General features: G+C 53.7%; 4 protein-coding genes across 7 annotated transcripts; 2 read left to right on the forward strand and 2 right to left on the reverse strand.

The window, feature by feature from the left end:
- The first annotated feature begins 4,818 nt into the window (after positions 1–4,818).
- On the forward strand, positions 4,819–17,858 carry LRRC59 (leucine rich repeat containing 59). Its single transcript, XM_003996693.6, has 7 exons — positions 4,819–5,139; positions 6,469–6,528; positions 8,321–8,479; positions 8,710–8,814; positions 11,905–11,977; positions 14,015–14,188; positions 15,888–17,858. The coding sequence occupies exons 1-7, from the start codon at positions 5,035–5,037 to the stop codon at positions 16,130–16,132; spliced, it is 921 nt and encodes a 306-aa protein (XP_003996742.1). The 5' UTR covers positions 4,819–5,034; the 3' UTR covers positions 16,133–17,858.
- Positions 16,123–24,662, reverse strand: EME1 (essential meiotic structure-specific endonuclease 1). 4 transcript variants are annotated; one of them, XM_045045345.1, is made up of 10 exons: positions 24,417–24,654; positions 23,879–23,989; positions 22,980–23,788; positions 22,763–22,890; positions 20,404–20,493; positions 20,195–20,316; positions 19,876–19,999; positions 19,520–19,635; positions 18,558–18,747; positions 16,123–16,308 (listed from the first exon to the last, which is right to left on the reverse strand). In XM_045045345.1, exons 3-10 carry the CDS (start codon positions 23,761–23,763, stop codon positions 16,123–16,125), a joined length of 1,740 nt encoding a protein of 579 aa, XP_044901280.1. In that variant the 5' UTR covers positions 23,764–23,788; positions 23,879–23,989; positions 24,417–24,654. The 4 variants fall into 4 exon arrangements, with proteins under 4 accessions (XP_044901280.1, XP_044901278.1, XP_044901281.1 ...); XM_003996695.5 differs by lacking the exon at positions 23,879–23,989 and adding an exon at positions 18,118–18,327 and having other exon boundaries at positions 16,171–16,308; positions 24,417–24,662; XM_045045343.1 differs by lacking the exon at positions 23,879–23,989 and having other exon boundaries at positions 24,417–24,653.
- Positions 24,663–24,725: 63 nt separating this feature from the next.
- Positions 24,726–29,687, forward strand: MRPL27 (mitochondrial ribosomal protein L27). The gene is made up of 4 exons (XM_003996697.6): positions 24,726–24,853; positions 26,942–27,073; positions 27,490–27,557; positions 29,288–29,687. Exons 1-4 carry the CDS (start codon positions 24,814–24,816, stop codon positions 29,492–29,494), a joined length of 447 nt encoding a protein of 148 aa, XP_003996746.1. The 5' UTR covers positions 24,726–24,813; the 3' UTR covers positions 29,495–29,687.
- Positions 29,688–35,578: 5,891 nt separating this feature from the next.
- On the reverse strand, positions 35,579–49,324 carry XYLT2 (xylosyltransferase 2). The gene is made up of 11 exons (XM_023243625.2): positions 49,129–49,324; positions 42,321–42,813; positions 41,911–42,086; positions 41,415–41,617; positions 40,917–40,997; positions 40,545–40,761; positions 40,262–40,438; positions 39,759–40,021; positions 39,301–39,496; positions 38,331–38,664; positions 35,579–36,804 (listed from the first exon to the last, which is right to left on the reverse strand). Exons 1-11 carry the CDS (start codon positions 49,261–49,263, stop codon positions 36,482–36,484), a joined length of 2,598 nt encoding a protein of 865 aa, XP_023099393.1. The 5' UTR covers positions 49,264–49,324; the 3' UTR covers positions 35,579–36,481.
- Positions 49,325–67,866: the final 18,542 nt, after the last annotated feature.

Raw genomic sequence — 67,866 nt, forward strand, 5'->3', positions numbered from 1 at the left:
GGAATGGACAGCCCAGCACCCAGAGCTATCAAGCCAGTAAGGGCAGAACCTGAGAAGGAACGAGGGGGAAGGGAAGGGAGGGTGATGATCAGAACCTTATAAAGCAAAGGCTTGTGCCTGGAGACGGGGGCATTCACTTCTGCAGGTCCCTTCTCGGTAAAGAGAGCTTTCATACTGTTCTTCCTTTCTAATCTTCTACTCTAAGATTATAGAGTATAATGCTGGTCATTCTGTGTCTGCCTTTTCATTCTTCGAAGAGGCGAGAAAACGAATTCTGGGTGTTGAGGTAAAAAAGTCTTGCAACGGTTCTTGCTAGAGGCTCCAGGGGAGAATTGTTCCTTGTCTCTTCCAGCTTCTGGTGGCTCCAGGCTGTCCTTGCTTGTGGCCGTGTCACTCTCCTCTCTGCCCCCTCCTCCTGTATGTCCAATCCCTCTCTGCCTCTCTTATCAATGTTTTTTTGTTTTTTTGTTTTTTTTTTTTTGGGACAGAGAGAGACAGAGCATGAACGGGCGAGGGGCAGAGAGAGAGGGAGACACAGAATCGGAAACAGGCTCCAGGCTCCGAGCCATCAGCCCAGAGCCCGACGCGGGGCTCGAACTCACGGACCGCGAGATCGTGACCTGGCTGAAGTCGGACGCTTAACCGACTGCGCCACCCAGGCGCCCCCCTGCCTCTCTTATAAGGACCCTTGTGATTACATCGAGGGCCCACCCACCCGGATGATTCCAGATAATCTCTCCATCTGAAGATCCTTAACTTGATCACATTTGAAAAGTCCCTCTTGCCATGGAAAGTAACATATTCCCAGGTTCTGGGGATTAGGATGTGGACATCACCGCGGACCATCATGCAGCCACCACAGGCAGGTTGGGAGGAGAAACTGTGGACAGCCAACGGGATGTTCTAGAGGGAATACATATGAAGGGAATAGGGAGGAAATGTGTGTGAAGACAGAGCATGTGCGCTTTGGAAGTTGCTAGTGGTTTTGTTAGGGGAGCAAAGAGTGCTTTTTTGGGAGGAGTGAGAGATAAGGTAAAGTCTTATGGGAGAGACAGTCAGGGCATATATTACAATGATTGTGGATTTTATTCCCAGGGAGCCCGTAGCTAGAGTGTGGCATGTGATAGGTATTCAATATACTTCTGCTGATTTGGGTCAAATGAATGACTCAGACAAATAATACTCACAGAATGCCTCCTGTACATTTGTTGGAGGTGGAAATATACAAAGGATCTCCAGGGATACCTGGCTGGTGCAGCCAGTAGAGCATGTGATGCTTGATCTCAAGGCTGGTTGGGAGTTCAAGCCCCACATTGGGCTTACTTAACAAAATAAAAGAAAAAGGATCCCCTTTGGTGGGATTCAAACCCTATGATCAAGAAGTGAGGCCTTTCAGGCCTTCGTCGTTGTGTCGGGATGCTTCCAGAGCTGGTACGGTGACCCGAGCTAACCCTTCTTGCCACTTTGCTATTTTCGGTGTGCAGGTAGGGTCTTCCCTTACGGTTTCAAGATGGCAGTTCCAGGCATCACACAAGAAAGAACCAGCAAATAGGCATGGCAGCCTTTGATGAGCAAGGAAGGCCTCTCCCTAGGGCCACCCACCATGCTCCCCTGGGGTTCCATTGCCATCATCGTTATTCCTATGAACAACGCCAGTGCAAAGCAAGCCACAGTACTGTGGGCACGGGGTAGCCATTGAACATCTGCAGAAACGGCTCACTTCTGGTAATCAGGGGAGTGTTTCTGGAGGAGGTGGCATCTAGATTGGGCCTTGAAGGATGAAAGGATGGTGACCCTTCCAGGAAAGGGCATTCCAAGCAGAATGGCGTGGCACAGAGGAGAAGGTGGGAACACACGAGATATTTCAGCAGATTTACAGGAATCATTTTTAAAACATTTTTTTAATGTTTATTTATTTATTTATATATTTTTTAACGTTTATTTATTTTTGAGACAGAGAGAGACAGAGCATGAACGGGGGAGGGGCAGAGAGAGAGGGAGACACAGAATCGGAAGCAGGCTCCAGGCTCTGAGCCATCAGCCCAGAGCCCGACGCGGGGCTCGAACTCACGGACCGTGAGATCGTGACCTGAGCTGAAGTCGGACGCTCAACCGACTGAGCCACCCAGGCGCCCCTAAAAAAAATTTTTTTTTTAATGAGATCGTGCCTTGCATCTATCTTACTCAGTGACTTGCATCTTTTTACTTGACCATATACAACATTTTTTTTGCAGGTCAACACATATAGTTCCACTCATTCTCTTTCATGCTGCAGAATGTTGTGCAGTAATGTTCCATTGCATGAATGCACTCTGCTTTATTCAACCACTCCCCTTTTGATGGCTTTGACTTTAAATGTGATCTCAGTTATATATTAAGGACCTATATGCATTTGTATTTGTTTCCAGATTCTCTATGCTGTTCCACTGGTACTCGCCCATGACCATGTTATACTCTTTTGAGCTTTACTACAAGGTCTACCGTCTGGTTGGCAGGATCCTTGTGGCTATTTTTTTTTTTTTTTTATTCCACGAAGTGTTCTTGGCAATTCTTGTACGTCCATCCCTCCAGATGAATTTGATCTACAGTGAACATGGCGTACCTCTCTATTTGTGGAAGTGTTTAAAGCAAGTCTATGTAAAGAAATAAACCATAGAGAGAGATCACTTGCATTAAAAAGTACTCTGGGGGCTCCCATCCTCAAGGGCTATTTGAGTCTCTTTTTTGCAAAGAAGAAACTTGTGGGGACAAGCTGCTGTCAAAGTGCTCGCTCTTCCGCCCTGCTGTGCCTGTTTGAACCTGACCCATTCTTCCAAGCCACCTCCTCTGTGGTGCCTTTTCTGCTGTCTTCCCTTCCTCCAGGCTCCTGTCCCCCTCTGCGCTGGGCATGACCCACCTTCCTCCGAATACATTCACTGACTTGCTGTGACTGTCCTTCGATAGCTAAGTAGCTGACTTGTCTGAGCCTCAATTACTGTCTTTGGAAAACCGAAAGAGTATCTGCCGTTGTGAGTTAAAAGAAGTAATGTATGAAAATCATGGTCGTAGTCACACAGAATGCCCTGAAATACTTTAGTCTGATGTTATCACGCTCTAACACGTACCCGCACAGCTCTGCACCTCTCCACAGATTTTATCCGTATGTATTAGGGCCCTTATCCTTTCTACCTTCTAGAATAATTATTTGCGTAGACTGTAGGCTCCTTGGGGATAGGGATGATAGGGTGGAGTGAAAAGAAACAGGATTTGGAATCAAAAGATTCGGGTCTGCCCCTAAGTGACCGAGGACCAGTTGCTTCTCCCCGAGTTCCTTCCTTAAGAAGAGAGAGAGAACAACAAAACGTGCCCTATCATCTCTTCGTGTACTTGATCAGAATGAGATAATGGATGCTCAACGGCTTTAGAGATTGCCAAGTGCTAATGTATTCTTATCCAATTGTCCTGCCTGGCTCCCAGAAGCCCAGCACGGCGCCTTGTTGGGGGTAGGAGGCGTGTGCGCAAGGATTTGCACGCGGACTTCACCTGGTCGTCACAGTTGCCCTCTGAGATAAGCTTTAGTATCCCCACTTCCAAGATGAGCAAACGGAGGTGTGAAGCGGGTGAAGCGCTTCACTCGTTCATTCATTCATTCAGCCACCTTTGAATGAGCAACTGTGGCGCATCTGACACCCAGACCCTGGGGATACAAAGACCATATCCCTCGCTCACGGTCCAGAGTGGAGGACAGACACCTAAAGATAACACAAGGCAGATTATGAATTAAGGCAAATATTTATCAGGTACTCACTGAGTGCCAGTCGCTGTGGCAAGCTCTTGGTGTGTTTGGCTCATTCAGTCCTCCCCGCCGCTACCAGTCGGTATCATTATTATGCACATTTCTCATCTATCCATAAATAAGGCACGGCGATCGCTTACGGTTTCATGAACAGCAACGGGCAGAGCCAGAGGCCCCACTGTAGCCAAACTCTGCCACTCCTGATAATAAGGCAGCACACAGGACATTGCCAGAGTCCCAAGGAGGGACCCCTAACTCAGTCTGCTGTTCATGGTGGACAGGGAGGCTTCCCGGAGGTCTAGAAATTAGCCAGGCAGAGGTGCGTTGGGAAGCAAGGCCATCCCAGGAGAGGGAAAGGTGTGGAGGCCGCCTAATGGCAGACTACACAGCACCCCGGGCAGGAAGGGACTGGGGTTTGTGAGGAGACTGCAGAAGCGGGCAAGGACCGGTCTAGAAAAGAGAGGGTCCATATCCTAGAGGTAGCCAAGGTTGGAAGGGTTTTAAGCAGCGGAAAGACTTGGCTAGATTTTTAGCAAGATCTGGGCAGCTGGGTAGAGGTGGAGGGGAGAGAGACTCAAGAGAAATCCAGGCACGAGCTAACGGCGGCCTAGACAAGGACTGGGGCAGGGAAGAGGAGAGAAGAGAGATTCTGAGGCTCGAATTTTCTGAGTGATAATGATTTGGGGATTAAGTTAAAGAGGGCAGGGAGCAATTTTGAAGGACATGAGGTTTCAGCTCCTAATCCAGGGGAACGGGGGTGACTTGGTGAGGTCAGTTTGGGATGCAACCCAGGTCTTCTGGCACCCAGGCCCGTGCCCTTTCGCCTCCTGGCGTTGTCAGCGACAGTGGCCTACCAAGGGCCCCGGGATGGGGAAAGCGGTGGCTTCGCCCGCCCGGCAACAGAACTCAAGGCTTTGAACCCCACCCTTCCGGACGTGGAGGCGACTGCAGTGCGCTCTCCTAAGCGCCAGAGGGCGGTCTCGCGCACACTCGGGCCGCTCTGGCCCCGCCCGTCTCAGTGGCCGCGGAAGGTGACGTGGACACGGAAGTGGTCGTCGTCGCGGCGGCACCGGTGGGAGCGGGGCGCGGGGCTCAGAGTGCAGCGGGCGGTCGGGCGGACGGCGGCGTCTCACACCTGCGGCGGCGGCGGACGCAGGCGTTGTCGGTTGGGTGCGAGTCCGCTGAACCGACGAGCGGCTTCTCGGCGCCTCTCCTGCCCGTCGGAGCCCCGGAGCCGGCACCGCTCAGCCGGCGTCACCATGACCAAGGCCGGTAGCAAGGGCGGGAACCTCCGCGACAAGCTGGACGGCAACGAGCTGGACCTGAGCCTCAGCGACCTGAATGAGGTCCCCATCAAGGAGCTGGTCAGTACAGTCCCGCGGGGCACAGGTGCCCACCCGAGACCGGCGCTGGCCCCTGCGCGGGCCGCCTCCTTTCCCACGCCTCAGTTTCCAGGTCTTAAAACCAGGTGGGAGGAGTGGGACTCGGTCCTCGGGAGCCCACCTCTGCCCCCGTTTTCTTCCTTGGATGTACACGTGTCACTTTGGCGCAGTTCCAGAAGATGAGAAGGAGCTGCTTGTTCGGCCCTGAGCTTTTTACGGGTCGGGAGTGAATCTCCCCTCGTCTGGGGGCTTTCGCAGCGCTCAGCTCCGTGCTTGACTCAAAGTAGGCGCCCACGGTGTGGTTGCTGGCTGCGTTGGGAGAATGAATGAACAAATGAATGAATGACTCGGCCGAGAAGTAGGCCTCTGGGTAGACCTGGGTGTGGCCCAGAACCGTGCATTTCTAGGAAGCCGGCCATCCCAGCCGGCTGTCCCAGCCCTGAGGCGTCCTTCCTTGAATTCTGCGAAAAGTGTCACTGCGGGGCCGGCGAGGGCTCTTCCCAAATTCCAGCTTAAACTGGCTGGAATCCGGGCGCTGCCGCCCACCCCACCACCCCGCTCCTCCCAGGCTCCCACTCAGGAAACTGAGGCCCGAGGTCCCAGAAGGTTACACGGCTGGATTGTTGCCAGGGTAGAGTTAGATCTTAGTCCCCGCGTTTCCCGCCGGGTTTCCTACCTGCACCCCCCACCCTAGCATTACTTGGGATGACCTACGTTTTCCCCACTGCCTTTAACGAATTGCACTTGGCTCTGTAGTGCGGAAGTTAGAACAGATTTCCAGTTTCATTGCTTAATCTCTTGAGTGCCCTTGGCAAGCTAGTTAATCTTTATGCCTAGACCTCCTCATTTATCAAATGGTGATAATAGTTCCCATCTCCTAGGGTTATGAGGATTAAGACTGTAATGTAAAATACTCGCCAGGTAGCAAGTGCTGATGCACGCTGCTCTTACTACATTATATTTCAGTGCCGATTTTTTTTTTTCAACGTTTATTTATTTTTGGGACAGAGAGAGACAGAGCATGAACGGGGGAGGGGCAGAGAGAGAGGGAGACGCAGAATGGGAAGCAGGCTCCAGGCTCTGAGCCATCAGCCCAGAGCCCGACGCGGGGCTCGAACTCACGGACCGCGAGATCGTGACCTGGCTGAAGTCGGACGCTTAACCGACTGCGCCACCCAGGCGCCCCTCGGTGCCGATTTTTAAAGGCCTTTCCTAGTTGTGGGAATTTTCTCTGGAAATTGCCTCGTTAGCAGATGTCACTGAATCATTCCATGTGCTGGTCTGACATTTTGTTCTTGTTCCTTTTCCTAGGTTGCCCTCCCAAAGGCCACCATACTGGATCTGTCCTGCAATAAACTGACTAGTCTACCGGTAAGATCGGCAAGCAAGCACAGTTCCTTCTAGAGCCCTGATGCTGCTTCTCCTTCTTGGTTTTTTTTTTTTTTTTTTTTTTTTTTTTCATTTCTTTAATGTTTATTTCTTTTTGAGAGAGAGAGAGGGAGAGAGACAGTGCAAGTGGGGGAGGGGCAGAGAGAGAGGGAGACACAGAATCCGAAGCAGGCTCCAGGCTCTGAGCTGTCAGCACAGAGCCTGAGGCGGGGCTCCAACTCTCGAACCGTGAGATCGTGACCTGAGCCGAAGTCAGATGCTCAACTGACTGAGCCACCCAGGCACCCCTCTCCTTCTTGTTTAGAGGAGTTAGGTCATAAGGCGCAATTTCAGGACAGGCCCTGCAGACAGGCTGTGACTGAATCGGAGCATGCTGGGGGGTGGGTGAGGTGGGGTGGATTGTCTCAGCAAGAAGGGAAGCAAGGCTTCATTCTTCAGAACAGTGGGAAAGTCGGGCCACGAAACACGAAAGGCAGCGGAGTGCTGGCTGAATCACTTATTGGGCTCATCTTTTTTTCTGCCTTATTTTATTCCTTTGAAGAACAGTTTACCTCTCTATTGGGTAGAGGAGATTAGAAGCCATTCCGGAAGTTGCTGTGTAGCGCAGGGAGAAAGCTGTTTATGAACAGCCTCCTTTTGATGGGGAACAGGAAAAAAGTATGGTTTTGGGGACTACCATATTATTATTCTCCCAACCCTTGAATTACTCGAGACACTTTTTTTGTTCAACACAGCCAGTCTGTGGTCAGATCCTTTGGATTTTTCTTGCACAACTTCTCCCAGTTCTCCTCTTTCATATGCTTCGAGATTTCTTCAGTTCGCCCTCCTTTATACCCGGCTAGGCCCTGGAGTGGTTCAGCCCTTCAGCCTCTCCGGGGTGATAGCCATTCTCCTCCAGAGCAGTGCTCCTTCCTCGTTGCCTTTTCCATCCATCACTCTGGCCGTGTCACTCCCTGACGTACCCCACTGGGCTCCGGCTCAGGGACCGAGTCTCAGAAGTTGGCAGGTTATTCATCGGATCATTAGTCTGTTCCCCTCTCAGTATTCTCCCGGGCCTCGCTCATTATCTGCAGCGTCTTCCTGCGGCTCATCGGGAACCGTTTTTTCACACTGAAAAAGCAGCTGAGGTCCCGCTGCCCCTAGGAAGTATTCCATGTCTAATGACAGGATGGTGGCAGTTCCGTGCAGCCTGATGCTGCTGCACACTTTGTCGGGAGTCACTCAGGCAGCCCCTGGTGCTCTTTTCGGTCTGAACTCAGTTGTTTGTGCCTTCCTCGGCAGTGCAGAATCACTGGCGGTTTCAGGTCCCCGGAGAGCATGAGTAGTGTCTCTTAGTCGAGGCCGGAGCTTGATTTCAGGTGGGTACTGTGCTAGGTGCCGTGAAGAACGAAGAGTCACACTGAGCGCTTAAGGGTCACATCATCTTTCCAGGAAGGCGGATGGTTCCGCTGTGTTTCGACAGCTCCTGTGAAAGGAGAACACAGGGTGCCGTGGGGGCACAGGAGGGACCCCCCTCATGGCTCCAGTCGCAGCGAGAACAGAGCATGAGGGAACACACTTATTTTGTGCCCACTTTGTGCTACGTCCTTTTCCACGTACTTCTCACTGCTTGGCACCAGAGGGGCTGAGTGTTAGCCGCACTTCATCCAGGGTGGAACAGCCGGTGGCAGGTAGGGTCAGGGTTTACACGTCGGTGCCTCTGGCTCACGGGCTTCTGCAGTGGCTACACCAGAGTGTGCGCCCGAGGCTTAGGCGCTGTCTCTTTGGGTCCTAGTCGGATTTCTGTGGCCTCACACACCTGGTGAAGCTGGACCTGAGTAAGAACAGACTGCAGCAGCTGCCGGCAGACTTTGGCCGTCTGGTCAACCTCCAGCACCTGGATCTCCTCAACAACAAGCTGGTGACCCTGCCCGTCAGCTTTGCTCAGCTCAAGGTAACGGTTCACGAAGCAGCGTTCCACGGTCGGGTGAGGCACGGGGCTGGGGGGCCGATGGAGCATGGCTGTGAGGAAGGCTGGCGGAAATGCCACCTTGTTGGTGCTGCCTCGCACGGCTTTCCCTGCAGCTGGAACACACAGGGGCTTTCTTCCTGCTCATTTTGCTCGCCTTGAGGGACTCTCTTGTGAACTTGGGCTTAGCCAGCCTCTCTGTTCTATCCCTTCAGAGCCTGAAGTGGCTGGACTTGAAGGATAACCCCCTGGATCCTGTCCTGGCCAAAGTGGCAGGGGATTGCTTGGATGAGAAGCAGTGTAAGCAGTGTGCCAACAAGGTAAGCGCGAAGCTCCCCCGGGTCGCCGCTGCCATTCCCCGGGGACTAGCCTCTGCCTCCTCTTGTTTTTCCCTCCCCGGGCACCTGTAGCTGTGTGTTGATTCGAGCACTAAGGTCCCAGTGAAATACATCTGCTAGGAGCCTGTCAGGCAGAGGGACCTTTGTTTCTATGTTGACTTTACAAGTAGCAGAACAAGACCGTCTTCTCTACTGCAAAACTTCCGTGCTTAAGAAACCAGGACCTTGGGTCGCCTGGGTGGCTCAGTCAGTTAAGCATCCGGCTCTTGATTTTGGCTCAGGTTATGATTTCTTGGTTTGTGAGATCGAGCCCCATGTGTCAGCGCAGCGCCTGCTTGGGATTCTCTCACTCCCTCTCTGCTCCTCCCCCACTCGCTCATGCACTTGCTCTCTCGTGCGTTCTCTTTCTGTCTCTCTCTCTCTCTGTCTCTCTCAAAATAAATAAACATTTAAGAAACCAGGACCTTGCCTGATCCCACATTACACTATTGACAGTTGTTCAAATGGGACAAGAAAGGTAGGGGCTGTGGCCTTTCTAAGTCACGGAGGTTATAGGAATTTTGGTAACGGTGTCAACATTTGGGTGCTGTACCGATAGGCAGACACGTCCTGGGCAGATCTGATTGATTTCAGTCAAGTCATCTGATAGAGGAGCGAGGAACCAAAGGCGGCACGGAAGCAGACACAGCCAGCAACCCTGAGGGGGCCTTGTGCTGCTTCTTAAGAACGACACCACGCATCTCTCACACTCCAGCCACGGTCCCTCTTCCCTCCAGCTTTAGAACAGATTGCTGCTGCTTCAGCTGAGCACCAGATGACTTACTTGGCCATGTTGAGGAGGCTTGATGAACAGAATAGACTTTAACGCTTTAGATTTAAATCCTAGAATTGATGTCAGTGAGATGTGGGCACGAGGGGGGGGGGCGCGGGTCTCTAGGTGAGGCTCAAGAATAATGGCCTTGTCTTGTCATTAGCTCAGGGCTTCTGAGAGAGTCTCATCATCTCTGTCATCCACTGGCACAGGAGATCCAAGTACAAGGTCAGTGCAGCCAGGTAGCCACGGCAACAGCTTGCCCTTAGCTGAGAACAGTACAAGTGATCGGGGAACTCCTGGTGCTTTAGGAGTGATGTGCGTTCTGAGGAAGAACGATCGCTGTAAGGGATGACTCTCCCTTCGTCCTGCATGCTTTGTATTTCACCTCATGCTCCTCATAACCCTGGGAAGTAGATACGACTTCCATTTCTCTGACCCGAGACATGCCCACTACGCACACGTTTCATTTCTCCCTTTATTCATTCAACTAGTAATATGTGAAACCTCATGAAATTGCTGGTGCTCCACGAGGATAACTTCTGTTGAGCACAGAGGTCTTTAGTGTTAGCACCTACCTTCCAGACGGAGCTCCAGGTAGCACACTGCGTCGTGGATATGGTAACTAGAGCCACGCTCCCTGGCACTGCTGCCCAGAGCGGTCTCTGGCACACCTTCAGGCGTTGTAGTAGCGTGGCTTGGGCCGGCCAGATCGAGGTCACTTGTCCCTGGGAAATAGCGTAGATCTCACCAGCCCTGACCTTATGGCTGCATGGGTCAGCTGTAGTCACTGATAAGCCTGGTGCGTAGTACAGCACCTTTTCAAAATAATTTGTTAGCTGGAAAGCATTCATCAAGTGCTTATCAGAAAACGTGGACTGGGACCGGTGGACAAAATCCACCCTCGGGGCTCACGGTCTGCACCAGAGGAGTCGCTCCTTTTTCTGAACTGGCTGTTTTCGGCTAACTCCTGATGTATTAGGGCCCGGGGAAAGGGGGAGTTCTCTTAAACCTCTCAGCTCTTTATTTAGCCACCTGTACACCCCTTAAAACCGCCTGAATGGCTGGTGCTTACTTAGTATTCAGAATTCAGAGTGAGACAGGGACTTTGAACTTGGGCTGCCTCTCACCATCAGGCTTGACCTTCCTGCAGATCCTGCACTCCTTGTTGAGTGGCCATTTTTTTTTTTAGTAAGACTGACTCCCTTCTGAGAGGTTGCGGCAGGTTCAAGGCCTGGGTTGCTCAGGACAGGGTTCCTTGTGGCTTCAAAGCAGGCTCTTGCAGGGAGCCTGAGAGGTTGAGTCACTTGCTAAGGTCACAGGGTCCGTAAGTGGTAGCGTTAGGATTGTGCCGGGCTCTAAGCTTTCACTCTGTCCTCTACAAACAAGGGATAGCTTCTAAAAACACAGCCTGAAAAAATAAAGTCTTTTACCTCCTCCCCTAACGATGCCCGTAGTGAGAATCTCTGGGGCTGTTTTTGTCAGGGGCTGTCCACGACTGACTGGACGAGGATTTGAGGGGCTCTGGGGGCCACGGCTTTGAGCGGTGTGTGGGCCAAATGGCTCTTGGCTTCCTCCTAGAGGCTTCCTTAGTTTGTGTGCTGACCTGAGTGGGACAAGCTCTGGCCCAGGAGCTCAGAAGACCAGTTCTCTGAGCTGTGCTACCTTCCAGCCACGCGAGGCGGACAGATCATCCCCCGTCAGCCTTGGCTTTCTTCCTTTTGAGGTGGGGATCCAGTCAGTTGTCCATCAAACACGTACTGAGTGTCTAGCCCGCAGATGGGACGGTAGTCGCCACCCTTAGGGAAACTAGCGTTACGACTGACGTAGGTAAGAGGCCTCCCGAGGACTGGGAAGAGCGGAACTTTGTAAGGTGGCCGAGGGAGGGAGGTCAGGAAGTCAGAAGGTCTCGGCGGAAGTGCCGTCCTGCCCACCACCAAGAGTTGCCTGGGGCACACGTGAGATCGTGCGTGTGACAGGGACTGTAAAGAGCAGGACTCCTTCCACGCTCCAGTTGGCAGTGGTTTTCGCAAACGTGTTTGCTCACAGCTTTCGTGGCCTGGGCTCAGCTGGCCCTTCTCCAGCTAAGGCCGGCTTAGTAAGGTAGGAGATGGAGACAGGATGGCCTCCGTTAGCTCCGCGCTGCCGCGGGGCTGTGCTCACCTAAAAGGAGCCGTCGTGCTTTTGAGCCTCCTGAGCAGACGTGTGTGCCGTGGAGCCCCCGGCTTGGGCTAGTTCAGACCTCCGCTCCCCCTTTGCAGGTGTTACAGCACATGAAGGCCGTGCAGGCTGACCAGGAGCGAGAGAGGCAGCGGCGGCTGGAAGTAGAACGAGGTAGGTGCCGTCCCTCCGCCAGCCATCTTCCCGTCCTCGCCCGGCCGCTGGCTCCCACGGGTCAGGAGCCGGGGTCCGTGGAAGCATCGTGAGGAGGAGTATGGTGGTGTATGGTGTCATCTGTGTCTAGTCCTGGCTTCTCCGCTGAGCTCCAGAGTCCGGCAGCCGGCTGGGAGGGTTAAGAGGCAGCTCAACTTAAGTGTGGCCGAGACGGTCAGTCCCCTGCGAGCCCTCCCCGGGGTCCCCTGGACTAGACTGTCACCATCCCTGTAGTTATTCAAGCCTGAAACTGGAAAGATGTCCGGACGTCTGTCTTCAGTTCCCCAGTATCCAGTGTGTCAGCAAGGACCGTGTGTGATGGTTCCTCCACCTCCGGGCCGTACTGTAATTCAGCCTCCGCGCTGTAGACCCCTCCCAGCTCTGTGGCCTGTCTCCACGCTGGTGCCCCTTCCGCCCGGCAGCCACAGGGATCCCTTTACAACATAAGTCGGTGATGCTGCTATTTGCTTAAGACACTCTAATGGCTCCTGATTGAATTTAGGATGAAATTCAAACTTAGCTCCACAGACGACCGGGCCCGCCATGGCCCCAGGCCTGCTTGCTTCTCCAGCTGTGTCCCGCACCCAGGGGAGAGAACGCTGTTAACTTCAGCCACACGAGCCTCTGCTGTTGCTCGAACACGCTAAGTCCGGTCTTACTGCAGGGGCTGTGCCTGGTTTCTTCTTCGGGTCTTTATGCGGCTGGGTTCATGTCCTTCTTGTCTGCTCAGATGTTGCCGTAGCTTTACCGTAACCCCTTCCGAACCACCCAGACGTGGGTAGCATCCCTCCCGTCACTCCATCACAGTCTCTGTTACTCTCTTTGTGGCGCATGTCGTTGTCTTTTCTCTGTTTGTTCACTCGTTTGTCTCCGTCTCTAGAAGGTCCTAGGTTCTGGAACCCGATTTGTCTTCACTGCTGTATCTCAAGCACTTAGAACAAGGCTTGGCGCACAGCGGGCGCTCCGTTGACTGGCAGATGTCTGAGCCCCCTTACTGGAGGATTCCGTGGTTGGAGGGGGGGAGGACGTGCTTAGTACTGGTCATGGGCAGACCCTGAAAGAGCCTGAGTGACACCGGGCCTTCTCACATGCGTGGCTGCTGTGATGCTGTATTTCCTTGGACCACTGCTGCTTGACTTCCTGCCTCCACATGTTCTCTCCGGGTGGGGTACAATGTGCTCTTGGCATTGTCGCTGCCCAGCTGGAACTTGGAGCTTGTTTGTACACAGAAAAGCAGTGGAAAGCTCCAGTACTTCGCATACTACAATTCAGCTACATTATGGGTCAGATGGGCTTTTAAGCCCAGAAAGACCTTTAACTCCCTAATTTGTGGCATTCTGGCTTTGGAAAAATGTACTTCAGGCTTCCAAATAACTAATCTGGAAGTGCATTTTTAGAACCCAGTAATTTGTAAGCTGGGCATTGGATGTAAACGTACTTGAACCGTGAAGTAAATCAGAATGTGTCACAGATTCCTGAGTGGGAGCCTAGAGGTTCCCTCTGACAAATGATTAGTCTTGCTTTCTCAGGAAAACATTTCCATCGTGTCTAACTGTGAACTGGAGTGCTCACTTTGTCTTCTTACTTGCCCTTCCCATGCTACGTTCCCTTCTGAAGCCTGGGAAGACAGGAATCCCGTAGAATCACGGTTTCTTCTCTGGACAGCCAAGTTGTATAATAAGGGTGTCCCTCTGTGCTTTCTGAATCACCAGGCTCGTCACCCATGCCTTCCTCATGTACCCTTGTTACATTACCCTAATCTCTCCACTGCACGGGGCTGGGAACCTTTCAGTAATCCATCCAGCAAACCCTGAGAGCAGTTTACCGTATTTGAGGGAGGGCTTACTTCCTGGAGAGCAGGAAGATAGCCGTCTCCTTAAGACTGCTCCAGTGACCTGTGGCGTAAGGGAAAGGCCGAGCCCGTGCTTTTAGTCACTCAGGAAAGCACTCTTGCAGGTTTGTGGGTGAGAAGTCATCTTGGGGTGGGTTTTCCTGCAGAGGCCGAGAAGAAGCGGGAGGCCAAGCAGCGAGCTAAGGAGGCGCAGGAGCGGGAGCTGCGGAAGCGGGAGAAGGCGGAAGAGAAGGAGCGCCGGAGAAAGGAGTACGACGCCCTCAAAGCAGCCAAGCGGGAGCAGGAGAAGAAGCCGAAGAAGGAAGCAAATCAGGCTCCGAGTAGGTTTTCGCAGTCGCAGGGTTCCGGCGGGGGTGCCGTGGGGGCACTGAGGGGGCAGTGAGCGAGGCTGCAGACCTGGTCAGATCCAGCATGCTCTCAGTCCTGGGAGTCGCGTGGAGGGTTTGCCTCCAGGGGGTGGGGTGGGGGTGGGGCTGTCCTGGGGAGCAGGTGCTTACGTGCAGGTGTTTGGTGAGACATGGCTTAGAGCGTTCCCAGAATAGGGAGCTGCCCTTCTTTCTTGTAAGGGTTGGATGGCAAAATCACCATAAAGCGAAGATTGCGTGTGGTCACCTTGCCCTTAAAAGTCCCTCGCATCATCTGTGAAGTGCACTAGGGCATTCTGAGTGCACGGTACCGTCTCAGAGATGCCAGCACTACCTCTGGTGTTCTCTCCAAGTCGGAACAGAGCGCCCTCTTTTTGCTTGAACACGAGAGGAATCGTTTTGCTGCCTTCAGGGAGCCGTGCTGTATAAAAAACACAGTGTTTTGCCTGAATACGTCCAGTTGAATTTGCGTAGGGACGTGGCCCCATATATAGGGGAGGATTGTACACCTTCTGGGCCAGGGGGGCCCGTGAGGGAGAGGCCCCTGAGCCGGGGAAGGAATTCTGTAGGGAGGGTGACGGCGTGGGGCCCGGCCGCGGCTCTCCCTCGCTGGCCTGGAGCAGGCTGCCTGGCCCCCGTTCTGTTTCCTTGTGTAAAATGAGGATTCCACCTCCTCACAGGGTAGCGGCGGCATTAAGCAAGAAAACCTGTGTGACAGGATCATGCAGTTCTTGGCATGTGGGTGCTCAGTCGAGTTTTTTAAAGTTTTGGCTAAAAATCTCAAAACCAGGGGCGCCTGAGTGGCTCAGTCGATTAAGTGGCCGACTTCGGCTCAGGTCACGGTCTCACCTCGTGAGTTCAAGCGCCGCACCGGGCTCCGTGCTGACAGCTCAGAGCCTGGAGCCTGCTTCGGATTCTGTCTCTCTCCCTGCCCCTCCCCCGCACGTGTGCGCGTTGTCTCTTTTTCAAAGATAAATAAACATTTAAAAAAATTTTTTTAAATCTCAAAACCGGTTTTTATTTTATTGTATTTATTTTTTTAAAGCGTTTCAAACATTTTATTATTTTTTAAAATGTTTATTTCTGAGAGAAACAGAGACAGAGCATGAATGGGGGAGGGGCAGAGAGAGAGCAAGACACAGAATCCGAAGCAGGCTCCAGGCTCTGAGCTGTCAGCACAGACCCCGACGCGGGGCTTGAACTCAAAAACCGTGAGATCATGACCTGAGCCGAAGTCAGACACTCACCCAACTGAGCTCCTCAAGCACCCCTCAAAACCAATTAAAAAAAAAAATTAGAAATGTAATATATACATTTACTCTAGCATTGAAGCAGCATTCTAACTGTGCTTGTTGCCCCTGAAAAGCCCCTCCCCTGATCCCGAGGTACCCTGGGGACTGAGCTCCTTGAGGCGCCCGGAATGACTCCTCGTTCTGAGTGTGCCCTCTTGAGATCCACTGGAGGAGGACTTCTGTTTCGGGCTCTGCATAAGCAGAGGGTTTCAAGAACTCAGATGGCCTGAAAAAGTCCTCTCGTCAGGGCCTGGGAGTTTGCCTTTGAGGAGGGGGTTCTGGCGGATCTGCCTCAATGGGTAGAGTGTGGGTCGTCTCCCACTGACTGAACGTTCTTGTCCGCTGTGACTCTGTCCCTCCAGAATCGAAGTCCGGCTCTCGCCCCCGCAAGCCGCCCCCCCGGAAACACACCAGGTCCTGGGCCGTGCTGAAGCTGTTGCTGCTGCTGCTGCTGTGTGTGGCCGGCGGGCTGGTCGCCTGTCGGGTGACAGAGCTGCAGCGGCAGCCCCTGTGCACCAGCGTGAACACCATCTACGACAACGCGGTCCGGGGTCTGCGCAGCCACGACATCCTGCAGTGGGTGCTGCAGGCCGATTCTCAGCAGTGAGCCTGTCCTCCACACCTGCTGCCTCCCAGCCTTGGAGCTTGGATTCCTATGGAATTGGGTTCTGCTGGACACAACCTCTTTTTAGCGTCCGACCTACCTGCCATCATCAAATGGCTGCCGATTGGTACTTGAGATCCCCTCTTTGTAGGACTTCTCCGTTCCTTGGTCAGGGTCCCCTGGCGGAATAAGAAGTGAGACGTGGGGACAGTTACCTGCATGCCTAAAGGAATAGGCTTGGGGTGGGGAGAGGGAAAAACGGCCTTTTCTAGTTGTTCTACAGAGCTGTGTAAAGGCAAGGCTCGTTTCTACTAAACGGTCAGGTCAGCTGTCACTACATTTATACTTTTGTATGTCACAAACCCTTTCTTTCATTCCTCCCTGGGCAGCCAGGGCAGATCAGGAGGCAGTGTGATTGGGGACTACGGGAACACCATACTCGGCAAATCTAGCCTAAATTGGGAGGGGGGGGGGGATACCTATTTTCTTAAGGACCTCAGACATTTTTAATGACCATATAAAACCTCAGGCTGTGAAAGGGACTTCAGGACCACCCAGTCCAATAGAACACTTGCAGACAGGGAAACTGAGGCCTTCTGTGACTTGCCTATGGTCTCCCAGCTAGTTGAGGCAGAACTGAACTCCTGCTCCAGTATCCTGTCATTTTGCTTCCATAATAATGTCAGGAGAGAACAGAAGTCACACCAGAACGGAGTGTCTCTCAGCTGGGGTGTAAAATCTTTGACGGTAGGCAAGCTTCATGTCCCACAAATAGAAATCTCATAGCCATGAGGGTCCTGGCAGCTCCTGTAGAGCCCTGCCCCCGGCTCATGTGGCTTTTGCAAAATGGGGACGGCCCAGGCTCCTTGCCTCAGTTTTAGAGCATTAACTCCCTGATTGCCAGTAAACAACGAGGTGGACCATTGCAAAGCCATATTGTCTCGGGCAGCTGTTGGTAGTTGGTGCGACAAAGTAAGTCAAAGTCAACCTGAAAATTCCAAAGTTTCATGGAGATGGACGTCTAGAATTGTTTGGGTCTAGACCTAGAACCACCTCCACAATGAAGGGAAGCGAGTGGCACCACGGAGTTTAAAAGTGGCGCACTTTCTAATGACCAGCACAGACGGGCAGGACTGTCCATCCTCTTGTCTCCCAGATTATGCCTCTGCTTGCTCTGTGGCCTCCTTGGCCTCTCTTTTTCACAAAAGCCGGATGAAGGGAAAAGAAATGGTCATCATGGTGCTCATTCACTGAAAGGTCCCAGTTACGAGCTTCTTGTCTCTCCCTCAGGGGAACAAGAACCTGTCATGGTTCAGAGACAGAGTGAGGTCCAGGGTTTTTAGCCTTAGTGGCTCATTTGGATAGGATGGCCACTTATGACCGTCCTATTGGAAGAAGTGACTTGTTCCTTTCTCCCTCCCCAGATAGCTCTGCTGCAAAAGCCCATACCTTACTCAGAATCACTACACATTCCTTAGTCTTCCTCCAAGCTCCAGAGCCATTGGTACAAATGCTTTATTGAAACTAAACAGTACGTGACATGAGATTAAGAGAATATGGAAGTCCCCACGCAGGGGCTGGTTGAGGCGGCTTCAGTGGGCGTAGGAAGGCAGGGCACACCCGGCCCTAGTCAAGTCAACCCGCTGAGGGAAGTTCACTCATGATCTCGAGATTTGATGCTGAGGTTCTTCTGGATTTCTACAATTATTAAATATGTGTCTGAGTGGTCTGTCTTTGTTTCTTTGTGTTTTGAGGGTTGAGGGCTGGCTGGGGGAGGGGGGATTTGTGCACGGCAGCTGGGTTTTTGCTAGGAGAGGAAAATTAAAGGCTTGTGAAGGTAAACAAGTATCTCAGCCATCTGTCCCAAGCTGACAGGGAGACTTCTGCAGATAAGGGCGCCCAGGGAACAGCCTGTGGTCCGACCCAGACTTGTGCTTCAAGGAGGCGCGTCCGGTCTTCCCGTGGCCAAAGGCGGAGGAGATGCAAACCTCGTTTGTCATCCTTGTCCCCGAGGGCTGGCGTCAGTCTGCACTGTCTAAAGAGAGAGCTGGCTGCAGAGTGGTCATCTGAAGGTAGATCCGCCTGGAGAGCTCTGGTCCAACACGGCGGGAGGTGGAGGTCACACCTTCCCCACGGCGAACCTGTATGTCCGCAAGCAAATTCTGGCGCTCTTGCTCCGAAAAACACCGCCTATAAGCCTGCAAGTGGCAAACGACCTCTCAATACTGTACCATCCAGTCACCCTTGTGCATCCATAAGGGGGCAGTAAGCTAGGGTGTTGGGGAGGAGAACCTGTCCTCCCCGGGTCAGTGTTAACTGCTTTTTGCAGGCCCACACTGTGGACCACCGGTGTGCCCCAAGGAAGCCGCCTGGGAGTCCACCGAGGCCATGGGGTGCCAGGTGGGGGGTGACCCCTGCAGCAGCATACCTGGACCAGACGCTGCGGGGAGGGATAGGTGTCCACAATGGCACTGGCCATGTCCAGGCTGACTCTGTTCAGCTGCTGAATCTGTCTCCTCCAGACCAGCGCGAGCCCCCTGCCAGCTCGGTCAACCTTCGCCCCTCCCGCCCAGTCACTCTCCAGGCAGAAAGAGAAACTGGTTTGATCTCGAAGCTTCCTGTGAATAGCAGTTGAAGAGTCATGAGTCAGTCACTCCACCTGTCCCCTCGGCTGGGAACTTAAAAACCCTCCCTCCTTCCACTGACCTCCCAAGAGGCAGGCACAGTGTTGTATCTGGCCTATTTGAGTGCTTTGTTCCCAAACACCGCTAGTTGCTGGTTCCCTTAAAAACACCACCTAGTCCTTTCCATTAAGAGAGAAAGCAACAGGAAAGTACCAGATTGTTTCACATGCTGAAATTGGGTTGTGTTGACCAGAGAGCAGTGTGCACAAGGACAGACAGACACAAGGGACCGGGTGTCAGGCAATCGGGGAACCTGGTCCAGTTCTAACTTGCTAGGAGCTTAGACAAGGCACTCTCTTAAGGCCTCAGTTCCCTCAGGTATAGAATGAGGAGGGACTTGGCCTGAATGGTCTCTGAGGTCTTTTACTAACTCTAAATTCCGACCACGAACACTCCCAGAACCAAGTAGGCTAAAAGTTTGTTTCATGAGGGCTTATTACACTGTGACCTGCCATGTAATGAAACCTGGCAACTTGGCTTACTGGTGACCCAGGGCAGCCTGCAGGCCACGAACTTACACACGAGCTAAAGCAGAACATTTTACAGGCGCTAGGCTTGAGGGCTCCTCATGAGAATCCCCAGCATGAAGTCTGCTCCTTCCACCGCCAGCTTGACCGACAATGAGCCGGCAGCAGACCCCGGGGGAAGAGGACATCCGCACAGAACCGGCCCGGCGGTGGGGCGGAGACTTGCCGGGGGCACTCACTTGAAGGGCGCCTCGGCCACAGCCTTTGTAAATGCGCAGGCGAAGTCGGCCAGCTCTTTCCAGCTCTGCACGATGCGGGCCTGGGCTTCGGTGTATAGCTGCAGATCCACCAATGCCTAGACACCCAAAAGCGGGACGGGCTGGAAGGGCAGAGGGACTCGGCCTCGTCGAAGTTGCCCTCTCACACCCGCCGAAGCTGCACCCCAGCACCTTGGCTCCCTGTTTTAGCCCCTTCTCTCCTACTCGGTGCCAAGGCAGAGAGTCGTGTCCAGCAGGCACTTTGTTCCTTATCCACAGCAAACTGGGTTAGGGGAGAGTGACAGCCCAGCCCGACTCAGGCAACACCGAGTTCTTACCTCTTCCACGTCTACCCTGGACACCATTTGCCCTGCGCTGGCCTCTGGTTGTCTCCGCTTCTTCTCCTTGGCCTGTTCTCTGTTTGCCACTCCCGGTTTCCTTCTTCTCGGAAGATGGGGAGCACTGGAATCGGGGTGGGGGGGGGGGAGGTCAAAGAGCCGCAGCTCCAGGCTGAGCTCAGGCAGGAAAGGGGTGAAAAGACCAGACCAGAGGGTTCCACAGGGCTTGCCAGGGAGGACCCAGATCTGGGATGAGTAAGTGCACCCCGACGGCCCAAGAGCTGCCCCTTTTCAGGCTGTCTCGAAGACAAATTCAAACCTGAAGCATTTCTCCTGGTCCACAATCACCAGGGACAGAGCCTTCCCAGCTGTCCTCGCTGCGGTGTCAGTTACGAAGCTCCGGAGTGTTTCCTTCCCTTTCTCAGAGTCACCCAGGCTTCCCTGCGCGAAGGCAGACGCTGCGTTAATGTCTGTTCCCTAGAGTCGGCCCTCTGCCCCGTGCCTCGCGGGACACTCGTCTCTGCCCACCTGCTTGAACTTGTAGACCATGGACACAAACGCCTCTGCCAGGAGCAGCACCAGGACCATCGGTTCCTCCACCCAGCCTTCCTCTCCATCCTGCCAAAGGACCCGGGACCCAGCAGAGAGGGGCAGCTCAGCAGGTGCTCAGCACCCGTGAGAGAGACCCAGGCCTTCTGGGTGATGAACTTATTCCCATCAGCCGAGCCCACTTGGGCAGTATTCATCTGGAATGAAGCCGTGGTGGCCAGAAACGGTAACCCGTGACCCTGTCCCTCCCAGTCCTCCCCTGCTCGACCTTAGCATACTGCATCTCAGAGGTGGTGAGTAAAAGGTGTGGAAATGCTGAGAACTGCCAATGTTTCTGGGTGCTTTGGATAGGGGGGTGGAGGGGAAGGAAACTCTTCCAGAGGGATTGGTACAAATAAGTAACTCGGCCCTTGAGGGTAGATGCTGACTGGGAGCTGAGTGGCCCTTACACACACACACACACACACACACACACACACACACACACACACACACACACACAGGTTTTGTGTGACAGAGATAAGAGCCACAGGGGAACTTCCGCCTGGGAGAGCACCTTCTCTTCACCAGGGCCAACAATCCAGTGTCGCACAGTGACCGGGAGCGGGGCCAGTGCAGTTTTCTGACTGGGTCCCCGGAAACAAAAGCCAAGGCCTAGAACAGAGCAAAGTGCAGTGGGAGGAGCTGTGGGTTCTAGTTCCCGCTCAGCTGTGCTCCTCTGACCTGCCTCCCCCCGCCTGTGATGTGGGGGTAAGAACTCCCTCTGTGCGGGGTGACTGCGACTGACGCACGAGGGAGAATGCGGAAGTGCCTTGAAAGGTTAAGCTGCGACATGGATATAAAGATTTGCTAACAACCCAAATTAAAAAGTGTGCAATTAGGGGCGCCTGGGTGGCTCAGTCGGTTAAGCGTCTGAACCTTGATTTCAGCTCAAGTCACAATCTCACGGTTCGTGAGTTTGAGCCCTGGGTCAGCCTCTGTATGGACAGTGCGGAGCCTGCTTGGGATTCTCTCTGCCCCTCCTGTGTGTGCTCTCTCTCTCTCAAAAGAAATAAAACCAATTAAGAAAAAAAAAGTATGCAATTGCCCTAAATTATTGAGCAAATGAGAGCCAAATGCGAGGAAGAATATTTTTAAGCAGGCTCCACACCCTAAGTGGGGCTTGAACTCACGACCCCACGATCAAGAGTCAAGTGCTCTACTGACTGAGCCAGCCAGGGTGCCCCAAGAGGAAAAAACCTTAACGTTTTCATCTAGAAACTCTTAAATGAGGGGTGGAGTATTGTGGATTCACAGACCAGATGAGAGGAAGGCCCAGCAGCTGTAGTAACCTGGGAGCCCGGGCCAAGGAAGGAACATTTGCTGTGTGCCTGCTACGGGCCAGTGCTTGGTTATCTTAGTCCCCACGGCACGGGGCACCCAAAAGGATGTAACGGTGTCCTCATTTTACACACGAGGCACAAGGAGATGAAATAATTTGCCTAGGCTCCTAGCCATAAAGGCCTGGGGCTGAGATTCAAGCACAAGCCCACCCATTCCCAAAGCCCAGCCAGAGAGAAGTAGAAATCCTGTGAGAATGACCTTCTCTCTGCCCCCCACGGATCCCCTCTCCCTCCTTCCCCACTCTGCTCCCTGCAGGAGGCCACATCACCAGGCTGTCTGGTGCAAAGGCTGGTGGGAAATCCAGGAGGAGATTGGAGGGAGGGAGGGAGGAATGAAGTCGAGATATTTCCCTGGCTCCCTCGAGATGGGGTCACTTAGGGCTTGCTACCTTCCTCTCCTGGAGGTCAAGCCTCTCTCAAGGTGGGTGCTGTCTACATTTCTCTCTCCTGGATTCTGATAACCACTCCTCCCCTTCATCCATTCAGGCCGAGGTATGGTAAGAAACACGTCAGTGGTTCTCAACCAGGGGTGAGTTTTTCCCACAAGGGATGTTTGGCACCATCTAGAGACGTTTTTGACTGTCATGCCCGGGAGTGTGCTAACTGGCATCTGGTGGTTAGAGGCCAGGGATGCCGTTCAACGTTCTCCAGTGCACAGGACAGCCCCCACAACAGAGAATTATCGGACCTGAGATGCCGACCGTACCTGAGGTGGAGAAATCCTGAGTTAACGGTGTTATTATTACCTTGAGGTACTGTGTCGTCCCTTGTCGTTTCCTTGTAGCCTGCCCACGCTTTAAAAAACAGATCCTTTATTAGATCTCCCTCAAATTACCCTAAGTTGAGTGTGCCTTCTGTTTTCCTGCTGGGACCTTGCCTAATATTCTTAACAATAAAAGCACACGTATCGGATGGCTCGAAGAGGGGAGGAGAGACGGCAGCCAGGAAGCTGCTACCTCAGCTAGCCCGGCCCTTCTCCTCCAGGTGATGCTGCAAGGCACGGCCTGTGCCTCAATCACACAGCGGCACTCCATGGACTGCAGCGCCCCGAGGAGCTGGCCTCCGCCTTCCGTCTGTAAGAGCACTGCAACAGACGACAGGAAAGGCGCTATCAGTGGGCGGCCCAGGAGCCGGAAGGGCCCAGCACAGGATGAAGACAGTTGCCAGGAGCACCTGGATCCAGCCCCACAATGATGTGCCTTAAGCACTCCTCGGGCCTCTGCGCTTTCAGCCTATTCACCAGGGCCGCCTTCTTCTGCCTTTCCTGTTGTCTCAGGGTGCTCTCCTTCCGGCTGGCTCGTCCCCGCGGCTGGCATCCCCGTGAGCCTCTCCTCTGGACCTTCTGACTATGCTTGGTTCTCTTCTGAAGTGGGGGGGCTTCAGCATTTGTTTTGGTCGCTGTCAAGCTGTCGCTCTGCACAGGGCAGGTGGCTTGGAAGGCTGGAAGCTGATGGCACAGACGGTCTCCCACAGGGTCCCTGTTACTTGATGAACGTCTCTCTGAGGTGTCACGGAAGGAGGCATCAGGGACCTTCGGAAAGGACTGTTTTTCCCAGCCGCATGATGCTCCTTCAGTACTCCGATGACCCCACACAGTTTGAATCGGGGAGCTAGCGTCCTCAGGGCTCAGCTGCTTGCGGGTCAGAAACTTACATGGAAGCCTCTGGGCCAGGGGGATTAATTCTTCCTCATCCTCACTTCCACTGCTTAGCACCCTGACTGGCTCCGTTTGTGGGACAGGTTCCGCTATGTCTGGGACAGGTGGTGTATCTTTCAACTTTGGTGATGGAGGACGGGAGCCCTCAGAATCCGAGGTGTCAACCACAACAATCTTCTCCCTCTGAGGCTGCCTCCTCTTCGTTGAAGACGCTTCCTGCTTCAGAAAGGCAAACGTTGGCAACTCTTCAGAGTCACTCTCACTGGACTCCAGCGACAGTGATGACTTTGTTAGAGCCATCGATAGGCGCTATCAAATTAATTCCCTAAAAGGAAAAAGAGAGATGAGACACAGACTAGCACTGAATTCAGTCCATTAGACACGTTCTGTGGCCCAACTTTACGGAAACACGCACGGTATCTAGAGGAAACAGAAAAGACAGGATGCGGTCCCAACACATTCAACCTGGAACTCAGCTGTCTGTAGCCTAACGGGACGCCTCAAAGCCCTTCTAGGTCAAGGCGACCTATAAACAAAGTGGAGATTACCATGAGAAAATTTTAACGCCAAGACTCAACACCACCCCTGGTTGATCTCTGCATTTGACATGCAGGCTATCAAGGCATCCTTTCTTTAAAGATTGGGGTGTAACACTGCGTAGATAGGCCACACTTTGTTTATCCATTCAGCACTGACGGATATTTGGTTCGTTTCTGGGGTTTGCCCATTATGAACAATGCTGCCGCGAACATCCATCTCCACGTTTTCGTGGGGGCGTGTTTTCAACCCTCTTGCACATACACCTAGGAGTGCAACTGTTGGGTCGGGTACAAGAAGCCGTATCTTTGAATCAACACTCACTAACACTGTAGGTGTGACCCCCGGATGAGCCACCTAACCTTCCCCAGCCTCGCTTTCCAATGTAGCAAAATAGGGATGATAACAATACCTACGTGGTAACATTGCTGAGGAGTAAAATCGTGCGTCTACAGCGTTCGGTACGGCACGAGGCACACACGCTAAGCACTCAGTAAACACGCTGAATGCCTCCAGAGGGACGTCCTCCCGGTCCCCTCCCTGGGTCTCGCATTCGTCCGGCAAAACGAGGCTGCCTGCCAGACGCGCCCGGCTCGTCCACACCGCGCGGCACAGCCCCCGATGCCCTGGTCACCCAGGCCCTGCCGAGGGGTGCTCAGGAGGCAGGCCCCCGCTCGCCGCCCGCCGCGCCAGCACAGCGACGCTCCCCCGCCACTCCCCGCGCCACTTTTTCAACGGCCGCGAAGACCCCGGAAGTAGATCGCCCGGTAGCGGAAGCAGGTCTCTGAGACCGGAAGCGAATGTACGGCCAATATGGCGTCGGCGGCGCTGGCGCTGAGGACGCGGGCGGCCGGTAACGGGACGCCGCGGCTGTTGCGGGGCGAGGGGTGCCGGCGGAGCGGGGGCCCTGCAGGGAGCCTGGGGGTGGAGGCCGTTCTCTGCGGAGGACACTGGGCGCGGAGTCGGGCGTGTGGGAGGGCCCACGAGCTTCGAGGGGCGGCTGTCACCGGTCACGTGACACGTCTCGGGCGGCCGGCAGTGGGTGGTGGATGGGTTGGGGGAGCACGTGTTCTTCCTTGGCCGGGCGCGTCAGTACAGCTTCCCTGGCGCTTGGTGACTTGGGCACCTCGCTTCCACTCCCTGGTGTATTTGGATCCCTTCATCTATAAATACTGTACATTGGTTCCCCCCTCCCCCCAAATAACCCGCTCGGTCTCTGTGCTAGACTGTGGTTCGGTGTTGGGGATCTCAGCAGAGAAGATGAAGACAGTCTCTGTCTCCCGGACCGGTTCTTTCTAGTGGAGAAGCCAATACATAATAAGCACGTACACAAAATGGTTTTAAATTGTGACACGTGCTGTTAAAGAAAGCAAAAATACGTGTGTGGGGGGCGTGTCTTTTCTGGGCGCGGGGGGTTGGTGATTAAGGAAGGCCTTTCAGGAGGTGACATCTAAGTTAAGACCCAAAGCACGATAGGAGGCCTAGCCCTGTCAGAGAATGAGGGGCCGGAGAGTGACTCACGCCAGTGTTACATTTTGAGAAGCAAACAGCTGCCCTTACGTGAATTTAAAGAGGGTTTTAAGAGTGGAAACGAGGAAACCAGATGGGAAGCTGAAATGGGAGCCTTGATGAGAGAGGATTTCCCCAAGATGCTAGTGTCAGTGAACTTGGAGGGAAATGGTGGGTGGTTTTTAAGATCTGTTTGGGAGATGGAGCCCAGAGTTTGCTGGTGAGCTGGATATGTGAGATGAGCCAAGGGAAGCGATCTGCAAGGTCTTGATTTCTTCCTGAGCAACTGCATAGGTAGTCGCATCATTTACTTTGAGGTGGAGGATGGGGAGTAGGCTGAAAGGCAAAGATTTATGAAAGAGAAAATGTAGGTAAAATTCTTCAGCTTAATAAGAGGATGAATAAACGAATAGGTTTAAAGGTAGATAGATCCCGGTGCTGGGTATTTAACGTGTCTTTCTGAGTATTTATATCTGGTCCTTTGCCCCAGCTACTCTCTGTGCTCATTAAAGCTTCAGAAACCTGGTTTCAGGAACACTGAACTTGTAGGCTCCGCAGACTCACAAGACTTCTCTAAAGACTCTGGCATAGCCCTGGCTGTGTCCGGACACCTGAGAGCAAGGACTGCCAGCCCTGTGCTTGTCATATAGCAAGGGGCTTCTAGCTTGGTTAGTGTGAATTTTAGTTCACTTCCTTTTTCAGAAGTAAATGCCGTTGAGCATTTCGGAATGCGTATGGGGAGGTCAGGTTGTCAAGGGCAGGGTGTCAGTCTTGGCTAGGACCTGTGCTGGATAGGCTTGCCCAAGAGAATCTAGCCTTCTGAAATGGCTGGGAGCCTGTGGGAGCCACCCTCAGAGAAGCTGCCCTTTTTTGTTTACACGTATCTGGTGTGCAGTGGATGGGTGGATGGCTGAGAAAGTGGTGGGTGAGGCCAAAGCAGGACCCTCTGCCTGGGTGTCCTGTTGCTGGGCCCTGTGGTCTGGCCCTCCGCAGTGCCTGGAGCTTTGACGACATGTGGTGAGTGAGGCTGAAGCCAGCAGCTCTGTGGTGTCCTCTTGATGGCTTACGTTTCTGTGGTGTTTGTCTCTCCTCAACAGGACTGAATGTGTCAGGACCCAGGGCACATGGTGTTTATTTATCTTCCATGAATATTTCACTACCCACCACCTCCCCTGGCCACACACACTCTTCGCATGAGTGCATACACCCTGGACAATACAAGGAACGACTTGTCCCCTGCCATGGGAGAAGGCCAAGGGCTTGCAGACACTCCCTGAAAACCAACACAGTCAAGTGGCATTTCTGCTCACATATCTTCCTCCCCTCCCCTGCCACTGCCCCCCTGTCACCTCTCAGCTTAGCAGATGGCCCATTGAGGCAGAGGAGGAGTGATTGGGAGCCTCTCTGAACAACTTTTCTGTTCTGTCTGCAGTTACAACCCTGCTGGGCCCCCCTCAGACTGCCTCTCTTGCTGTCAGATATGCATCCAAGAAGACAGGCGGCAGCTCCAAAAACCTGGGTGGAAAGTCACCAGGCAAACGCTTTGGCCTCAAGAAAATGGAGGGTGAGGGTGTGCCTTGGCTTCCACTTCCCACCTGCCCCCTCCCGTGCTGTCCCCAGCATTCCTTTGCAGAACAGGAAAACCACGCACACTCCTGGTCCTCTGCTATGCACTTAGCTCGCCAGAGCACTTGGTTCCAGATTCCAGATGCAGAGAAGACCTGGGGCAGGGAGGGGGTCCTGAGGAAGAGCAGATAGCTGTGAACCTGGGCCACGTGACTGGAGAGAGAAAACTGGCAGAGGGAGACCCGGAGCTGCTGCTGCTGCATGAAGAAATTGACTTTGTCCAGGGTCAGGCTTAGAGGTCGGCGTGCGGCACGTGGTCCAGGAAAGCGAGGGCCGCTGTGTTTTCCCAGCAGTTAGCTGTGCTGCCCCAGCACTGGGGCCCAGCGTCAGTGTGCTTGTGGACTTCTCTTTTAGATCACTACGTTCATGCCGGCAACATCCTTGCGACTCAGCGCCACTTCCGTTGGCACCCGGGCGCCCATGTGAGTTGCTCCGTGGCCCTTTCCCCTTTTTTCTTTCCCAGGACCACCTCTCTGTGCTCCTAAGCATGATAGTAAATAACAAAACAGTTGCGTTCATTGGGTACTTATCAAATGCCGATCATTTTGCTTCCTGGGCCTGCATTATCTCGTCTCACCCTTAGCCCATCCCTGTGATGCGGTAGATGGCACCTCCATTGTCCAGGTAAGATGCCAGAGACTTAGAGAGTGGAGGGGTCCACGTGACAGAGCTGGGGTTCATGCCAGGGATGCCTGACTGCCGGTCACTGTGCCTTGCCTTGTGTAGCAGCAGCCTGGTTCTCTCGGGTCTCCTTTCTAACCCCCACCTGTTGGAGGAGGAGACGCTTAGTGATTTGAGATATTTTTTGAATCTGGGGAAGCTAATTCCAGTGTATTCCTTTTTCTTTCTTTCTAATCGCTGTTTTGCACGAAGTTAATAGATGGCTGAAAAAGATAGTTTGGATTTAATAAGTACAGCGGACGTGCAAGAAATCAGGTCTACAGCAGACAGGGATTTCAGCTTCAGCAAGCTGGGATTACTTTCTGACGTAGGAAAGATCTTTGTCAACGCAGATCAGTGCGAGACTCTTCACGATCTTAAGTGTTGGTTTGGTTTCCTTTGGAATCTGTTTCCCCTACCGCCCCTTTTTTGGCCATTTTAGGAGGCACCGAACGACTGATAGTAGCCAATACTTACGTCAGAAATGCTAATTTGTATGTGAATTGATTGTACTTGCAGGAGCTTTGTCTTTTAGAACTTGAGACATTGGCTGTGTGGCTGTGTTAACTCTTGGGACTTGCCAAAGTAATAACAGCGACAGTAACAAAAGCTAACGTGTTGTGAGCTAGGCAGTATTCTGAGCTCTTCATGATGAACTCATTTAATTCCTCGAGTTAACCCCATAAAGCAGTTAATATTACCCCCGTTTTGCAGATGAGAAAACCCAGACACAGTGAAGTAACCGGGTCACACGATAGTAGGTAGTCGTGCTGGGATTTGAACCAGGCACTCTCGCTCCAGGGCTCGTTCCTTTAACCAGAGAAATACTGAGTACCGTGTTGCCAACCTCGAGCTCTAAAAGAAAAATGCCGAAATACATACAGTTTACAAACCGTGTATGCGACTCGTAGTTTATTTAGTTTATTCTCTGCTCATAGTCTTCGCCCAAAGAACAGCTAGAAATAAACAGCTGCCCCGGCAGGTGAGAGTTAACCGAGTCGATGCACATATCAGCGGATACCATTGGTACTGCCGTTTTGTTAGTGTACGTGTTGCCATAGATACGGCCTTGCTCTGTCCTTCCCGTGAAGCCTGAACTTTAGAGATCGCCGTTTGGATGAAAATATGGCAAACGTGTGTTTACTCTGACAACTCCGGTGCTTTTTCATTTTAAGCGAGGCAAGCTCCCAGGGGCAGTGATGAGGGGCAGTTTCCCTGGGCCTGGGGTTTGGGGATTTGTCTGGTGTGGCTTCTGGCCAGCCACACAGACACGGGTCCAGATCCTAGCCTTTGGGGACGGAGCAACCCCGTGGATTGGCTGTCGGAGTTTTTGTTTTCCCCCTTCTGTCCCAGGGTCGGTAAAGAAGTAGAAGTCAAGGAAGTACCAAGCAGTAGGAAAGGGAACCCAGGGTAGAGCTTTCTGATCTCCCGTTTGGGCCCTGGGATGGACCGCCTGGCCGTCGGTCCAGCTGACTGGGTCTTTGTGTTGCAGGTGGGGCTGGGGAAGAAGAAGTACCTCTATGCCCTGGAGGAGGGGATAGTCCGCTACACTAAGGAGGTCTATGTGCCCAGTCCCAGCAACGCGGAGGCTGTGGACCTGGTCACCAGGCTGCCCAAGGGTGCTGTGCTCTATAAGACTTTTGTCCATGTGGTTCCTACCAAGCCTGAGGGCACCTTCAAACTGGTGGCTATGCTTTGAACTCCTGGTCGAGGCCGCCGGACTGAGACTGGAGCCCAGGTGACAGGAGAGGATGGCAGCAGCAGAAGTCAAGGGTTGGCACGACAAGGTCTGCTGAGGACGTCTGTTTGGTGGTGATTGCAGAAGACTCTGAAGTGACTGGCTCTTGGGAGACCTGACCTGGGGCCAGAAATAAAGTGTGCTGGAGTCATGAGTCTGTGCTGTGTGGCGATAAACCTGGATGGCGCTGCTTGCTGGTTTTTTTGGCCCTTACCCACGTTCTGTAGTGTGCACCACGGAGCACCCTCAAAGCAGAGTGAGGAAAAGACAAGAGGGGAGTGTGTTTGAGAAGGGATTGCTTTTGAGCCATCTCCCCGAGGGGAAGGAGGAGGAGAGCTTGTGCTTGAGGGTGTCATTGCTCCTTCTCCCCAGGAACCCATCCCAGGCCGGGTCCTGGGGGGAGTGGGGGTGTGGGGGAGGGGCCGTAAAGGAAGCAACATGGTCATGTCCTCTCCTGGAGCCATATTTGGAGGGAGCTGGGGCTGCAGCCCCAGGAGTGGCCACGTGGCCAACCCCTGTCTGACTCTGTGGGTCCAGCGTAGAAAGTCCCCATCTACCCTGGAATACCCAGGTCCTTTCACTGATGAGGCAGAATGGGTGACAAATGGGCTGCTTTCCATCTCCTGGGGAAAGACACGCGCACCTCACATCCTTTTCTGGTTCTTGATTTATCTCAAACCATAAACAGCAAAGGATCTGGCTTTAGGAACTCAATCTGGGCCTGGACTGGGCTGGGGCCTTCACTGTCAGTCCAGCCCAAGACCTTAGACGCTTGGCTTTGAGTGGCAAGGCCAGGAAGAAAGTCTCAGCTGGGGCAGAGGGCTGTCTTGGCTGTTGGGGGTGGGCAGTTTGGGCTGCAGCCCCAGCAGGGCCTGTAGGGTCCAGTGGCTTCTTTCCAAGGACTCAGCCCTGCAGGCAGGAGCTTCAGGGACCGGGGGCACAGAAGCCTCCCAACCTAAGAAGGTCTGCCTTGAACTTGTCACCTTATTTTCTCAGGACACGACCCCAGATTCCCCACTTCCTGCAGATCCTTGGGAGAGGTGGCCCAGGGTTTGTTGAGGTTCACTTTGGCTTCCTTCTTGTGGGGGCTCACGTACCAAGGCCCAGCTGGGGGAGATGGCTGGAGGTGTCTCTGTAGGCTCAGCACTGTCCCTGCCAGTCCTCTGGAAAAGCAGAAAGGGGCAGGATGGGAGAGGGTGTTCCTCCTACACAGTGGTGTTTCCCTGAGCAGAGCAGGTGTCGCTTCATGGGGTGGATGAGCAGAGCCGCAGTTCGGTCGTGGTGCAGGCAGTGACCTGAGGGCCTCGCCTCCTCAGCTTGGTGACAGCTGAGGGATAGGAGAGTAAAGGCTTTAGCCATTCCCTGACACACCAGCCTTTCCACCCGCCCGTACACATGTCCTTTCTTTTGGCTTCAGCTTTCTGTGTCTCCTCTCCCCTAGTGATGTTCCTTCCTGGAGACCAGCTGAGTCGTGGAGCTGTTGGCTGCACAGAATCCCTTCCGCAGGAGCCTATTCTGAATCCCAGGGCAGACCCCCCCTGGGCTGGGGTCTGCCATCCTTCCCTCCACCCGAAGAGGTGAAGTGGGGCCTCCTCTCAAAGCCTGGGGCTCTCCACCAGTGACCCCTTCCTCATCCTGGGCTCTAACTGGGCATTATGTATCAGTAATATGAACAAAAGCTCAGTTGTCCAAGGCGCCCGAGGTTAGGAATGCCGAACATTCGCCTCTCTGCAGGCCCAGATCCCGAAGCGCCGTGCAATCAGCTGGTGAACCTGCTGCTGCTGGGTCTTCTTCCGGATACTCTCATAGCTGGGCAGGCGAGCCAGCTGCCACAGGGGCAGCTGGTAGCTGCTGGGAAGCCACGCACAGAATAGCCCTGTGACCAAGAAAAGCTGAAGGGGGGGCAGGCAGGCACACATGACCCTTTAGCTTCCATCCAGACCTTCCCCAGGGTGAGTCTGAGATTGGGGTACCACTCGGCCTACGCTCCCAGAAGTCTCTAGGCATCATCCCGTCCCCAGCCACCCTAAGCCCCTGGCCTGACTTCAGCCTCCCCTCCCTTCCCCTCCCTCGCCCCCCCCCCCCCCCCCGCCAACATCTCTCTGCTGACTCCCGGGTGACAGCCCCAAGGATCCTCCCTCACCTGTGTCCCCTGGGAATCTCAGCAGCTTCCCACTGCCTGGACTTCGCTAGGGTGTCCCGTGGTATGGAAGCAGGGAGGGTGGCAGTCCTGGGGAGCATGAAGGATGACTGAGTAAACTCAGGATTTGGGGTCAGCAAGCAAGAGAGCAGAGCCCAACCCCTTCTGTCCCTATGGCTGTCTCCCCTCTAGTTGTCTCCAGGCCAAGGCACAGAGCTCAATCCTCTGGATTTCAGAGATGCACCCAGTGTAGAGACCCCAGTCCTCTCTGACCACTAGCTCATTCTCACATGGTCTGGCAGCCGGCTCTGATGACCTTTGAGAGTCAGAGAAAGCCTCCTCCTCCTGCCCTGGGGAGGTTGCAGGTCAGATGATTCCTTTTGCTCTCTGTACCTAGGCTCCCATACGGTATCCTGTCCCTGGGGAGCAGCCTGACTGTAGTCACCACCTCTCTGCAGTGAAGGCAGCGCTCTGGGCTTTCCCCTGGGAACTAGGGAGAGGGTGGGCCTCCAGTTGCTTGTAGAGCTGGGATGAGATCATTGTCCTCACCAGCAACTCCCAGCACTGGGTCCCAGTTAACAGTAACCAGGCAGGACGCTGACAACGTTATTAACCTTTTCCATGCTGATGCTCTGGCCCCAAGGGAACCCAGGCTGGGAGTGCAGAGTCCATAACGCTACCTCTTCCCCTGCCCCCAGGGGCACAGGTCAAGGGTCCAGCCTGGACCTGGCACGCACAGGCCCACCTCACCTCCCCACATTGGAATCCTGCTCCAGAAGTTTAGTAGGGTTGAGCTGGCCAGTCTGACATCAGCTTGACAGGCAGGGGAGACTGGGGTGCGGGCAGCTCCCTTTTTGCTGCTGCATCAACCCCCTGCAGGCAGAGATTTATTTAGGAGAGCGGTGTAGCTTTATCCTGTCTCTTTCTTCAGTCCGGGGAAGTGATGTGTGTAAGGAGTTTAGAGAGGGACAAACTTGAGGAGAAGGAACTTGTGGCACCCTTAGAAGCTGTGAGTCTGAAGGGAAAGGGAAGGACTCCAGAGCCTGAACTCTGACCCCAGTGCCCAGCCCCTTCTCCACCGTGACAGACTGTGGCATCTCAGAACTCGGCAGGGAAGGGACTAGCCATACGCAGCATTCTTCCCAAGTGGCTTGCCCTAGGTGACCCTATAGATGAAGAGGCTGGGCTCCTGGCCTACGGTGAGGGGTCAAGGGTACATCTGATCCAACCCTGGGACTCACCAGTGGCCACAACTAGGACGAGGAAGGAGGCTATTGCCCATGGTGGTCTCTGCATGCAGAACAGCAGTGGCAGAGGGGTGCCAAGACAGGGCATCGGCCTTGAGCCACCTTGAAGACAGTTGGCAGGGCCACAGGACTGCTCTGTCACCAGACCACCCCCAGCCCAGGAACTCTGGCCCAGAGGAGCAACTGCATTCGAGGCAGGGTATCTGTGAGCAGGTCTGCCCCTGCTGGACCTGCCAGTACGGTGCCAGGACCTCCTGTCCCACAGAGGGCACTCCCCTCTGTGGACCTGGCAGCCACCAAGCCCCTCTACAACCTTCAGAAGGGGTTTTGGCAGGAATGGGCTCAGCTTCTACACCCCATGGCCAGCCAGGGGAGCTCCAACTGGCCCGGACCTCTGTACTCCTCCGTTCCAGATCGCCTCGCAGGAACTCTGGCCCGCCACTTCCCATTGGCCCGGGTAACTGGGCTCCGGATGCCAACTGGCTGTCCTCTGGTCTCCGCTCCTGCCTCTAAGGGAACCGAGGCGTCCACGGTTGCTCTGGAAACCGGGCATGGGCCACAAGATACAAAAGCCTCTCTGCAAGGGATCTCCCCCCTCCTTCCAAAGGAATTATCCCAGCAGCCTAGGGGTCCAGCCTGCCCCAGAAGACCCCCACCCCCACCCCGTCCACATCCCGCCTGCCCTGAATCCTGATCTTGACCCCAGGGGCCCCACCAGGAGAGGATTTCAAAGAAGCCTCAAAAAGCCCAAGCCTCCAGGTTGAGCTCACCCTACAGACAGATGGGGGTGAGGAACACGGCGGAGAAGCTGCACTCGCTCTTGCCTCAGTGGTTTGCACAGCAGAGAGGACAGGAGAGGAGAGCTGCCTTCTGAACCAGCCCGGGTCCTGCGATGCTTCCAGCTCAGGAGGCCAGAGCAGGCCCGCCAGAGCAGTGCGGGTGGGGCTGACCTGCACATTAGACTCTCCTGGGGGAGGGGCGACTGCTCAGGTCAGGATCTTCGGGTTCATGAGTTTGAGCCCCGCATTGTTCTCTGCATCGGTCTCTGCTCTGAAGGTGTGGAGCCTGCTTGGGATTCTGTCTCTCCTCTCTGACCTTCCCCCGCCTGTGCGCTCAGGCGCTGTCTCTCGCGCTCTCTCTCAAAATAAACACAATCTCCTGGGGGAGCTTTGAGCCCATACTTTCCCTGGGTTCCCTCCTCACACCAATGAACTCTGAACCCTCAGTCAGGATGCCAGGCCACTAGGCTAAAAGTGCAAACTCAGAACGCCCACACCCGGGGACAGTCCGGAGTAATAAGTAACAGAGGGCCTGGTGTGATGGGGTGAGTGTGGCAGGGGCCGAGACGGCGCTCACGCCCCCACCAAGTTAAAGGGACAAGACTTTGGAAACCGTTGCACTAAGCCTAACAGCGGCACAGCCCGGGTGAAACCTGCCCACTGGACGGCAAGTCGTCAGCCAGCAGAGCCTCATGTTCTGACCCTTACTGCCTGTGCGTAACAGGCTGGACCCAGTTAGCAATTTTTCTTTTTATCGACCTGAGAGTCGATGTGAAAAGAAAAAAAAAAAAAAAATTCTAGAGAATCGGAGGGGAGTTTCAGATGTTCACAAAAAAAGCAGCCGGAAAAAAAGTCATCCTAGCCCCTAACCCGAGCACGATTTCCTGGGAGATCCTGCTATGGGCTCCTTCCTGGTTCGCCGCCCTAAGGACAGCAGGGTGTAGTGAGAGTGGTTCGGAGGCAGGAGGCAGGCGTCTGTGAGGCTGGCTGCCACCACCTGATAGCTGTGGGCTCGTCATTCCAGTTTCCTAATGTGCTACATGCTACATGCAGGTAATAAAAGTTCCTGCCTCACAGGTTGGGAGGATGCCACAGGAAGCCGCCCGCAGGGTCAGCACGCGGGCTGCAAGCACAACCCCAGGGCTGTTCCTGGCGGGCAGGGGTGCCCTCTCCTGGCAACTAGGAAAACTGGGCGTGAGGCCGTCTAGGCAGGAACTGAGCCCTTTGTCCCCAGGCGTGATGTTAGGACGGGTTTAAAGGTCTGAGAAACCCTCGCTCCTGCATTAAGTAAGGTGTGAGGGGCTGATACGGAGCCCTTGCTGACAACGGTGAGAGAGTTGGAGGGAGAAAAGCCTTGGGCAGAGGAGGGAGGCTGGACAGACCTTTCCAGCCTGGCCCTCCCAGGTCTTGGGGCCCCAAGCCGCCGTGGCTCTTGCCCCTAAAGCTCCAACAGGAACGATCAGGCCGTGGCTGGGGCTGCCTCCATTCTCAAGGATGCTCCATAACTCAGAGCTGGGCAGGAGAGTGAGGAGGGCTTGTGGGATGGGCCCTCATTATGCCAACGGCAAAGAAGCCACCTCTGCAGGAAAGCGCTGGGTCAGGACCCATGAGAACTGAACTGGCTTTTGTGCCGGCCTACTGGGTGGCAATGAGCAAGTCTCCAAGCCTCTCTGGGCCTGCTTAGCCCCCAGAAAAAGAGGGAGCTGCTTCAGATGGGTTCTTGTATCCCTTCTGGCTCCTGGATTCTTAAACCATTCCCACTCTAGGCAAATGGGACCTCCACCTTCTCACGGCTGCCAAGATATACCAGCGAAGACGTTTCCAGGGCCCGACAGTGATGGCTTCCCGACACCCAGGAGGAAAAACACAGAGGCTCGACTTAGAGAGATAGAGATATATTTCTTCTGTTGCATATTTCAGACTTCACACTGAGCTTCAGGCACAATGCTGTTCTAGGTTCTTCTGAGAGCCCTGACAGAGCCTTCTTCCCACACTGCTTGTGAGGGCTCGCCCTCCCGGGCGGGAGCCCAGGCCCTGCTTGCAGTTCTGGGTACCTGGGAGACTTTGCATTGGTCTCAGCAGGCCCTGGTGCCCTGTGTTGCCCATCAAGGGGCAGGACATGCTGGAAAGCCCTAGAACCAGCCCCACCCCTTCTTCCACGGTCCCCTGGATACAAGAGGAGAGGCTGTCCCGCTAGAGTCCAGCTCTGCAGCGCTCCCCCAAATCACCTGTTCTCCGGGCCTCAGAGCCTGGCGTGGCACTTGCACCCCTGTAGAGCCTCAGCCATGAGCACCACAGGCCCCGGCTGGGAGACGACGCCCTGGAGAGTGAGGCAGGCCCAGCCTCCTCCAGAACAACAACAGATGGGCTCGTCAGGCCCCTGCTCCCCAGAGCCATGGCCCACTTCCTGGAGCTGCCCTGAGCCCTATTGCACAATTTCGTTTCCAGTTCCTCCCCCTACCACCCGTTAAAAAAAAAAACAAAACAAAAACAAAAACACACACAAAAAAAACCCAAGAAACCTAGAAGGAAAAGTGAGGAAGAGTGGGGCGTGGAAGCTGGAGCCCTTCTCCCCACACTCCTGCCAACCTCTGGTCCCCAGCAAAACCATTAGTAGGAAGTATGATGCCCACCTTCGCTGCCGCCCGCGCGGGTTCGTGATGGCTGGCGTGGGTGTGCTGCCTGGGCTTCTGGTTCTTGCCTGTAGGGAGGGGACGTCCCTCCGCTGTCTGTAAGGTGCAATTTCCCCCGGGGTCATCCGGAGGTGCTGGCTGGGGCCCTGCTACCTGAGTCGCCCGTCTGCTTTGACGGGCCCCAGCTCTGATTTGGGGTCGGGGAAAACAGAACTCCAGCTGGTCAGTCTGCAGAGCTCCAGGGAGGGGCAGGTGGAGGGGCCCATGGCACACAGTCCGGCCACAGACCAGAAGCCACTCAGCTCCCCATCTGTCCAGGCCTCGAGTGCCGGGCCCGTGAGCTCCGCGTGCCGGCGGGCGGCCTCCTCCGCGGGCTCTGGCTGAGGCAGGTTCAGGATGCCGCTGAGGCCCTGGAAACTCTGCTCCATGTACTCGTTGTGAGGTGGCCCGGCATGCAGCCAGCTGGCGTCATCTGGCGGGGGGGGGGGGGGGGGGGGACACACAGAATAGGTGGTAAGCATGCCCCGCCCAACTGAGGCCACGAGGGCCAGACTCTTGAGATTCAGGTCTGGGCACCCCCGCTTCTGTCCCAACTCTACCACTGAGTCACGTACGGCTGCGTGACCTATGACCTCGGGCTCATCTGCGGAACCTTCTGTGCCTGTAAAACTGTTAGTTTTGTAAAATCACGGCGGTCATCTCTGAATCCCCGACTTGGGGATTAAGTAGAACGGTGGGTTCAAGGCATGACGGATGATAAGGTGACGTTCCTGTAGTGGTCTGGTCTGTGTCCCCTGTGCCCCTTCTCAACCACCTCCAGTGGTTCCCAGAGCCATGAACGGCCCCCCACTCAGGCCCTCAGCTCTGGGGCCCAGCTCGCTTGTCCGGCCTCCCTTCCCACCGCTCCTTACGTCCTACTCCTGCGACTCTCTGTTCCCCTTGTGCACCAGACACCTCAGCTTAGGACAGCCCTTCTCTGTCTATGAAATTCCGGTCCATCAAGGCTCAGCTCCAACAGCGGCCTCCATCTGTCCCCATCTCCTGCATCAGGCTGGGAGTCCCAGGAGAGCAGGGGTGCGGCTTGTCTGCTCTGGATCTGCCACAGCGCCCCCCACCCTTCCTTCTCTAGATTACCCCTGCTCTGACCCACTTTCTCTGTGATAAGATGTAGCCAGAGGAAGGGAGGAACCTCTACCTACCCATTGAGCACCTGCTGACCTACTGGATACGGGCTACCTTCACCCGCATGCTCATCCCTCACATCTCCCGGGCGGTGGCTGTACTAGGCCCCTCTCGAGGGAACCTGAAGTCTCTGCCTGTGTTCAGAGCCTGCTCGCTTAGCCTCAGCCAAGTGGGGGGTGGGCCACGTGACCCTGCCCACCCAGCCACACAACGGACTGAGGGCCAATCGGATCTGCTGTCCCAAGAATGAGGAGCGGGGGCCCCAAGAGGCCCTGGTTAGTTTCTGCTGCCCTGAGAGGCCACGTATCATGTACTGAGAAGCCAGAGCCTGAGGCTGACACACAGACGGGACAGGATGAGGGACAAGATGGCCCCACAGAGACAGACAAAGCACCTCCGGTTCCCGGTGAAACCCGAGACGTTTCCTGGGTTCTGGGGGACAGCCCTGCATTCTTCCAACAATTTTCCCTTTGTACTTGAGCTAGTTTGAGGGGACTTGTGTTGCACACACCCAGGAGGTCTCCAATAGTTGTATCACTCCTACCTTACACGTAGTAAGACTGGGGCTCAGGAGGCCAAATAATTTGCCAAGGATAAAGGTCCAAGTAAAGCGTCAGCTACACCTCACAGCCAAGTCTGCCTGACTCCAAAGCTTGCCTCTCTACCCTACCTCAGTGCGGGGACACTAAGGGCCAGACCATCAGGGCCCCAACCCTGCCTCTTTCCCTACTCGAGGGTCAGCTCTGATGGTCAGCTTTTCGGGGTCACCTGCCAGGCAAATCCTATTCTATCTGGCTTCTGGGCCTAGATCCTTACCTTTCCTGAGAGGTAGTTTGCGGTTGAAGGTCAAGGGCAGCACGAGGAAGCGGGTCTCGCCCAGGGGTTCCCAGAATTGAAGCAGTCGAACAGTCCAGGCCCCTGGCCGCAGGGGCCGGCTCAGCGGGGGCTTGTACTGCGTGACCTCGGTGTCCGCGTCTACCGCGATGTCGTAAGATGTGGCCACCACGTAGGTGGGGTCAATCCACACCACGGTGGCCGTGAGGTTGGGGCCCCGGGCCCAGCGCTGCATGGCCACAGGCTCGTCCAGCGGCCCCAGCAACCCCCCAAAGTTCCGGAAAAGACGCTCCTTGGGGTCCCACTCGGTGCCGACCTGTAGGGAGGGAGGCAGCTGGGCAGGAGCCTGGGGAGCAAGTCCTCTCTACTCTGATGCTGCCTCTAACTCTCTGTGTGACCTCAGGCCAGGCACTGTATCTTTCTGGGCCTCAGTTTCCCCGTTTGCAAAACGAAGGGCTTGGACTAGGATTTCCTTAGTATCTTTCTCAGCTCTCGGATTTGTTCTACACGCCTGTCCTGGCTTGCTCTGCAGTGGTGGGGGCGGTAAGGCAGAGATGAAGTTTGAGGTCCTGCCCAGAGACCATCTCCACACAAAGCCAAGGCCTCTAAGAGCAAGAGGACACTCAAACGTCTAACGGAGTATCAAAGTCCCTCCAGAAGAAAATCACCGTAGTTTCTGAAGCCTGGGCTCGTGTCGTAGAGCAGCTACGGTCCCCTCCTTGCTCACTGCACGTCCTCGGTGCACCCCAAGTGCTTCTCAGTGTGCGCATGCGGGGGAGACACAGGCATGAGCGCAGGGCATCACCAGGGTTCCATCACGGGGAAAGAGCCCATGGACTCAGTCCTGAGAGGCCCAGCCCAGTCCTTCTCCCTCCCTTGAGAGTCCCTCTCTTCCCACTACCCTGAGTCTTGCTGGGGGTCGGGAGAAAGCAAGGGGGAGGACCTGTCCCACCTCCAAACTCTGGAGCCGGCTGGCCTGGTCACTGCGCCCCAACAGCTTCAGCGACCCCTGGGGCATCAGCCACATCTCAAGCGTCTCTGCCGGCCCCTGGGCTGAGGGTTGCACCGGCTGCGTCACCAGGTAGCCCTGGAAATGGTCGTCATAGAAATACAGGTGCACGCTGGACGGCAAGCCCCTGGGCTCAAACCTAAGAAGGTTCCAGCAGGGAGAAAGGGAGATGCCATCAGCACACCCGACTGGCCTGGAGTCCCAGGGAGGGGGCTCTGGGGAGTCCCGTCCCCGGGCGCTTCCTTCGCCCCAAATCTCACGCCCCCAGCACCTGCACGCCTGGCTCTTGCCTTTCTCCCTGCCTCAGACTGGGGGCTCCCTGGGGCGGGGGCTGTCGCTTTCTGACTGACCTCCCCACGGGGCACCCTGAGGACCTGAGCTATGTCAAAAGGAGGCCTCACCTGCAGAGGGGGGTGGCCAGCGGGGGTGCAGCGGCGGCAGCGTGGCGCAGGCTGAGGCGGACAAAGGCGTTGTAAGCGGTGAGCATCACATCGCTGAGCCCACTGGGGCCGTCGGCCGCGTCGTACGTGTTCTCCCAGTAGGCCTTGAGGGCCGGCGTGCCCGGGGGGTAGCTGCCATACAGGTGGAAGTCCAGGATTTCCAGTACCTCCTGGTTCACAGTCGACTCAAACTTCCGGGCGAAGAAGGTGGGTCTGGAGACTTGCTGCAGTGGGAGAGGTAAGGAGGGTGAAGGGGTCCGGAGGCCCCTTCAGATGGCGTGGCTGGAGTGGGGGCCCTCCCCGGCCTCTTGGGGCCCTTCCCTGCTGCCGCTGGAAGCCCCCTGGAGCCCCAGGCGCTGCTCCAGGGGAGGCCCCCCCCAGATGCTCTGGTGGGTTCACCCTGAATCCCTTCCGACCCTGGGAAGCGCGCAGAGCGGCTGGGGGCAGGGGCCACGGGGAAGCACCTGCAGCCGGAGGAAGTCCTGTGGCTTGAAGTCGTTGGGGGAGCAGCCGCACCAGTCCACGATGTGCTTGTACTGGCACTTGCAGCCCAGCCTGCGGTTCCAGTTGGTGACCCGCAGGTTGTTGTCCACGAGGCTCTGGCAGGCTGGGCTGTTCTCCAGCACCGTGTGGAAGAAGGACTGTGGGGGGGGGGGGGGGGGAGGTGGGCAGGGCAGGATGGAGGGTGAGCCTCGGGCACCCCGTCACACAGCCTCCCTGGCCTCGCCGGGGACCTGGGCCACCCACCTCCGCAGGGAGCAGCGTGTAGGTGTAGAACTGGCGCAACTGGGCCACCAGCGGGTCGTCCGTGTACACCACGTACTCCACAAAGCCGCGCGTCAGCACGAACCAGTCGGAGCCGCCGTCCACCACGATGCCCGCCGGGATCTGCCGCTCGCCCAGGCGCCACATGTGCGAGTCACATTCATGGAAGAGCCGGTCTAGGCCCTGTTTCTTGATGAACCTGCGGGTGGCAGACGAGCTCGCTCGGGCACCTGGGGACCAGTGGGCCTCAGCCTGTGGTTGGTTTGCAGGCTTTGCAAACCGGCCGTGTGTGGGAGGGGCTGTGACGAGCCCCCTGGCCGGGCCCCCCCCCCCCCGCCCTCCCCGAACCCTCACCTGGAGTTGTCCCGGCCATGTGACTTGAGGAAGTTCTTGTCCCGGTTCTTAGACAGGAAAGCCACCAGCTCCTCGTTCGTCCTAGAGAAGGGAAGGGGCGTGGGCGGTGTGGGTAGGGGGCCTGGCTCAGGCCCGGGGCACAGCCCCCTCAGCACCCTCTGCCTTCCCTCCCCAACCCTCCCTGCCTCATGGAGAGCTGTCCTAGCCACTGGCCCTGCCCCCGGATGATGCTCCGGGGTGGGGGCACCCGCAGCCTCCCTCTGCCCCTTGCCCTCTCAGCTAGCACCCAGGTCCGGGCCTCTGCCTGCTCCCTGGTCCCTTGTCACTCTCAGTCCTGACATCACCTTTCACCAGCCCCTCCCTGAACACATGGCTTTGGTCCAGGGACCGGACCCCGGGTGGGGGGGGGGAAGGGAAGGAGTCTATCAGGCCCCTCCCACCCCAAGCACCCCCACGGGCCGCCCTCTGCTCTGCGGGATTCAGAGCACTGCCCCACACCTGGTCGGGTAGTCGGTGGCACTGAGGTTGATGAAGAAGTCCCAGGCCCAGCCGGGCACCTCCAGCAGGTCCCGCATGCTGCGCAGATACATCCTCAGCAGGCTGGCCCCTCCCCAAATGGTGACCATGCGCCAGGGCGTCACCCGCACATTATCGTACCGCCGGGCCAGCTCCACCACCTCGCGGTGCAGGTAGTTGGAACGCTGGGGGTAGGTGGGCGAGACTCAGTAGCCATAGGGGACCCCCAGTATCACAGCCTCCCCACCCCACCCCCGGGGACAAGTGACATGGAATGGAGAGAGCACCGGGCAGGACTCAGCTCCTAACTGGCTATGTCGCCTTGTGCTGGCCATTCCCCATGTTCTAGGCCTGCTCCCCTCTCTCCGGGCCACCTGAGCAGATCAGAGACCCTGTCCACCTATGACCTTCTGGGTCTTGGTGCCGCTCACTCAGATGCCTGTGTGGTTACCCCCCGCCCCCCCCCCCCCAACAGTACCTTGTCTACGTGGATGTAAAAGAAATGCTGCTCGTGGTAGACAGCCTTGAGGAGGCGCTTTAGCTGGCGGATGGCACGGCCGTGAACCACCAGCATGTAGGCGATTCGGACCGGGGGGCCGTCCACGGGCTGCTGGGCCCGGACTTCGTCCCACTGGATGCCGGGGCTCATCTTCCCTGAGAGGAGAGACCAGGGGCATCAGTGAGGCCCCTCCCCAGGCCACGGGGCGGGGCTGAGATGGGAAGAGGGACCGCCCGCCCGACGCTCCCTGGTCCCAGCGCTGCCTCTGCCACTCAGCGCAGGTTATCGCCGGCTTAGCCAGGGAGGTGAGCCCCTCTGAGCCTTCTTCCTCTGAGAAATGAGGTGAAGACCCTGCCACCCCTGCGCCCGTGCCTGTCTCGTACTCTTACCAGCCAGCTGGCAGTGCCGGGGCACAGCCTTGGGCATGAGGCTCCCGGCCTGGTGCAGGCACACCACGTTGGCGATCTCCTGCTGGCACTGCTTGGAGCTGGCCCGGGCCAGGGCAGACAGCGCGTCCTTGCCCACAATCTCACACTTGGGGGTGAAGCCGTTGTCCGTGGGCTGGGAGGCGCCCTCCACGCTCCCCGTGTCTCCGTGTGGCGGGAAGCCAGCCGCCCCGACCAGCGCCTCCCCGGCTGCTGCCCCACTGAGGTTCTGGCGGCCTGGGGCTTCCGGGGGTGGGGCTGGCGGGACCCGGCGGTTGGCTCTGTGCCGGCTGGTTACGGCCCGTACCACCTTGGCCACGGGCATGCCGGGGCTCTCAGCGCGACCCCGCCAGCGCCCATGTCTTCTGCCCGCGCTGCCCCGCCGCCCAGCTGAACTGTCTGTGTCCTTGGAGCCCTCGCTGGGGTCCAGCGGCCGCGGCTTTCTCTGCCTTCCTTTCTGTAAGAGACAGGCAAACACAAGTCACGGGGACGGTCACCCTCCTCCTACTCCCTTAGCTCCCTGCTGGCCCCAGCCACCCTGCACCCAGTGAGTGCTCCTCACGGGAGGACTCTGCACGAGCAACAACATCCACCGAGCGGCTTCTCCGACCAGCCGGCCGAGGAAGTGCCATCCTACCTCCACGGCACCGTTGCACCCCTGTCCCCACATGTCCAGACCACAGGGCACCTGTGCATCCCCCCTGTGCTTGGGAATCAAATACCACCCTCTTTCCCAGCAAATACGATGTCCGTGTATGTCACAAAAGAAGGGTGGGTGGGGGGCGCCTGGGTGGCGCAGTTGGTTAAGCGTCCGACTTCAGCCAGGTCACGATCTCGCAGTCCGTGAGTTCGAGCCCCGCATCAGGCTCTGGGCTGATGGCTCGGAGCCTGGAGCCTGTTTCCGATTCTGTGTCTCCCTCTCTCTCTGCCCCTCCCCCGTTCATGCTCTGTTTCTCTCTGTCCCAAAAATAAATAAACGTTGAAAAAAAAAAAAAGAAGGGTGGGTGGGCCTGGCCGACGACGCCAGGGTCCCACCCAGGCCTGGCTGGGAAGAGACCAGAAGAAAGCATCCCGCTAACTACAGCGTTTCCACGTGGGAGTGTGGAGGCCGTGCGAGTGAATGGGCCGTGTCTGGTGGGGGGGGGGTGGGGTGGGCGGAACACCATACTCGTTGGGCTCTCTGGGAGGCAGAGACCAAGACGGAGTCATAGTGTGTGACTTTCCCTGGGGGGTAAGACCCGTGGGTGATGCGGGGGCGGGAGCCGGAGCTGGGCCGGCAAAGCCGTCAGACCACCGAGCAGGCCTGACTCCGGTGTTAGGAGGGGGGCCGAAGGAAGGGCTTCAGACAACGGCGCAGCTCGGAGGGAGCCGTGGCCAGCTAATGCGAATGGCATGGACCACTGCCACATGCCATCACTGGCCGGAGGGTTGAGGCCGAGCCTCAAGGCGCCCGCAGCTGGAGGCCGGCCCCTCACCGCTCCTCTCGGTGGGTTCTCTCCGGGAGGGAAATCTGTCCCAGCCGCCTCACCCTGCTTCCTGGCTCCCCTGCCTCTTCTCAAACTGGCACTCTCTTCCCAGCTCCCTCTGTCCCCTCCTCCACCCTCCCCATCCCTGCACCCCATCCCACCCATCCTTCGTGATCCAGCTCCAAGCCCCCTCGTGCGAACACCCCATTTGCCCCCGAGGGTCAGGTTCCTCCGGCAGGCAGAGCTCCCAGGTGAGAGACTGTCACACCAGCCCCACCTCCCAGCGTCTGGTGGAGTAGGACACCTGGCTGCTGTCTGGCGGCTGAGACGTGGGAAGAGCAGGAGGCACTGTGTGACTGTCCCCCTGGCCACCTACCTCCTCTGAGCAGGTCCCTCAGCTCTAAAGGGGGGAGGGAGGTGTGAGCGTAAGTGAGATAGAGCACAAGAGAGTGTGCTGGAAGGAGCCGTCTCCACCGGCCCTCCGCTGCTCCCTTGTGACCCCTCCGTGGGTCCCCCCGGCCCCCAGCAGTACCGCACAGGCCACAGGCCTTTTCTGGCCTGGCCTTTCAGCAGCATCACCTGCTGGTCCAGAGCACCCTCCCCACTCAGCCGCCGGGTACCCTCCCGGGGTTTCCACGGCCTCCCTGGCCGGTGTCCCTGGTCCCCCTGCTCCTACTCTGGTTTCCCGATGGTCTGTTCCCATCGCACTAGTAGCCAGTGTTCCTGTTCAAACAAGCCCCGTCTCGCCACCCCCCTGCTCCAAACCACCCCTGGCCTCCCCGCCGAGCGTGAAACCCCAAAGCCCCTCCAGGAGCCCACAGAGGCCACAAGAGCTGCGGTCTGGCTGTCCCTCCCACCACCCTCCCCCTCTGACCTCATCTCCTACTAACCTCTCTTCACGCCCACTCTCCTCCAGCCACAGTGGCCTTCCCGCTGTCCCTCCAGGCCACTGGCCACACACTGTCCCCTGTGCCTGGAATGTCCCCCTCCCCACAGATGTCTCCATAGCTCATGCCTTGCCCCCTTCAATTCTTTGCTCAGATGGCATCTTCTCAGCAAGGCCCATCCTGACCGCTGCATTTCAACTCCAGCTCTCCCTCAGCCTCCACTTTACCTTCCCCACAGCACTTACTTCCTTCTCTTATCCTATAATGCATCCATATTGTGTTATCCCGTGTCTCTCCGCTCATAGGAATGCAACCTCCACGAGGACAGGACTTTTGTTGGTTCCTCAACCAGTGCCTTCCAGCGCCCAGAAGCATGTCTGGCAAAGGCAGACACTCCCAAAATATTTGTCGTAATATAAAGTTCTTGATATAGGCTCAGCATTCAGTACCTCCTGACATCCTTATTATTACCGCATTACTATCACTGGAGGAGGATTAGGGAAGTCAGGAGAGGCGCAAAGGCGCTCAGACATTTTGGACGCTGTTGGGTTGAGTGAGTGTTCCCTGCCCCTCCCCTCCCTAGGCCCTTTCTCCCCTCCCCTGTCAAAACATGGCAGGCACCTCGCATGGCAGGGTCCGCGCCCCGCTCCTCCACCCAGGCGCCCGCACTCTCCGCGCACGGCACCCAGCCGGCCCTCTGATCTCTTGAGAGGTGCCCCACGAGAGCTCCGGGCATCTGTCCCCGTCTGAGGAGACGCTACAAGAGCGACGGGTAGGGTGGGGACGGCGCCCTGGCCTGGGCAGCCCCCAGGAAAGCAGAAAGCGGCTCCGTGGCGCTGAGTGTATGTCGACCCGGTGATGGGTGACCTGGCGGCACGGTGGGCAGAAGTCAGGTGGACAGAGATGGCAGAGCAGCTGTGGGCTCTCGGGGTGGAAGCCAGCACCAACGAGGCAGGAAGCTGGTCAAGAGGGCAGGGCACGGGGCACACGGCCAGGCTGGCTGCGGTGGGGGACGGGATGTGGGAGGAGATGGGCGGGCTGGTGCCCTGCACTGCAGCAGGGAGCTGGCTGACCCTGAGAAGGTCAATCCCAGAGGAAGCTGGGGGCCCTAGAGGCACCAGTGAGGACCGGGAGGGGGCCCCTGCTGGGCAGCCAGCCCCCACCTCTGCCCCCTCCCACCAGCGTTCATGCGGGCATCAGCGGGGCCCCTACTTGTGCCCCCAAAGGGACGATCCTCAGTAGCCCGGAGGTCAGGGTCCCCTCTGATTACTGAGGGGGAGGGACTCGCCCTCTGACCTCTGGCCTGGATGCATTCTGACCTCCGAGGTGCCTCCTCCCCACTGAGGAGGCATTCAAAGTCCTCTGCCATTTCCTGGCCCTGCAGTCCTGCTTGGAATCCTTCTCTGAGCCTGGGAGGCAGACAACGCAGAATGGCTTACCCCACATCCTACCACCTTCAGACTTCTCCGACGGTGTTTAAAGTTAAGTGGTGAGACCATGTTTGTGAAAGCTTTTAAAGCCGTAAAGTGGCTCTTTGGATGGTAATGGTCAGCCTTGGTCTGCATTCTAGCCCCTCCACAGATGGACAGAGTGTGCGTCTGAAAGGCACCGTCTGACCCCAGCGCCGCTGAAACCCCTCCGATACCTTCCCACTTCACTTACAGCAAAACCCGAGCCCTCCCTAAGGGTCTCTAGGATGTGCCCCAGACTAACTCTTGAACCTTCCTCCAGGGAGCAGGCCACACCCTTCTTCCCATTCCTCGAAGGCACCCAGCTAAGCCCATTCTCCTCAGGGCCTCTGCCCAAACTCGGATGACTGGCTTCTTGAGCTCACATACCACTTCCTGCCAAAGCCTTCCCTCACCAAGCCCCACCAACCCCCTTGACACTGAGTTTCCTTTCTGCTGTCAGTCTCTCCCTGCACTCTGTCTGCCCTTCAGGGCCCAGGCCTTGTCTGTCTTTCTTTCTTTCTTTCTTTCTTTCTTTCTTTCTTTCTTTCTTTCTTTCTTTCTTTCTAATTTTTTTAATGTTTTATTTATTTTTGAGAGAGAGAGAGAGAGAGAGTGAGTGGGGGAAGGGCAGAGGGAAAGGGAGAAACAGAATCTGAAGCAGGCTCTAGGCTCTGAGCTGTCAGCACAGAGCCCAATGCAGGGCTGGAACTCACGAACCGTGAGATCATGACTTGAGCTGAAGTCGGATGCTTAAGCGACTGAGCCACCCAGGCGCCCCTGCTTTGTCTATTTTTGTAGCCCCAGTATTAGCACAGCACCTGCTGCTACTAAGGAGGAGTGAACAAGTGTTTGTTGACTGACTGACTGACTGACTGACTGAATGGCTGGCTAATGAATCCCTATTCCCAGTGTGTAGCACTCAGATAATAGCAAGAGTTACTTCCTGACGGCTTAGCTTGTGCCAGGAACTCCTGCAAGTCCTTCCCAGGTATCATTTTCATTTTCATTTTTAGTCTTCATAATCACCCAATGAGAGAGGGGCTATCGTTACCCCCTCCCGAGAGGGAGCACTGATGAGGACACGGAAAGAGGTTTAGGTGATTGGCCCGGGGTCTCCCTGCCACTTAGCAGCAAGGCTGGAAACACACACGGGACGTGGAGGAGGTGGGGTGGTACAACTTCAGCACCCACCTTCCTAAGCTCTATGCTAGGCTGCCTGGAAAGCCTTGAGCTCTAGCAAGGTGGCCACTGAAGGGGTCCAAGCACCAATGGCTGCCTGGACCGCCCAACGTTTAGGTCATCGAGCATCGTTTCTCTTCCAGTCCAGTCCAGCCCTGTCAGCTTCTACCAGGAACCTGGGAGAAGGAGGTGGGGTGGTGGGACCCCAACTGCTCTACTCCCCAGTTCTCCGCCTCAGGCTATGGGCAGGGAAGCTGGGATTTGAGGCCTGGACAATCTCTTAGCCCATTGGGAGACTCACAGAGCCACGCAGCTCAGGGCCATTTGTTTCTGAGAAGCCACAGCCCTCCCCACAGTGGTCACTGGCGTCTACTCACAGACTCCAGGATCAGAGGGTTCCCTAACTGCCTCAGCAGCCTAGGGCGCCTGGGAACATCTCATCTGCCCAGTCTTCTCACACTGACCCCCAAACACTCTTTGTCTTCCTCCTACTTATGGGTCCACACAGAACAAGCTCACTCCCTTTGGGTGTCACAGAGCCAGCCTCCCCCCCACCCCGCCCACCCCCCTCTGCTCCTCTTGGAGTTGTGGTCTCACCTGACTCTGTTCCAGCTCCTTCACCCTCCCAGCCTCTTGGTTCTCCCCAGAAAGGCAAGGGCAGCCCTTCTCCCAGGCTCCATACCAGGCCTTCCTGACCACTGAGATGCCATAAGGGGAAGTGAACATGGAGCCTCTCTTGGCCTTCTGACTGCCAGGTGGAGAGGCCCAAGAGGAGATGCCAAGCAGAGTGTCTGACTCAGAGCCCTAGAGGCACCAGAACCCACGGGGTGGGGGTAGGGGCAGGGAAGCCTTGTCCTCTGGCCCACAGCTTAGGACCAGGGTTTGGACCTTCTAGAATGGCTTCAGACCCCACTGGACCCTTCCTGAACACCCTGGGAGGGGACGTGTCTGGGCCTCCAGCTGAACCCAGCCACGAGTGAGTGACACCCTCAAGGCAGGGACCTGGGTACTGAGCTGGACAGGTTTGTCCCTGCTCCCGGGCCTGAGTCTCTGCTGAACCAGCTGATGCTGTCCCCATTCCCTAAGGGCTAGAGGCCCCCCTCACTGCCCCCACCCCCATTCCCTAATGTCCTGAGGCCACTCACCGGCTCACTTCTCCTGACCATCTCCTCCTGAAGACCCACGACTTTTCTTCAGACCCCAGGCTAAGAAAACCACACCTGGGGGATACACTCCCAGTTCTCTTCCTCGGGGTCACTCCCTGTTCCCTCAGTTGCTGTACTGAGTTCCAGCCCAGGGCTCCACCTCCCCATTGGCGACAGCCCGTCAGGCGCAGCTGGGCGCCGATGCCCGGGGTCCCTCGGCCCCGCTCCTCCGCCTACGACACGCACACCCCCGCCCCCTCCCAACTTCAGAAAGTTTGGCCTGGGGCTCCCCACCTCCGAGCAGGCTCGGGCCCGGCCCCGCCTCCCGGTCCTGCTCCCAGCGCCTGACCTTCATAGCTCCCCGGGACGGAGACCACCCCACCGATACCCGCTCCTCCCGCCCGGGCCCCCTGCCCGCCCGAGGCCCGGGCCTCCGGGTCACGCACCGCCTCCGCGCGCAGTCCCTGGGGCCCTCCTGGGAAAGAGGCACCAGGGGTCCGATGTCCTGCTCCCCGCGGCCGCCCGCGCCAGCACGCACGCGGCCGGTGCCCCACTTCCCTGGCCCGGGCCGCCCGCAGCCCCGCCAGGACTCCGCGCGCCCCCGCGCCCGGCCTGCCCGCCTGCCCGCCCGGCCGTCGGAGCACCTCGCCCGGCTCGTCTTCCTCTAGGCCGCTGAAGCTCCACACCACCAGGCCCTGCAGCAGCAGGATGGCCAGCGCCGTGGCGATCGCCAGCTTGTAGCGCCGCACCAGCTTCTGCACCCGCGCGCTCGCCACCATCTTCCTGCCCGGGACGCGGGGCGCGCGCCCAGCCCTGCAACCCGGCCGCGGGCGCGCGCCTGGGCGCGGACGGAGCCTGTGGGCCCCCCCATAGGAGGCGGGCCTGGCGCGCGCCGGGGCGGGGCGGGGCAGGGGGCGGGGTCCACGGGCCAGAAATGCCGCGCCCCGCAGGCCAGGGGCGGAGCCTGGGGTCGCAGAGCCGCGGGCCCGGCCCGTGCGGGGTCCGCCTCCCTGGTGGTGCCTCCCGGGTCTTCGTCCGTGGCCGGGTCCCCGTGGGCGCACACCTGCTCCAGGATGGCAAACCGGCTTACGGAGAGGTCTGCGGCCCGACCTCTGTCTTGCTCGCCGCCTGGTGTCGCGGGAGGTGGGGCAACTCAGCCCCCTGCTGATCAGCTCTCCGCCCTGGGCGCGCAGAGAATGCTAAAGCTCCCAGAAATGCCGAGTTGAGAGAGTGTATAAACGCCACAGGCCCCTGCTTAGAAACCCTGGAGGCCGTGCCCACGGGGCAAAGTCTAACCCCCTTGACTGGCACCCGAGGCTTTGCACAGAGCCTCGTTTCCTCTTGCCTCTTCTTTTCATCCTAAGGATCTTAAGGCCTCTATTGGAGCCGGGGGTTCTCAAATTCTAGGGTTCACCGTATGCTCCTGGAGGACCATGATAGGTTCCCACCCCAAAATTTCTGCTTTGGTAGGTCGGGAGTGGGGCCCCGAGATTTAGAATTTTCAACAAGTTCCCGGGTGATGCTGATGCTGCTAGTCTGGGGTTACACTTGGAGAACCATTAGACCTTTGCATATCTGATCTCTTTGCCAAGTGCTAGCAGCTGTTGCCTGCCTCCTTCCGCCTCCCCATCAGTGACATCCCTCCCACCAAGTGCTTCCCCAACACTGTGCAGTTGAGCACTAACTACATAGCGGGTCGTGATTTCTCTGGGATCCTGCCTAATTCACCTTTGAATTCTTGTCTTGACATTGGACACTTAGCAGTGCTCAAGAAATGTTTCAAAAGAAAGAGGAGGCGAAGCCCAACTTGCTGTTTAACCAGCTGACCCTAACAGTTTTTGAGAGTCTGGCATGTTCAAGCACAGTGTAGACAAGGTCTAAACACCCACAGCCCTCCCCTGAACCTGGCATGTCCACAGAGAGAGGGCCAAGAGGAGGGAAAGCAGTGCCCACCGAAAAGTGCATGCCCAGCCAATGCCAAACACCATGGGACGAAGCAATAAAAAAAGCAAAACCAAGTTGGAGGATTGAAAATAAAGACTTTAAGATCCACTACAGAGTGGTCTGGAAAAAGAAATGGTTAATATATGCGCATATATATATATATATATATATATATATATATATATTTGAATGTTTATTTTTGAGAGAGAGAGAGAGAGAGAGAGCAAGAGGGGAAGAAGCAGAGAGAAGGAGACACAGAATCCAAAGCAGGCTCCAGGCTCCGAGCTGTCAGCACAGAGCCCGATGCGGGGCTGGAACTCACCAGCCCTGAGATTATGACCTGAGCCGAAGTCCGATGCTCCACCCACTGAGCCACCCAGGTGCCCCTATATATATATTTTAAAGCAATGTAAATGTTGCAAGTGGCCAGGAGATAAACCTGGTGAGGGAATTCTAAGCTGTGTTGAGTACAGGAGATCCAGTATTTATTTGATGGCACTTAAATTTAAGACCTACTTTAATCATCTCCTGCCCCTTTGGTATTTGTAATCATTCCATTCTTCAGCGTTAGTTAAGTGGGAGAATTGTAAACAATGTTTCAGATGACAGTTTGGCTACTTAAGAGAACCTATACCTCAAGGATTTTGGAAAACATCAGTTGACACGCCAGCAATTGATATGTTAATTAAATATTGATCTTGTGTGCTCATTAAATCAGGTCCCCTAGGGACTTCTACCTGCCAATACTGCCCCCCCCCCACCCACACTGTGAAAATAGCTTTATTTTCCACTGATTATTTAAATAATATATACTCATCGTATAACATTTAAAACACAGAAAAAATATAAGGAATAAAGTAAAAGTCACCTGCAATCCCATCCCTCAAGATGATCATCATTAATATTTTGGTGACCCTCTTTTCTGCCATTTCTTTATGTGTACATAATTTTGCACAGATGGGGTCATATTACGTGGTTTTCAAATATTTTCAAGGGTTTTTCTCACTTTCCCACCATGTTAACAGCTTGGTTTACTTCCTTGCTTTCTTTCTTTCCTAATTTCCTTCCTTTCATCTTTCTCCTAATAACACACACACACACACACACACACACACACAGACTTTTTTGGTTGGGGGGGAGGAGTGTCATTATATTTAAAAAATTGAATCATATTACACTCACTTCTCTGTATTTTGCTTCTTTCCCTTAACCATAAATACATAGTAGAAAGTCCCCCAAGTCGGATGAGACAGGTGTAAACCATTCTTTTTTTATTTATTTAATTTTTATTTTTACACGTTTTATTTGTTTGTGAGAGAGGGCTAGCGGGGGAGGGGCAGGGAGAGGGGGACAGAGGATCTGAAGCAGGCTCTGTGCTGACAGCAGCGAGTCCGATGTGGGGCTCAAACTCACAAATTGCGAGATCATGACCTGAGCTGAAGTCAAGACTCAAACGACTGAGCCATTCAGGTGCCCCTAACCCATTATTTTTTTTAAATGACTACATAATATCCCATCCCTTCTTTTTTCTTTTTTTAAGGGCCATCTTTTTTTTTTTTTTAAGTTTATTTTTGAGAGAGATGGAGAGAGTGTGAGCGAGGGAGGGGCAGAGAGAGACAGAGAATCCCAAGCAGGCTTCAGGTTCAGTGCAGAGCCCAGCTCAGGGATTGATGCCCTGACTGCAAGATCATGATCTGAACCAAAACCAAGAGGCAGACACTCAACCAACTGAGCCACCAAGGCACCCCTCCATCCGCCCCCCCTTTTTTAAAATTTTTAATGTTTATTTTTAAGAGAGACAGACACACAGAGTGCACATGGGGGAGGGGTAGAGAGAGGGAGACACAGAATTTGAAGCAGGCTCCAGGCTCTGAGCTGTCAGCACAGAGCCCATGCGGGGCTTGAACGCTTGAATGGTGAGATCAGATCTGAGTCAAAGTCGGATGCTTAACCGACTGAGCCACCCAGGCGCCCTTATCTTACCTCCATCGCTTCTTGAATGGACATTCACTTGGTTTATAGCTTTTACCACTACCAACAAGGCTTTGGTAAACCTGGTTCTATGCATATCCCTATGCACTGACGCTTTTATTTCTATGGTAGAGTTTCCCAGAAAGGGCTTGGGGGGGGGGGAGGAATTTTAAATCTTTTTTTTTTTTTAATGTTTATTCATTTTCAAGAGAGAGAGAGAGAGAGAGCAGGGGAGGGGCAGAGAGAGAGAGAATCTGAAGCAGGCTCTAGGCTCCAAGCTCTCAGCACAGAGCCCAATGGGGGGCTCGAACCCACGAACCACGAGATCGTGACCTGAGCTGAAGTCAGACGCTTAACCGACTGAGCCACCCAGGCACCCCAAGAATTTAAAATCTTAATAACATTGCCAACTTGCTTTCCCCAAATGCTGTGACAATTCACATTTCCAACAGCACTGTCCGAGAGTGTTAATTTTCCTTCCAGCGGCAGATTTTTATCTTTTTTTTAAATGTTTCTTTATTTTTGAGAGGGAGGGGAGGGGCAGAGAGAGAGGGAGACAGAGGATCTGAAGCAGCCTCCATGCTGACAGCAGGGAGTCCCGTGCAAGGTTCAAACTCATGGCGCCGCCGTGAGATCATGGCCTGAGCTGAGTCAGACACTTAACTGACTGAGCCACCCAGGCGCTCTGTTTTTAATTTTTGCTAATCTGATAACTGAGAAGTGACCTCCTTGGTTTTTTTAATTTTCGGTTCTCTGCTGGGGGGTGCGTATTAATTGGTTTCTTGACTGTTTGGATTTGCTCCTCCCAAAACAGCCTCTTCACCGTCTTCCTGAGTTTATCCATTGCAATTGCATTATTTATCTTTTTCTTATCCATTTTAAGGGGTTTTCATCATTTTAAAAATTGAAAGTGTCCCTCAATTTATCACAGCACTTGGACTTTTTCAGACCTTTCTAAAAATATTTAACTTTTTGGAGGATCAAGTATGCTTCTCTTGTTCTATGGCTTCTCGTTTTCCGTTCTGGTGTAGCAGATGTCTCCTGTCCTTCATGAGGAATTCGGTGTCATACATTTTCTCCTCCGATTTTTATCTTACATTTTTACATTTATGTCTTTTTTTTTCTTTTTTCTTTTTTTTAGTTTATTTATTTTTGAGACAGAGCATGAACAGGGGAAGGTCAGAGAAAGAGGGAGACACAGAATCTGAAACAGGCTCCAGGCTGTCAGCACAGAGCCCTACGCGGGGCTTGAACCCACGGACGTGAGATCATGACCTGAGCCAAAGTCGGACGCTTAACCGACTGAGCCACCCAGGCGCCCCTACATTTACGTCTTAACCCACCTGGAATTTGTTTTGTGTTATGGCATGAGGCAGAGGTGCAGAAGTCTTTATTTAGCATTTCTTTTCGGTTACTCTCTCAATACCCGTTTAGATTTTACTAATTTTTCTAAGACACTTGCTACTGAGCTATAACATGCATAGATTGATTTAGATTTGACCATAGAAAATGCGAGGTTCATTGCTCCCCACGGTCTCCTCGTTTCTTCTGGTTCCCCTATAACGTCCATCCTTTTATTTTTCCTTTTATTGTAGAGAATTCTTGAAAAGACAAAATGGCTCCTTAAAACTCAGAGCAGGAAAAACATTCTTTACGTTTGTTTTTTTAAAACATTTTTTACATTTTAAGGGGACTGCTTGTGTGACATAGTCTTTCTTGTGTGAAGGCTTTCTCCTTAGTCTCGGTTTTAGGAGCTATGTATAAGACCTGGATGCTGAATGTTTTCAAATGCATTTTCAACAGCTAGCGTCCAAACTTGGCTCAGGACCAGAGGGTGTGCAGGGCCCTGCAGTGAAGCCTGGAGGCTGTGCCTCCCAGCATCTCCCCAAGCTCTGTCTTCTGGCCTTTCTCTGGTTTCCACTTCTCCGTCTAGTTCTCTTGGATGGACACTTCACTGGGCTGTCTGTTGGGCCCGGTGCTGGCTTCATCCCGCGATGCTACCTTTGGGACACCTTCTGCCAACCCACGGCCAATGCAGCTCCGGGTCCCGGGGCTTCTGCTTGTCAGGAAATAAGTTCCAACATCTATTGAAATGATCCTGTGGGTTTTTCTTAGGCGACCTGTTGAGGTAATGGGTTATTTAAAAAACAAAAAACAATTTCCACAAATTAAAACATTTTTTTTACATCTCTTAGGGTAAATGTAACTTGGTCTTATCAGATTTTTTTTTTTTAATTGTAGTAGAGGTTGAATTGGATTTGCCAGTATTTGATTTCAGAATTTTGGCGTCTGTGGTTACAACATAGCCCGACCTACACCGGAGGCTGCAGACTGGTGACTCATGGGACTTGTTTGTTTCAGCAGCCCAGGGCTTTGAATTTATTTTTTGCGTTTGTTTATTTATTTAAGTCCTTTCTACACCCAACGCGGGGCTCGAACTCACGACCCTGAGATGAAGAGTCATACACTCTTCCGACTGAGCCAGCCAGGTGCCCCTGAGGTGTCTGGATTTGAATTTCTCTCTAGTTCCAGCACCTCCCACTTTCCCCTGTCATTTCACACCTAAGCAACTTCACCCATTTATACTCCTTTCTGGCTTATAGACACTTGTATTTGAAAACCCTAGTCGATGGTTTTCTTTGTCCTTTTTATTTTTTGGTAAATCTGAGCGTTATATCAGTTTACAACACAAATCGAGGAACATTCTTTCCTTATTCTGTGTTTGAAATAATTTATACAACAAAAGACACTGCTGTTCCTTAAATGTTAGAAAAGCCTTGTCAGAAAAAAAAAAAAAACACCCAAAAAAAACATGTAAACCAAGAGTCTTCAAGGAGCTAATTCTTTGACAACTTCTTTTTTTTTTCCCCCTCTTGGTTATTGGTCTGTTCAGAATTTTGTGCTGAAATTTTGGGCCGGTCCTGAAATTCGTGAATCTCTTTTCAGAAGAAGGATTTAAACACTCCACTATGTCTCTTTTGTTTTTCGTTCTCAGTTATTTTGTTTATAGTGTATGTCAACGGTATGAATTGTTCCAAAAATGAAAGGGTCAGATCGCTTATCTTTCTGTTTAACCAGTTGAGGGCCCATGTGCAGGATTAGCTTTTTCTTGGTCTTCTGAGTTGTCTAAAAAGCCCGTGCTGGGCACATGCAGTTCACAAAAGGAGGGGGGGGGGGTGTGGGCAGCTGGGTTTCCACCCCCAAATAGGAGAGCACTTTGGTTGGAACCTTCTGCTCCTGCAAATCATTTTGCTGCCACGTGGAGGCGCTGTACGAAGCTGGTCAGTAATTAAAAGGTGCCCAGAAGGGCTTTTCCTAGTTTGACCCACAGCCCTGCCCAGCCCACTAAACCCACATGAAAGCCCATTACTTGTACTTCCACGGTTGTGGTTTCAACACCCATCTCTTTAATCCCCAAACTCTATCTGCCAGCACGTTTTCACTGTGAGAAGCAGAAACTCCATCTCCGAGTGACTTAAACAAAAACGTTAACGGGAGGAACGTTGGAGAGTTCATGCTTTGACATACTCTCTATGTTCCAAACGCATGCAAGAGACAAAAAGGATAAACAGACTAACACAAACAAACCAACAAAAACAAAACAAAACAAAATACCAGGATAAACATCTCACTGGAAACCAAGATGGCAAGTAGAGCCAAAGTCAAGGGCCTACGGAGTAGTGGAAGCTAAAATGTTGCACATGAAATAGAGGATAAAGCCAGACTCTCTGGCTAAAGCCAGGGACTGGAGTAAGGCCCCTGGTTTGTGAAAAAGCGGCTGAAAACATGGCAACTGGGGCGCCTGGGTGGCTCAGTCCGTGGAGCGTCCGACTTCGGCTCAGGTCATGATCTCGCAGTCCGTGGGTTCGAGCCCCGCGTCGGGCTCTGTGCTGACAGCTCGGAGCCCGGAGCCCGCTTCTGATTCTGTGTCTCCCTCTCTCTCTGCCCCTCTCCTGCTCACGCTCTGCCTCTCTCTGTCTCAAAAATAGATAAACACATTAAAAAAAAAAAAAAAAGGATGGCAACTGACCAGCTCTTAGGGGCTTTGGCCGAAACTGCGGGCCTGAGGAAGCAGCATAGCAAAGACAGCTTCACGGCCAATAACTGGGTAAGCCCTCCCCTAAGCCCATGACTGAGTCTGCAAGACCCCCAAGTCGGTGAAAAGCACAAGTTCACAGCTGCCGTCACAAGACCAGTTCTGGAATCATCTTGTGGATGCAGTCACAAAACTAAAACCACCAGACAAGGAAGAAGAGAGGGAGAAAAACATAGCATAAAGTAAAAGCAAAAACTCCCAGCCATAATGAGCCTATAAACTAAAATTCCAAAGCACGTGAAGAAATCAAATGCTAAATAAACCAGCCAACTCAACAACTGAAATATGCACTCACAGATGAGATTCATTTTCGGACTAATCTGGCAAAGACTTGAAAATAAGGATGCTCAGAGAGATAAATGAGGACATCATTTGACAAACAAGAAATTATGAAACAATGCAGATGAAAATAAACTGAACATATAGAAATGAAATATAAGTGGGGCACTTGGCTAGCTCAGTCGGGTGACTACGTGACTCTTGACCTTGGGGTTGTAAGTTCAAGCCCCACATTGAGTAGAGGTTACCTAAAAAAATCTTTAAAAAAAAATGAAATGAAATATAAGCAACTATAAGTCTCAGAAATAGGGGCACCTGGGTGGCTCAGTTGGTTGGTTTTGGCTCAGGTCATGATCCCATGGTTAGATTCGCTCTCTCCCTTTGCCCCTCTTGCCTGCTTGCTTTCACTCTCTCTTTCTCTCTCTTAAACAACAAAACATGAGGGTTACTGGAGGGGTTGTGGGAGGGGGGGACAGGCTAAATGGGTAAGGGGCACTAAGGCATCTACTCCTGAAATCATTGTTGCACTATATGCTAATTTGGATATAAATTTAAAAAAATAAAAAATAAACAAAAACAAAAACAAAAACAAAAAAACTCAGAGATAAAATTCAGTCGTGAAATAAAAAAAATATCTCAAAAGATGGGATGAATTTTAGACTGGATATAGTTAACAATAAAATTAGTGAATTGGATGATAGTTTGGAAGGATATACATAGAATTCAGCAAGAAGAAATAGAGAAATTCAAAAGAAAAGAGTTCAAAGAACAGGAGAATAGATCTAGAGCCTCTAATGGGATTTACAAAGGAAAAGAATGAAGAAAATGGCAGGGAAATAATATTGAAGGTTTGATAGCTGAGATTATTCCAGAGTTGGAGAAAAAACTCGTAACATACAATAGAGATTTTATTTTTTATCCAATCTCATAAGCCATATCTTCCTAAGTGTGTTTAATCCATTCATATTTATTGCTGTGAGTGATTTATTTGCACTTTCTTCTGTTATTATGCTATATTTTCTCCTCACCTTCCATTTTCTCCACATTTTTTTCCTCCTTTCCTACCTTCCTTTGAATTGAGAAAGCCTATTTTCCTTTTCTCTCCTAGCAGTACCAGGATTGGTATTGTTTTTGTCAACTTATTTGAGCTTTCTGGGTTTTTTTGTCTGTTTGTTTGTTTGTTTGTTTTTATATCTTCTTGTGTTTTAATTGCCTTCTATGCACCTCTTTGGATTCCTTCCCTAGGGTTATTGGGATGGCCGAACACATGATGCCCAATTCTGGGCAGTTTATTAGTCACATATACTCACTGCCCAGGGGAGGGGAAAACAGTACACTGTGCAGGGTCATAGGAGGTTTGTGTTCAGGAACAGAGTGTACCAACAGGCCGTGCAAGGCAGGCTTTACACTATCAAAGGGGTGTGATAACCCCTGGTTTTCATGGGAGAACATTATTGGCTTGTTTGAATAATTATGCAGGCTAGCAGGGAACTGAAACTTGTTCCTCAGGAATAAGCCGCACCTGCTCTTGGTGCCCCTGATAAGGAGAGTTCTTTGGCCGGGGGACCTTATTTGAGGAGCAAAGTGGGGAGGGGAGCTCGGCGGTCAGGCCATTCAAGGTCCTCCTCATTTCACCACATGCCGAAGCAGCACTTAAAATTGTTGTTAGTTTCCTTTCTAGTGCTGTGTAGACTGTTTACTGTAATGCTCAATAATTTAGAAGGAAAAAATTAGAGTTCTTTGTTCATTCTACTTGCGTTTACCTTGAAGGTTTTTAGATGTTGTGGATGTGATATTTAATGATCGTAGTCTGTAGGGAACTATGATTTTAACTCCCTGTTGTGGAAAATCAGTTTGCCCCCATTCACTCCCACTTTTTCTTCTTTCTTTCCTTTTTTTTTTTTAACGTTTATTTATTTTTGAGAGAGGGAGACAGTATGAGTTGGGGAGGGACAGAGAGAGAGAGAGAGACACAGAATCCGAAGCAGGCTCCAGGCTCTGAGCTGTCGGCACACAGCCCGATGCGGGGCTTGAACTCATGAACCACGAGTTTGTGACCTGAGCTGAAGTCGGATGTTCAACCAACTGAATTACCCAGGCGCCCCTCTTTTCTTTCTTTTTTTTTTTTTAAGTGTAAAAAAACTTAGAGAGAGAGGGAGAGGGAATCCCAAGCAGGCTCTGCACTGCTAGCGAGGAGCCAGCCTCGGGGCTGGATCTTACAACCCTGAGATCATGACCTGAGCCAAAATCAAGAGTCAGAGCCTTCATCGACTGAGCCACCCAGGCACCCCTTGTTTATTTGTTTTAATTTTAGTTAGTTAACGTGCAGTATTACATTAGTTTCAGGTGTACAATATAGTGATTCAACATGTGCATCCATCACCTGGTGCTCAGGTGCTCATCCCGACAGGTGCCTTCCTTAATCCGCATCACCTAGTTCACCCATCCCCCCCACCCACCTCCCCATCAGTTTGTTCTCGATGCTTAAGAGTCTGTTTCTTGGTTTCTCTCTCTTTTTTCCCCTCTGCTCATTTGTTTTGTTTCTTAAATTCCACATATGAGCGGAATCATATGGTATTTGTCTTTCTCTGAGTCATTTTGCTTAGCATGATACCCTCTGACTCCATTCACTTGGTTGCAAACGGTGAGATTTCTTTCTTTTTTTTATGGCTGAATAATATAGAATTAACCAGCTTTGACAGTTTGTTTTCTTCCCTCCACATTTTTCTCTCTGCTCTCGTAAATACATGCAGATGTAAGCCCTGAATAGGTCCCCCTCTACGTTTCACAGAAATGGAATCACGCAGAAATGATTCAACTCCTTGCTTGTTAACATCATTGTATCCCAGACACTGTTCTAGGTTTATTTCATCACAGACACTCTTCCAGGTTAATGTATACATAGCTAATTTATTACAAACAGCTACGCGATGTACACTACTTTAGTATGGATATACCGTCATTTATTAAACCATGAACTAGCTATTGGACATGTTGATCATTGCTAATTACTTTGCCATTACACACATTGCTCTAAGAACCACCTGAGTTCATATTTCCTCCTATACTGTTGTCTTTACTTTTGTATACAGATTTGCAAGAGTGAAATGAGTGTGTACATTTCAATTTTGAAAAAAGACATTGCCAGAAGATTGCAATATCTGAATCCTTCTGAGACTATATGAAAGTGGTCCTTTCCCTAGACCTCTAAGCAAGGGCTTCCAGGTGGATTTTTTTCTTATTCACGAGTCCCTGCATCTGATTTTTTCCTGTAGTTTCCTACCAGGACATTTTCAAGAGGAGTTTTTGATTTATTCAAGGAAAGTACTCTGGAGGGATTATTTTTTAAACAACTTCCGCACCTAAGAAGGTCTTTTTGTTGGCCTTCATTCATGAATGACAGCATGGCTTTTCCTTTAGGTTTTCTACATCAGTGGATTTTAAACCCGGGTCACAACGCACTCAATTTAATACATTGCGGTGGCATTTGAAAAAGCATAGAAGGACAGAGACAAGAATAGAAAATATTGAAGTGCACTGAAGGTAACTTTTGCATCATGAATGTCTGAAGATCTAAGTAAGGTACATTTAGAATTGTTGTATCTTTTGTCCATACTTATCTATGGTTTACAAAGCACAATGTATTTCTTTTTTCATATTTTTTTTTGAAAGAGAGAGAAAGAGAGAGAGAGGGAGAGAGAGAGAGAGAGAGAGAGAGGGAGAGAGAGAGAGAGAGAGAGAGAGAGAGGAGCATGAGTGGGGGAGGGGCAGAGAGAGAGGAAGACACAGAATCCGAAGCAGGCTCCAGGCTCTGAGCTGTCAGCACAGAGCCCGACGCAGGCAGGGCTCGAGCTCACAAACCCCGAGGTCATGACCTGAGCCAAAGTTGGACACCTAATCGACTGAGCTACCCAGGCCCCCAAAAGTAAAAAATGTATTTCTAGCAAGGAGTTTAGGTAAGAAAAGATATTGCCATTTACTTCTCTGGATGACGTGAGAACTTTGAGATCGTTTTAGTTTAGGCTTTTATTGTTTCTTCTCCCCTTTTGTCTGTAAGATCCTAATTTATTGCCCCTCCCCCCATCTAAGCTTATTTTTTTTTAATTATAAAAGAAATATATGCATGTGGTGTTTCTTAAGCTTTTTTTAATGTTTATTTTATTTTTGAGAAAGAAAGAGACAGAGTGAGAGTGGGGGAGGGGCAGAGAGAGAGGGAGACAGCATCCGAAGCAGGATCCAGGCTCTGAGCTGTCGGCACAGAGCCTGACGCGGGGCTCGAACTCACAGACCACGAGATCGTGATCTGAGCTGAAGTCAGACGCTTAACTGACGGAACCACCCGGGCATCCCTGCCTGTGGTGTTTTTTAACACCCCCCCACACACACACACACAACATACCCCAGAACAACGGATTATCAGAAGAAAAGTAAAATCTGTCTTTAATTTCATTCCAAGGGCGGTGTGTGTGTGTGTGCCTGTGTTCTGGAAATTTTAACTTTTATTTTTCACTTTGAGAATGCCACCATAGTGTGTCTAAATGTGGCCTTCTTCTTGTTGTCAACTTTGCTCGGGACTCCGAACATATGCTCAGCTTCCAACTGAGTTCTTTCTGTATATCAGCAACATTTTCTCCTGCCAGGTCTTTGATGACTACTTTTGTTGTATCTATTCTTTTCTCTCCAGAATTCCTATTATTCCAGGTTGTATCCCCTGTGCCTGACTGCTTGCCCCTTTCCTTTTCATCTCTTTATCGTCTGACCCTTGACCATGTTAATTGTATTGTCTCCAGTGTCTCATCTATTTACAGCCTCCATCACGGGTTTTAACCCAGCTATTGTGGTTTCTGTCTCCCTGCTTTACTTCCTGCTCTTAGATTTCTGCCTCATTATTATGACCTTTTCTAGTTTCTAGATCTTTTCCAGAGCCCCCATAATCTTTTTTTATTTTTGTTTTTTTAATGTTTATTTATTCTTAAGAGAGAGAGAGAGAGAGACAGAGTGTGAGCAGGGGAGGGGCAGAGAGAGAGGGAGACACAGAATCGGAAGCAGGTTCCAGGCTCTGAGCCGTCAGCACAGAGCCCGATGCAGGGCTTGAACTCACCCACTGGGAGATCACGACCTGAGCCGAAGTCCGACGCTTAACTGACTGAGCCACCTAGGTGCCCAGCCCTGGAATCTTATTGAAAATTCAAATCAGATATTCAGATATATTTTTTGATTTTTTATTATTTTTTCTCCTTTTCAGATATATATATTTTTAAACTTGTGCCGCAGTAAAAATTTTTTCCCCCAGGGAGGCAGCTTCTGCAGACCCTTCCGGGGATATTTATCTTTTGAGTTGCAGAAACTTCCCAGATCCTATGAACTTTCTTTTGCCTCATCCTCACAGAGGGAAGTCTGCCCGGTATGGATGTCAGGGTAGAATACTTATTCCCCAGTTTCATTTTCCACGTGGGGGTGAGATTAGGGGTGGTGACAAGGGGAGGCGTCTGTCCCATTCTTCAGAGGAGTGTCTTCTCTGATTGGTGACTGCGGCTCAGCTCCTTCTCAGTGTTTCCTGGGCTGCTCTGTGCCTGCAATAGCAGGCTTAGCCCTGCAGGAGGCAGTGTCAGGGGGCTGCCTGCCAAGTCCGTCCAGGTCAAGTGTCAATGACTAGGGAGCCTATGTGTCTAAGGAGCCAAAGCCACACTCTGTAGTCCCCTTCGTCAGTGATAAACCTGGGGTTTTGATCTTCAGTTGTCTAATTCCTGTGACCTTTGTCTCTGATGAGGGGAGGGAAAGAAAGGGATACCTTTTTTTTTTTTTTTTTGGCCTATCCAACAATGACTCAAGTCAAGGCACCAAGCCACATTCAGTGGGAGGCTGGTAAGAGTTCCTGCCTGAATCTCTCTCAGAGGGTCACCAGGTTCAGGCCACAGGAATTGAGGAAAATAGACAGAACACAGGGGGAATGATCATGTCGGACATGGTGCAGCCCAGGAGGTGTGAGAGAAAGGAGGTAAGCGGCCACTTCTGGTTGAGTTTGTGCTACCTCTATGGATGCATTCTCAGAAAAGGGGGAAAAAAATGGGGTGGTATTATTTTTAAATTCTCAAGAAGCCATTAACCATTGCAAATGAGTTCATCAAAGGTTTGGGGGAATTCCTGGCAACAGGAAGAAAAGGAACAAAAAAGGAGGCTTTTCTGCTTCGGAGAACTACCAGTAGCTTCTCAGGGCTTCTCTGTGGCTGTGCCCAGGTGCGACCAGCCCAGGCACGGGGTGGTCAGAAAGCTGCAGGCGTGCAGAGGTAGGAGGGAAGCTTAGGGGTGACCCTCTCCCCCCCCACCTCTCGGGCCACCCTGCCTGCTGAGTGAGGGCACTTCCTGGGTGGCCAGCATCCCCTACTTTGTCCTGGACACGTGGCCTCTGTCCAATGGGGTAGCAGCCTGCCTTCTCTCAAGATGCCTTCTATTTGGCCCTGACAGAAAGTTCTGGTTTCCTCCGCGCGGATGGCTAGTTCCCGGGGCCGACGCACATCTTCCCCTTTCTCTGGTGGCCATTTCGCGAGTGTTCTGTCGGGACGGGAGGAGGGAAGGCTGAGAGCGATATTCGGGGAGCAGTGTCCACGCCACCCTCCTGCCAGGAATTCCCGGCCAAGTTTTACTCGCTTCCTCACACTTCTTAGGTCTGTTTGAATATTTGAAAACAAGAAACCTCCATGTTTTCTCACTCTTACCATTCGATGCTTCGGGGGTTTGAATCCCTTCCCCCTGACGGTGACGGGATTTTTTCATGAGCACAGGCACTGAGGACAGAGGCCTGGTTGGCCCCTGCACAGCTGGCTGGCTGTGGCCTGGTGAACGCCACGTCATCTTTAAGTGCCGTTTAAAAAAAATTTTTTTTTATGTTTATTTATTTTTGAGACAGAGAGAGACAGAGCATGAACGGGGGAGGGTCAGAGAGAGGGAGACACAGAATCTGAAACAGGCTCCAGGCTCTGAGCGGTCAGCACAGAGCCTGACGCGGGGCTCGAACTCATGGACCTCGAGATCATGACCTGAGCCGAAGTCGGACGCTTAACCGACAGAGCCACCCAGGTGCCCCTTAAGTGCCATTTAAAGTCCTCCTTCTGTTCTTCTCTTCCTGTGCCCTCCCCCTTCCCCAAGCAGAAGTGGCCACATGTTCCCCCGCACCCCAAACCCCCTGCACGTATCCCCTCCCATCAGTGTGCGCTCATGCATTTTTGGGGGGCATGTGGTCCACTCCTGGCCTATTCTGATTATTGTTTTTTTATTTAATTAAAAAAATGTTTCAGTGTTTATTTATTTTGGGGAGATAGAGAGGCAGAGTGCAAGCAGGGGAGGGGCAGAGAGAGACAGAATCTAAAGCAGGCTCCAGGCTCTGAGCTGTCAGCAGAGAGCCGAATTTGGGGCTCAAACTCACCAACCCGTGAGATCGTGACCTGAGCCGCTGTCTGAGGCTTAACAGACTGAACCACCCAGGCGCCCTCAGGCCTGTTCTGATTTCAAAAGGTTTCCTCCTCCCCTTTGATTTCTGATTGCAAAAGCACTTAAAGGAGTTATCTTCTGAGCTTTTAACATTTTAAATGTTCTCAGGGAGAGGCTGGTACAGCTAAAGCCATTCCCCATGAACCAAGCCTCCTGGGTATTTGTGCCAGAGGAGATAACGCAAGTGAGGTGCACTTTAGGGACAGGGAGGGCGGTGCTGTGGTGGGTGGCGTGGAAGGCTGGAGGCCTCCCGAAACCTTGCTGGCTGGGCCTGGGGGAAAAAAACCACCGTCTGCAAATTAGAAGCGGTTGTGGAGGACATTCGAATTCCCCTTGCTCCAAGGCTCGTTCTTATTCTGGGCCAAACACTGGGAGACACGAGTTACCTGGCTGACCCGCAGGTTCCCACTTGTCCCTCCTGGGGAGGACCCTTGAGTCACTGATCACACCGACCCCGAGCACAATGTGAGCGGTCTGCTTCCAAATGTCAATGCGGTGCGTTTGTGCAGAACTGGACCTCGGTTTACAGACTCAGAAGCTTCTCAGAACGGATTTCAATGATCTGTGTCGCCTGTGTGTGTGTGTGTGTGTGTGTGTTCATACACTCATGGATCAGGGGCCCTGAGGCTCTGGGGAGACTCACACAGGCCCGACCCTGATGGACTCTGACTTAAAAGAATCTGGCCTGGATCTCGCAGGACTTAATTCCGACCAGACTGTTGGTGTCTCGGACAGCGGTCTTCAATCCCAAGTGACGACCGGGTGCCCCAGTCGGTTAAGCGTCCGACTCTGGCTCAGGTCATGATCTCACGGTTTGTGGATTCAAGCCCCGTGTCGGGCTCTGGGCTGACGGCTCAGAGCCTGGAGCCTGCTTCGGATTCTGTGTCTCCCTCTCTCTCTGCCCCTCCCCTGCTCGCACTCTGTCTCTCTCTCAAAAATAAACATTAAAAGAAATATTTAGAAAGTGTCTCTCTTCTGCTGGCCTCCTCTCCCCTCACACTTGCAGCTGGGTCTTTACAAGGTGGAACCTAGTCTCCTACTATCGCGTCAAACTCCCGGGAGCGCCTGGGCCAGTCCTGGGGATGAGGAGGGTCACCCTGACGGGGGCCGGGGATGGGCTGTGACACAGTGGGCAGGGGATGGGTGGCGAAAGCAGAGCCATGGTAGGGGCAGAAGGCTGGAAAAGGCCGGGTGTCCCACAGATGATGGGAGGGGAGCGGGAGCCCAGGCTGCTGAGGCCAGGGCCTGCCAATAACCCTGAGGGCTGGGGATCCTCGCTGAGCCTCTCTGAGCTGCAGGATTGGAGGAACTGGGGGCCCTGTGGGCTCTTCTGTCTGAAATGATCACATGGGGGCATGGGCTCTTGCGCTGAAGGAGGAGGCAGGAGGGACTCACTTTTTTTTCTTGTTCTTTCTACAGAGTTTCTTGAGCATCCGTTATGCGCTAAGCACTGTTCCGAGCACTGAAGAGCCGATGGTGAAGAACACGGGCAAAAAAAATACCTGCGCTCATGGAGCTTACATTCCCATGTGTGTGTCTGTGTGCGTATGCATATGTGCACGTGTGCACACACACACATGCACAGCGTGTGGAAGGAGATCCAGGAGAGGGAGGAAGTGAGAGTGGAGAAGGGAGGGAACGGAGTGGCCCATGCGTCCTGGCTCAGCCTGCAGAACTGGTTTAGAACCTCCACGGTGACAGGTGCGGGGCCAGAAGCTGAAGGATGTGGGGAGACTGCACACGCCCCTGTCCCTCTGGAGCCCAGGTGACAGGATTCGGTGTGGAGCTGCGGAGGGGCCGTCCTCCCTCTCCCCTTCCCCTTCCAGGTCTCCACGGGCAGGCGTCAGCAGTTTCCCAGCGGGAGGGCTCTGGGTGTCCCAGCAAAGACTAGCAGGCATCAGGAGAGGCCTTGGTCGCTGCAAAGCTCCCGGAGCAGAGACGGTGCTGGAACCGTCTTCGAGGAGACGTGCGGGCAGTGGCTGGCTGGGGAAGAGGCTCAGACAGGGAGGCTTGTCCTAGGGCACAGAGAGGTCCCTCATTCGGAGATGCTGTGGAGGGGGTGGCCAGCCATCTGGGGGTGCTGCAGGCCAGAGCAAAGAGCTTTTGTGTTTGGGGCATTAATGATGATGTGTCTGTCCTCACTTGGACCCACAGGCTATTGAGGCCAGGGGCCAGGGGGACTGAGAGACCCAGGTGCCCCTTGAAACCGACATTCCCCAAACACATTAGTTGTAGATGGGGAGAAACAGTGCTTTGTCAATAAAACCTGTATATAAATTCCTTGATGTTAAAAAATGAGGGACTTATTGGGGTGCCTGGGTGGCTCAGTTGGTTGAGCGTCCAACTTCGGCGCAGGTCATAATCTCACAATTGTTGGGTTCGAACCCCATGTCGGGCTCTGTGCTGACAGCTCAGAGCCTGGAGCCTGCTTCGGATTCTGTATCTCCCTTTCTTTCTGCCCTTCCTCCACTCATGCTTGTCTCTCTCTCTCAAAAATAAATAAAAATGTTAAAAAAAACTTTTTTAATAGGGGCGCCTGGGTGGCTCAGTTGGTTGGGCGACCGACTTCGGCTCAGGTCATGATCTCTCGGTTCATGAGTTTGAGCCCCGCGTCGGGCTCTGTGCTGATGGCTCAGAGCCTGGAGCCTGCTTCCGATTCTGTGTCTCCCTCTCTCTCTGCCCCTCCCCCGTTCATGCTCTGTCTCTCTCTGTCTCTCAAAAATAAATTAAAAGGTTAAAAAAATTTTTTTAATAAAAAAATGAGGGACTTATTGCATATATTTGTTATAGGGTCTCTTTTGAACCATTCAGACAATGTACTGGGAGGCATATTAAACTGTTTAAATATTAGACAATAAAATAAATCTCGCCTTCTGGGTAAGCAGTCTTCCCCTGGTGTGATTTGGTTTCATGATTTCAGCTGACTGCAGCTGCGGTCTTTAGGGAAGTTCCTCAGAGCCGGCTGGCTTAGGGCCCCTGTCATGACCATGGCTGCACCTTGTGATTTCCACATCGGAGGAAATACTCAACAGAAACTGTTTGGGGGCCGATGAACACTATTTTATTTTTTATTTTTAAAATTTTTTTTTTTCAACATTTATTTATTTTTGGGACAGAGAGAGACAGAGCATGAATGGGGGAGGGGCAGAGAGAGAGGGAGACACAGAATCGGAAACAAGCTCCAGGCTCTGAGCCATCAGCCCAGAGCCCGACGCGGGGCTCGAACTCACAGACCGCGAGATGGTGACCTGGCTGAAGTCGGATGCTTAACCGACTGCGCCACCCAGGCGCCCCTGAACTCTATTTTAAAATTTGCACCACAGGCATTGCCCCCTCTGGCAAGAGTGGGGTCATTTATATCCTGCCTCTAAGGTACAGAGTCACATGTGGAAGCCTGAGTTAGCTGGGACCGCTTTTCTGATTAGGGTCAAGGGTTTTCCTCCCAGCAGGCAGCTGCCATGCTGGCCTTCCCCCTAAACTGGCCCTACCAAGAGACATTGGTTATACTCAGAAATAGTGCCAGTCCTCTTGATTTTGGCTCAAGTCACGATCTCACGGTTTATGGGTTCGAGCCCCGCATCCGGCCCCGCGCTGACGGTGAGGA

The sequence above is a fragment of the Felis catus genome, chromosome E1 (assembly GCF_018350175.1).
Source record: "Felis catus isolate Fca126 chromosome E1, F.catus_Fca126_mat1.0, whole genome shotgun sequence".
NCBI lineage: Eukaryota > Metazoa > Chordata > Mammalia > Carnivora > Felidae > Felis > Felis catus.

Excerpts from the sequence above, each read along its gene's own strand:
- LRRC59 (XM_003996693.6), top strand. The coding sequence starts at position 5,035 with ATGACCAAGGCCGGTAGCAAGGGCGGGAACCTCCGCGACAAGCTGGAC. Across the intron at positions 6,529-8,320 it reads ATAAACTGACTAGTCTACCG|TCGGATTTCTGTGGCCTCAC; the intron begins GTAAGATCGGCA and ends TTTGGGTCCTAG. Across the intron at positions 14,189-15,887 it reads GGAAGCAAATCAGGCTCCGA|AATCGAAGTCCGGCTCTCGC; the intron begins GTAGGTTTTCGC and ends CTGTCCCTCCAG.
- EME1 (XM_045045345.1), bottom strand. The coding sequence starts at position 23,763 with ATGGCTCTAACAAAGTCATCACTGTCGCTGGAGTCCAGTGAGAGTGAC. Across the intron at positions 20,317-20,403 it reads TGGTCTACAAGTTCAAGCAG|GGAAGCCTGGGTGACTCTGA; the intron begins GTGGGCAGAGAC and ends GCCTTCGCGCAG. Across the intron at positions 20,000-20,194 it reads GACCAGGAGAAATGCTTCAG|TGCTCCCCATCTTCCGAGAA; the intron begins GTTTGAATTTGT and ends CCCCGATTCCAG.
- MRPL27 (XM_003996697.6), top strand. The coding sequence starts at position 24,814 with ATGGCGTCGGCGGCGCTGGCGCTGAGGACGCGGGCGGCCG. Across the intron at positions 24,854-26,941 it reads GCTGAGGACGCGGGCGGCCG|TTACAACCCTGCTGGGCCCC; the intron begins GTAACGGGACGC and ends TTCTGTCTGCAG. Across the intron at positions 27,074-27,489 it reads TGGCCTCAAGAAAATGGAGG|ATCACTACGTTCATGCCGGC; the intron begins GTGAGGGTGTGC and ends CTTCTCTTTTAG.
- XYLT2 (XM_023243625.2), bottom strand. The coding sequence starts at position 49,263 with ATGGTGGCGAGCGCGCGGGTGCAGAAGCTGGTGCGGCGCTACAAGCTG. Across the intron at positions 42,087-42,320 it reads CCGGCACTGCCAGCTGGCTG|GGAAGATGAGCCCCGGCATC; the intron begins GTAAGAGTACGA and ends CTCTCCTCTCAG. Across the intron at positions 40,998-41,414 it reads GCCACCGACTACCCGACCAG|GACGAACGAGGAGCTGGTGG; the intron begins GTGTGGGGCAGT and ends TCCCTTCTCTAG.